The sequence below is a fragment of the Arachis hypogaea genome, chromosome 14 (genome assembly GCF_003086295.3).
Source record: "Arachis hypogaea cultivar Tifrunner chromosome 14, arahy.Tifrunner.gnm2.J5K5, whole genome shotgun sequence".
NCBI classification, from domain to species: Eukaryota; Viridiplantae; Streptophyta; class Magnoliopsida; order Fabales; family Fabaceae; genus Arachis; species Arachis hypogaea.
This window is the reverse complement of record NC_092049.1, coordinates 139,536,591-139,608,679: the sequence shown is the minus strand read 5'-3', so window position 1 is coordinate 139,608,679 and position 72,089 is coordinate 139,536,591. Positions and strand designations below refer to the sequence as shown.

Sequence of the window (72,089 nt, the reverse complement as noted above, 5' to 3'; positions counted from 1 at the left end):
GAGAGCTTTTATCTCATAGCCACCTTCTTTTTCAATGAGGGCTTTAAACTTCTTGAATGCTTCAAATGCTTCGCTCTTTTGCTTCAAGAAATAAACCCATATTTTTCTTGAATAATCATCAATGAAAAGCAAAAAATATGCGCTCTTACCAAGTGACAAAGGCTTGATAGGTCCACAAACATCCGCGTGGATAAGCTAAAGTGGCTTGGTAACTCTTGATTTGGACTGCTTTGGAAAACTCTTTCTTGAATGTTTTCCAAGTAAGCAAACTTCACATAACTGATGAGGATGATCAATTGTAAGAATTTCTTTTACCATCTTCTTTGTTCCTAATTCTTTGAGCCCACCAAAATTTAAATGTCCATATCTCATATGCCAAATCCATGGTGGATCTTCAATACATGACTTCAAACATATAGCTCCACCGTTTCTCATGTTTAATAAGAACATACGATTTCTTGTCATAGAAACCTTAGCAATAAGATTTTCATTTTTATCTCTAAGCCAAAGATAGCGGTCTTCCATGACTATCTTGCAACCATTCTCCATAAGTTGCCCAATACTCAAGATATTATTCTTCATCTTTGGGATGTAATAAACATTGGAAAGAATCTTATGACTTCCATTCTTCAGCTCGAATAGAATCGTCCCTTTGCCATTGATCTCTACTTTTGATTCATCACCAAAACGCACGTGTCCTTTTACGTTGGTGTCGAGTGCTACAAATTTACTCCTATCACCTGTCATATAGTTGCTAGCTCCATTGTCAAGATACCACGTACTATCTTCAGAATTTTGATCTTCCTTGAGCGTAAGGAATAATGTTGGTTCTTCAACATCTTCACTGTGCACAATAAATTTATTTTCTTCTTCTTTTGATGTCTGACACTCCCAAGAATAATGTCCATTCTTTCCACATGAATAGCATTCAATATGTCTTTTGTCAACTGTTCTTCCTCTTCCACCACCTCGAGAAAAATTTTGATTTCTTTTCTCTTGAGAATAATTTTTCTCATCTCTTCCTCTTCCGTAACCACGTCCTCGTCCTCGTCCATGGCCTTGACCTCGTCCTTATCTTCCACTTTCGTTGGTTTCTCCTCTAGCATTCCACAAAAGTTTTGCCTGCAAGACATGCTCCACACGTTCTTACTTGCCTTTATCCATTATTTTTTCATGGGCCCGTAAGAAACCATTCAATTGATCAATGGATATCGTATCCAAATCTTTGGACTCCTCAATGGCTACCACCACATGGTAAAATTTTGATTTGAGAGAACGAAGGATTTTCTCAACAACACGAATATCTTCTAATTTTTCTCCAAGCCTTTTCATTTGGTGCACTACCATAAAAACTTTGATGAAATAATCCGAAATGGATTCAGTCTCCTTCATCATTAGAGACTCAAACTCAGCCCTTAGAGTTTGAAGACGAACCTTCTTCACCTTTTCAACTCCTATGACGGAATTTTGAAGAGTATCCCAAGCTTTCTTTGCATTGGTTATATCAGCAATCTTCTCAAACATATCATCATCCAAGCCTTGATGAATGATAGTAAGTGCACATTGATCTTTCTTTCTTTTATTTTCTAATTCTTCTTTCTGAACTTCTGTTAGCTTGTCCACATTCTCTGGTTCTACATAACCTTTCTCAACCATCTCCCATACTCCTTGAGCACCGAAAATTGCTTTCATTTGTGCTGCTCAATTGTCATAGTTGAGTTTAGATAATTGTGGGTATTGAAAAGATAAAGTAGTTCCTTTTGACGAAGACATTTTATAAGTAGCTCGGATACCACTTTGTTGGAATAAAAGAACAAGGCACACACACTCACGAAGAATATAAATTGAAGAGGAATGTCTTGAATGTATTTGTGTGTTGTTATTTATGAAATAATTACATATGTATTTATACTTTTTTTTTTATGTCTAAACTTAATACATCCTAATAAACAAATAGTTTAAATTAAAACTAAATATAGACAAATTATTTAAACTGTGGTTTTTATTCATTCTTAAATTCTAACCATCAAATTTATTTTTAACAGATACTCCCTCGTAATAAGTCAAGAACTGAACTCTTTGATTGTAGATGATAGAATTATAATCTGGTAGAGATTAGTTTTTTCTTTCTTTTGGGCCTAGGCCTTGATGTATTACCAAAAATAAAAAGAAAAAAATTAATATGAAAGACAGGCATGGGTGTATATACTTAGAAATGGTTCTGATACCGACCGAAAAAAAAAAAAAGGTTCTGACGTGGCTGAGGCATGTGATGCAGTGACAAATTTGTTATGAAGTTATGAACACTGCATATTTTTATTTACAATAAATATATTTTTTATATTTTTATTTAATTAAATCTTATTATTCAAGCAGTTAGTTTTTTATATCTGTCACGAATTTGAATTTGAATTTGATAAATAACATCATCATATACACTGAATGGTAAGAGTTATTTTTGACGAAATATATCATGTCAAAGACAAATATGGGCCTAATAAAATATATTAATAATTAATTATGCATGTTAGGTGTATAATAAAATTAATTATTAAAATAAAGTATACATATATAAAATATTTATTAAAAATAAATTAAATTATATGTATATTTATACATAAATATATAATAACTAAATTTAAAAATTGATTTTGGTGTGTAGCATTAATTTTCGTCAATAATACATTATTGGATCATATATTGTCTTATCACAAATTAAAGGACAAAATAAGACCCCTAGCTACCCTGGCTTAGCGTTCATCTTATTCATTAGTACATATAACTTCTATTTCATGACCATGATAACGATACAAAATTATTTAATTAGCTTATATAATAACATTCACTATAAAATTCTATTTAATTATTTAAGGATAGACCTCAACAAGTGACACAATTCCAGCTATAGGGAACAGTTTGTACCCTTGAAAGCCTGCTTCTATAAAGATTTTCTTCAATTCTTCTTCAGTTTTCTGTGCTCCATTGTTACATGTCATGTATATATCATATTTGAGCTTCATTTCAGTGATTTCATGCTTGTCCTGCTTTTCATTGATCACAGACTCTATAATAATCACTTTTCCTCTTTTCCCATTGCTGGAAATAGCATCTTTACAATTTCTCATTATCTTCACACAATTTTCCTCATCCCAATCATGTATAATATTCTGAAAACAAAATAATTATATATAATTATTTTTATATTGAACATTCATTAATTATTTATAGTAGCTAAACAAGTTAAATAGATATTAACTAGTCTGACCATTTAAAATAAAGAGAAATATCTAAATTATTTTAAAAAAATTAATTTAATCGAATACTTTATTAATCCTTAATATATTTGGTAAAATATGATATGATAAAAATATATTAAAAATTTAGATAGATAATTTTTTTATCAGATGTTTTTTAAATCAAGATATAAAAGTCTTTAAAATATTTGAAATTCTCATATTAGTTTTTTCTTGTAAATAATGTGTAGACTGATTTGTTTACAAAATAAAATTTTAAAGACCAATCTAGTAATTTAAATTCATTCAAGACTAAAATATCTAATAAACATTATTTCTTTTGAAAACTAATTTAAAATATTATTCTAAAATAAATAACATTTTTATTTTTTTGCAATAAATTTTTTTAAATAGCTTCTCAATATATAACAAAAAAAAATAAAAATTACACTTATTGAGATTGATACATGTAAAGTCTCATGTGCAATTGTCTTCATGTGAAGTTACTAATTAAAAATTGTTAGATAATTTAATATGTTTGACTAAACTATTATCTAACAGTTCTCAACTTCACATGAAATCAAATACACGTGAGTTTTCACCTTAATTTAAATATATACATATACCTTGAGTAGAACTGCATGTGCTTTAGGAATAGATTTGAACATGTCACCACCAACAAAGCTCAAATTATTGGTTCCTAACAAATTTTCCACAACCTGGGGAAGATCAAATACTATGCATTTCAACTTAGGAAATGCCTCACTAATAATCTTAGCAGTTGTTCCAATTCCACCACCAACATCCACAATGGATTCAAGCCCATCAAAGACCAAACCACAACTTCTTAATGCCAAGTTAATCATTTTAGAGTCACAAGCCATTGCCTCATTGAAGGACTTCAGATATTTAGGGTTTATGTTGAGAAACTCCCAAAATTCCATTCCTTTGGCCATGCCAAATAGTGAGAGATTATCTTCCCCATAAATCCATGCCTTCAATTGATTGAGTGGACCCATTGTAACTGGATCAGTAGCATACTTAACCATTGGAGATAAACAATAATCATTGCTACTAACAAGGAGCTTTGATGCAATGGTGAGACCATATGCTTCCTTCTCTTGTTTGTTTTCGTCATGGATTCTTACCTACGTTGGACCGTATCTTTAATTAGGGTTACATATATTTGATATACCATAATTTTATGAAAGAAATTAAGATACAAATTAATACGACAGTATCACTATTAATTACAGAAATGGCCTTTGCCACTAATTTTTAATCGCAATTAAAAAAAAAAATAATGTCATTAGCCACGGTTGAAATAGTAACTATTTCTTTTGGAATAGAATATTTCACTTTGTCACAGTTATAATCAAGACTTAAAAAATATTGACTATCACAATTCACAAATTAAAAGTTGTTACAGTTCTCAAAACCGTGACTAATAAACAAAAAATCGCGACTAAATAAAAAAATAACTGCCTCCTAACCAGAGTTCCTTATTCAAGGCAAAGATGTTGTAGTAATAGTTTTTGCGAATTTTAGCCACTGTTTTAACTGACGCTAAAGTAATTCATTCCTCTTATAAAATATACACAATAAAAAGTTAATATTTTAATTTTAAATAAAAATTTATCTAAGTTATTATTAAGAAATATATAAAAAAAATCAATGTAACACATATTTCTGGTATTGTTACATAATAATAATAATAATAATAATAATAATAATAATAATAATAATAATAATAATAATACTTACTATGTGAAATAATCCATTATGTGCGAGGTAACGCATGAAGCGTCGAACAGCGGCAACCCTGGAAGATGGAACTTGCAATGTTGAGACCAAGTGATGAAGGGTAATGGGTTGACCATGGTTGTGAATTATGTCTGCTATGTTGAGCTCAACACACCACTTAATACACATGGAATCTATGTAGGCACAACACTGTCTATACAATAAAGCTTGCCCTTCAAACATCTCAATTTCTTTGGGGCCAAGGATTGATGAACCCATATTTTTTTGGTATAATTAGTGTATTTGATTTGCAACAAGGAGTTATTGTTTTAGATGTGCAACAACATTTGCTTTGCTTTCTATATATATAGAGTTTCAGCACCTTCTAGAAGATGATGGAGCCCTAGTACTATTCAATAAGTACATATATGTATGACTAATTATAAGAGTATATACTCTTTTTTTTTTTTTGGTTTATGTAAAATTTTTGTGTAAGATTTTTTTATTTGTTTTATACTGAATTTTTTTTAAGTTACTAAGAATCAAACTTTAGATTTTTAGGTTATAGAAATTCTCATTCTATGTTATAAAATTATTTATTCTAAAAATTTAAGTTGATAGAAAGAATAATTATATCTCTAAATTTTTTTATTATTATTTTACATGAAATAAAGTGGTATTCATTTTGAAATTGACAAAGCCATATAGTTGTTGATTTTCATTAAAATTAAATGTGTCTTCTATAGATTATAACTTATAAAGTATTATTAGTGGCAAATTTTCTATTAGATGAATGACTTGTAAAAGTAGGGGAAGAAAAAGATAACAATTATCATTATTGAAAATGGTTAATTTATTCTTTATTTACTCCTGAAAATGATTATTACCTTAATTGGAAAGCACAAATAAGATACGAAAAAATAAATCCCCAATTTCTTTCAATATGATGTCAATCAGTGAGAAGGTTCAACGTTCCTTCCTTGTGCAAAAGAATGGTCTAGTTAGGGTGATTCAATCTTAAGCATTTTTTTTGTTTTTAAATGTTCATTATTAATTGTTGAGTGAAATTTCGTAAAGTTTAATATTAAAAGTTCTGCCGATGAACTGTAGATCATACGACAATTTGTTCTCTTTTTTCAGAAATTTCAAATTTAAGTCTCTCCCGAAGTATATATATATATATATATATTAAAAGTTCTAGAACATGATATATATATATATAGTTCTTCTTTTGAGAGTGAATTACCTATAGTACACTAATGAAACCAAATTCATTTGTCAAGAACTCCCACTAATAATCCAACTATACTATAGAATAACGCTAAGAATTTTATAGGGACACTTATTTATTAGTGGGAAAATTCTCCATATATGATGATCTGTATTTTAGAATTTTACTTTGACTTTTGTAGGGACACTTAGCTAGTTAGCTTATTAGTTATTATATTCAGTTTGATTTAGTACTTTAGAATATCTTTAATGAAGTGTTTTTAGAGTATTATTATTTTTAATTTGATATGTTTAAGAAGTGAATTGATTTAGAATTGAAATTTGTATTGAAATTAATTTATAAAATAAAGTTTGTATCATCTTAGAAATACAATATTACCTTAATAAAAAACTAATAAAATTTTATCACTTGTATAATTATATTGATAAAATAATTTAAAATAATATAAAATTCTAATTGAATTAATACTAAACATTGAAGAAACAAATTTAACTTTCAGTTTTAAATTATTATTTATGACATATAATCCTACAAATATTTTTGTAAGACTTAAAATAAAATGAACTTGGAATTAGCATTAGAGATGTTCTTATAGGTAGTAAATGGTGTAACACGACAATTAATATTCTACCAATATATCTTACTTTTAGAATAATGCTATGTAAACAAAGAAAAATTGATTGTCAAATTAGTTATTATATATTTGTGTATAAATATATATAATATTTAATTTATTTTTAATGTATATTTTATAATAAAATATAAAAAATTAATTTTTAACTAGTTAATATTAATTAATTTTTAATTTTAAAAATATTCATTTCTTAAAAGATTTTTTTTTTGGTGACAATTTCTTAAAAGATTTAAGATAAACAAATTAATTTTAAGATAAAAAAATAAAAAATTTAAAATTTGAAATCTGTAATTTTAAGATAAACAAATTAATTTTAAACAAATATTAATATCAGCTGAAAAAAAAATTAACTCTTTAACATTACTCAAGTCTAAACCTACACCAACGATACATGAATGAGAATTTCTAAACTCCTTCAAAAGTATATGAGAATTTTTGTTTTTTTCATTCACATTATGATACATTAATTAGTTAGTTTAAAGAACGTAAATCTTTTTAAAGTTTAATTTTAATTAATAAAAATAACCCATATTGGTGAATTGAATAGAACAAAAAATTCTTATTTAAAGGACTTAGAAATTCTCCAGACAATACATCACTCTTTTTATTAATTTTGAAACCTACCCAGCCAAGGTTGTTGGAGGCTACTAGAACGACTCTTTCATCTTTTTATTTATTTGTATTATTTATTTATTTTATTTATTTGGTGGGCAATTCTATATATGAATGTGAATTATATAATATATGATTTTTTATTGAATTTATTAATGTGTCCTGATTAATAAGACTGATGAAAAGAAATTGAGAATACATTTTATAATTTGGAGGAAACACTTTTAAAATTGGACTGTCAAAAAGAAATTGAGAACTATTATTATGTGGTGGTTAATTGTTATTAATTAATAACTAATTGGATTCGTAAAACTAAATTAGATTTTATCTATCTTTATTAAAAAACGAGGGGAAACAAATAAAAAAAAAAAAAACAGTAAAGAGAGAAGAAAGACTAGAAAAAGAAAGTTTTTTCTTAGAAAAAAAAAAGTCTCAAATTAACACTTATATTTTCCCATAATTATTTAGGTATGGCATATAGGACAAAGGCTGCTTCCTACTATGATGACTGACTTTAGTTTAAACTCTAAAGTAATTAAAGTTTTCTTATAAAAAGTCGTATTAATACTAAGATTTAGTCAACATCGAAGTCATATATGTATGAAGTGTAAAAGTGTTATAATCTTATGGAGAAATCTTCAATGATTTAATTTTTTTTACTAATGAAAGAAAAGAAGGAGCACAATAATGCGCAGCCCTTTTTGAACATGTAAATTGCTTCTAAAAAATTAATAATTATATCTGGAAAAAATTAAAGAAAAAGGATAGATATTATTGTGTGTATATATAGATACATATACAAATAAAATTTAAAATTATATTTAAAATTTATAAAAAAATTTAATTAATTAAATATTTTTATAAAGTTTTAAAATATTAATTTTTATTTTTTTTTTGCTAAAGTTAGGAGACTCGAACCCGCAATCTCTTATTGAGTATGGGGAGACTATGCCATTTGAGCTATAACTCATTGGCTAAAATTTGGAAAGATATGTGACTCGAACCCGCGACCTCTTAATTGAGTATGAGGAGTCTATGCCAATGAGTTATAGCTCAAATGGCATAATCTCCCCATACTCATTTAAGAGGTTGCGGGTTCGAATTTCCTATCTTTGGTAAAAAAAAAATATTAATTTTTATTATAAGTATTTTTTATAAGTACTTTTATAACATTTAAAAATTTGTTACAAGATATTATGAATACTATAAAAATTTATAATTAATATACTCATTACGTAGTAAAAATTTTTAAACTTCATAAAATTACAATATGTTTTTTATAGGCTCATATCTTTTATAAAATGGTGAGAGACATTAATATTGTAAAATCCGGTTAATTAATGGCTAATTAACTCATAAATGAGAATTTATTCTATAAAGCTAAAAATGTGATTTTTATGGCTTAATATGATAGAGGAGATTGAGACGAGAATTTCGATACCAACCGGACCCATATTGAGCCCTTGGCCCAACCTAACTAAACCAAAATCCTAATTTTCAGCACTCTTTCTCCTCACAACACACTCATACACGCTGAAATTTCAAGGAAATGTGAGAAGAACACTCTCTCAGGTTCTAACCCTTGTTTGCAAACCACCGTAACTTTTGATCTAGAGCTCCGATTGCCGCACCGTTTGCGGCCACGCGTTCACCGCGAAGAGCTCTACAAAACCCATACTATCAATCTTGAGGTAAGCCACGTTTTTTTCTTCGAATTCCAGCCCTTATTTTCGAGTTTCATGGGCAAAAATGTTGAGGTTTTGAGCTCCTTTGTGTTATAGGATCAAATTAGCTTGAGGGGAAGGCTTGCTCTAGCTCCCTTGGTCCTTGGGTAAGGTAAGATATATCAAACCTTAGTGAGAATGTTGAATTTGTTGTTTTGGGTATTGAGCTTTTGTGTCTTGGTGTGATATTGTGGCTTAGGCACTTTATATATGTATATTGGAGCTTGATTGGTGATTTTGGAAAGTTTGGAAGAGTGCTTTGTGTGCTAAAATCTGTTCTTGGAGGTGTTGAAGTCTTGAGGGATTGTGAAAAAGTGGTTTGGAAGTGCTCCGGGTTGAGCGGGAAAATCGGTTAAGGTATGATCTCGGTTTCCTGTATCTAAAATGTAATGTGGTGGAAAATACTTGGTCTAGAGGCCCTAAGATAGGGATTAAATTGTTGAGGTTGTTGAATGGTTGAAATATATTGTGTGGTCATATATATGATTATGAATATTGATGTTTTAGTTGGTATGATGTATGAGAGATATGCACGTTTGATATATGCTTGATGATTGATTGAGGTTGAATTGTGGGTGAAACCATGTTGATGATGAGTATGATATTGATTATGTGTAATGATGGTTGATTGGGAATGGTGTTGTTGAAAATTGGTATGAGAAAGAGTATATGACATGAAAATGTGTTTGTTTAGTATACTATAAAATTTAATATGTTTGTTTAGTATACTAAATTCATCTGAGTAAGTCCATTTATTTTATATGTTTAATTGAATCACTTTTATATGTTTGTTTATGTATTTATACTACCTAACATGTAAACTTTGGGAACCTAGGGGGTTTACGTTGAAGCCATTCTCTTCATAAACCGTGGGAAGCTATGAGGGTTTATGTTCAACGAATTCTCTTCATAAACCGTGGGAGGCTACCACGGTTTATGCCTAATGTGTTCCAACCATAATCCGTCCCTGGTAGCAACGGTTTACGTAGAAATTAGAAACCGTGGTTGGCTACCACGGTTTACATAATAGTAAAAATGCACATGCGCGTAACAAGTTTTCATTTTGTGTATTTAGGTAAAGGATTCACTCAATTTATTTATTTGGGTAAATTGTCCATATTATAACTTATCCCTATTATCTCTTACTTATTTCTAGAAGACAGATCTCAACAGACCCCTGCATGGAAGAACTGCTATCCGCCAATAATTGTGACACTACTCCAACGGTAGTTATTGGCTCATCACCTATAAATACACTGATATCTCTCAAGTATACTTAAGATCTAGGGCTTGTTTGGGTGAGCTTTTAAGAAAAGATCTTTTTTTGAGTTATCTTTTTTTTAAAAGATCTTATAGAGAAGTAAAAGTAATTTTATGTTTGGATATCTCATGTAAAAAGGTCTTTTTATCTATCAATTATGTTTGGGTATAACAATATAAAAATACTTTTTTGTTTATTTATTACATGAAAAATATCTTTTTTTTTAAAGGAAAAAAGATCTTCTAAAAATAGATGTAAATTACATCTTCTCAAAAAAGATCTTTTTTTTTTTATTTTACTAGTGCTTTTACTTTTACTACTAGAAATTTACCAAACACGTTAAAAAATAAAAAAAGATATTTTTTTCAATGAAAAAAGATATTTTTTTAACAAAATAATGGCGCCCAAACATGCACCTAATATACTATAAACCTGATTGTATCCTTGCTGACTTAGGCATCGGAATGTCTTGCAGGTACCACCTCCCTTCTCTTCGCGAACAACTCGGACGGTGCCTACTTGACACAGGCTAAGTCGGACGCTACCTCATTAGGAGTCTAGACCTCACGTTCAGTCCCAAATACAATCCAGTTTCAGGTAACTCTCGAAACAGTTATATATAACTTATGAAAATGTTGAATTTTTTATTTTTTTTTTCAAACTTTTAGACAAACGTTTTTGAAAATTTTTTATTTATATCCATAAAAAATTAAAATAAAAATAAAAATTCACATTATTTTGATTTTTTTAAATATAAATAAAAATTTACTTTTAAAGATTACATATATAATATATTTACGGTTGGAAACCTTTATATACGTACACACCACTAGTTTGTGACTTTAATGGATCCATATAGGTGCAAGAGTTCTTTGTCTGTCTGATAGCTCACATATACATATCAGTCACAAACTCACAATAAATAGTATTTACAATAAATAAAAAAAGTGAATGCTTTTTTTTTTGAGTTGTCAATTATTTATTAAACTGTAGCTAGATAATTAGTTTTATCTTTATAGATTTATTTTGTAGTAATAATTGAAACATTGATTTCAATGTAAAGTAAAATAAATTTATGAAAATAAAAATTATATATAATTATATAGAAATGTTAATTATAATTTGATCTAATATGATAGATGTATCTGGAAAGAAATAAACTTTTTTTAGCAACAAATTCAAAACCTCTGAAAAAAAAACATATCACCTTGATTAGAATATTAGTATGTTGGTTAGGTGTGATATATAATAACCAATTAACCATACATTTTTTCTGAATTCAAGAAAATTCTTTTGGGTTGGGAAAATGGATCTTCTCCAGTTTTTTTAACACTTGATAGAATACAGTGTAATCTCTCACATTTGATTCTATGAGTGAGGCCAAAAATAAATAAGAGAAAAAGAGCAATAAATGATTAGATTGAACACTGGATACTATCCAGTTTTTTTTCATTGGAGAGAATCCACTCCCTGGTTGGTGTATGTTGTGCAAAATAATTACATTTGAAGTACCCTCTATATAGTCTATACTATGTATTTGAAAAAAAAAAAGAAGAAAAAACAATTAGTATCTGGTGGTTGGTTCGTAGGAATTTCTGTTGGTCCCTTTTCAACACAATAATTTACTAATAACTATTCATTAATAATATTATATTTGTTCCGGAATTTCTATGATGATCAAAGTCGAACTATCAATGTAAATCAGTTAATAATTATTAGGTACCAGACAAATGACACAGCAAAATATAGAGATGAAAAATTAGAAATTTGTATAAAATATGGAAACAATTGAATAACTTTCTTTGAGAATTACAACTTCTCTCTATCACAAGGAGATTACAATAACACTCTCTCTTGACAAAAGGAGAATACACTTCTCTCTCTATCTATAGGAGAAAACTACTCAAAGAAATATTATGTTATTCTATCTGGATGACTTGATTGAAATGAATTAAAGAAAAACTCAATTTATAGGTGAGTCTCTTCAATATGAACCATCCGTCAATTAGAGGTATATAATTCTTCTCTTTTTCAACCACTAAAATTCTAAGGTTATAAACTAAGATTGTTTATTACCTCTCATTTTATTTAGTTATTATTTATTTATATATTTTCTAAAATTAGCTTTACTAATTTTCACAATCTCCCACTTAAAACTAATTTTGATAAATTTTCAAAATTCATGTTCCATAGGCCGTATGAGGATCTACACCATTCAAACTTTTCTGTGTTGATTGGTTTTGTCATGGCATCTGCTAGGTTATCTTTAGTGTGAATCTTCTGCATATCAACACTTCCTTCTTCTACTACTTCCCGAACAAAGTGATATTGTACTCCAATTTGTTTTGTTCTTGAATGAAAGGCAGGATTCCTTGCAATGTGCAAGGCACTCTGACTATCACAATACACAGAAATCTTCTGTTGTTTGTGTCCGAGTTCTTCTATCAACCTTTGGATCCAAATAGCTTCCTTGCATGCTTGTGTAGCTGCCATATATTCAGCTTCTGTAGTAGATAAAGCTACAACAGTCTGTAATTTAGATAGCCAGCTCACAGCTCCTCCTGCAAGTGTAAACACATAGCCTGTAGTAGATTTTCGTTTATCAAGATCACCTGCAAAGTCTGAGTCGACATATCCATTGACAATGAATTCTGATCCTCCAAAACATAATGCAACATTTGAGGTTCCTTTGATGTATCTCAAGATCCTCTTAACAACATTCCAATGCTCTTTACCCGGATCTGCCATAAATCGACTTACCACCGCAACTGCTTGAGCAATATCTGGCCTTGTACAAATCATGGCATACATAAGGCTTCCCACCGCTGATGCATACGGTACTCGAGACATTTCCATCCTCTCTGCTTCACTACTAGGGCACATACTTGAGGATAATTTGAAATTCATAGGAAGTGGGGTTGAAATTGGCTTACATTCTTGCATATTGAAGCGTTGCAAGATTTTCTTCAAATAATTCTTTTGCGATAGCCAAATCTTCCTATCTTTTTTTGTCTCGGTGAATTTGCATCCATAAAATCTTGTTTGCTGGTCCCAAGTCTTTCATATCAAACTCCCTAGCCAACTGTGCCTTCAATTCTTGGATTTGATCTTTGTTGAGACCTACCACCAACATGTCATCCACATACAATAGTAGAATGATGAAATCATTATCACCAGACCTCTTGTAATAAGTACAATGATATGAACTAAGTCTGTTGTATCTATCCAAGGATAATAATGAAAGAATCAAATCTCTTGTACCAACACCTTGGCGCCTGCTTTAGACCGTACAGAGATTTAGTTAACCTGCAAACCAAGTTTTCTTTTCCTTGTTCTTCAAAACCTTCTGGTTGGAGCATATATATCTCTTCTTCAAGTTCTCCATGAAGAAAAGCAGTCTTTACATCTAATTGCTCTAGATGTAAATCAAATGCAGCACACATAGCCAAAACTACTCTAATAGTAGTTAGTCTCACCACTGGAGAAAATATTTCATTGAAGTCAATACCTTCTTTCTGAGCATATCCCTTGACAACCAATCTTGCACGATATCGTTCCACCTGATCATTACTATCTCGTTTGATCTTGTAAACCCATTTGTTACCAATGGCTTTCCGACCTGCTGGAAGTTCAACAAGTTTCCAGGTATGGTTTCTATGTAATGCCTCAATTTCTTCTTGCATTGCTGTCATCCACATAGAAGCGTCTGGAATGCGCATAGCCTCCATAAAAGTTGTTGGCTCTCCATCTTCTATCAAAAGACAATATGCATCATGGTTTGTTAAAACATAATTTGAGTGCCATGATGGGATTCTTCTTTGTCGAGTGGATCGACGAACTTCTATGTCATTGGCCTCTTCTTCTTGTTTTTCGTGCTATGGTTCTACTTCAGAAAGATCATCTTCTCTGCATTTTTCATCTATTTGAACAGTGGTTATCTCTTTAACAGTGCTGTCATTTTCTTGTTCCTTTTGCAATTCATCTTCTGCAAATATTACATCTCTACTGACAACTACCTTGCGGGCAGTGGGATCCCACAGGCGATACCCCTTAACTCCGTCAGTATAACCCAAGAATATACATTTTCTAGACTTTGGATCTAGCTTTGTTCTTTCCTGGGAATTGTACATCACGTACACAGGACAACCAAATATATGTAAAGAAGAATAATTAGGTGGCTTACCTTGCCACATCTCCATTGGTGTCTTTAACCCAATTGCAGTTGATGGTGACCGATTTATCACATAACAGGCGGTTTTAACAGCTTCTGCCCAAAAAGACTTGGCTAAACCTGCAGTTTACAACATAGCTCGTGCTCTTTCTAGGAGAGTCCTATTCATTCGCTCTGCTACACCATTTTGCTGAGGCGTATATGCAACTGTGAATTACCGTTGAATACCTGCTTGCTTGCAAAATGTTAGGAAATCACCATCGACATATTCTCCTCCATTATCTGTCCTTAAACACTTGATCTTCTTTCCAGATTCAAGTTCTAACTTTGCTCTGAACTCTTTGAACATTGCAAACACGTCTGACTTCTTCTTGATCGGGTACACCCATAGCCTCCTAGAGTAATCATCAATAAATGATACAAGATATTTTACTCCTCCTAGGGACATCTCCGGCGATTCCCACACATCAGAATGAATCAACTCCAATATGTGCTTGCTCCGAGCAGTTGATCTACCAAACGTCAATCTATGTTGTTTGCTTGTAACGCAGTGCTTACAAAACGGTAAGTTTACCGATTTGAGCCCGGGAATGAGATTACGATCTACAAGAATCTTCAAGCCTCGTTCTGACATGTGGCCCAGTTTGCAATGCCATATCATCGTCATTTCTTCTTGGCTTGATGAAGCAACTGATGCCTCTGCCTCTTGCAAAGTATCTCCCACAAGCATGTATAGATTTGCTGCAATCTTTTCTGCTTTTATTACCACAAAAGCTCCTTTAACAACTTTCAAGATCCCACCTTCAATATGGGTCTTGCATCCAAGTTCATCCAATTGCCCAATCGACAACAAATTCTTCTTCAAGCCTTTCACGTGTCTTACCCCTTGAAGTGAACGAATAGAACCATCAAACATTTTTATCTTGACAGTACCCATTCCAATAATTTCTAAGGCATGATCGTTTTCCATAAACACAGATCCTTCCAAGACAGGTTCATATGTACAAAACCAATCACGATGAGGAGTCATGTGCCATGTTGCTCCTGAATCAACAATCCAAACATCAGTGAGTTGTTTACTGCCTTTAGAACCAATTGTTGCTTCGCCATACAAGATTTCTCCATCATCAGAGGTACTTGCAACACATCCTTGAGAACTTGATCCTTCTGGAACCTTCTCTATAATCTTCTTATTCCAACAATCTTTCTTGAAGTGCCTCTCTTACCACAATTGTAGCATTTGACCTGCTTCTTACTTTGTGACTTTGGTCTACTTTGACTACCACTGAAACCACGCTCCATTGATTTCCTCTTGTCATCAACAAAGCCTCTGCTTGTTTTGAGCTTTCTAATCTATCTTCCTTATTCTTGCGCCTAGATTCTTCTTCAAGAACCGCAGCAGCCATGTCATCAAAAGAAAGATAATCAGTCAAAATATTATTAGTTAAGTTAATGATAAGCTGATCATATGAATCTGGTAGACTTTGAAGTAAGAGCTCTGCACGTTCGTTTTCTGCTATGGTATATTCCAACGATGAGAGTTGAAAAAATAGCGTATTTAGATTGTTAATGTGATCCGTTGCCGATGTAGATTCACTCATTCGAAGAGTATAAAGTCTTCTCTTCAAGAATATCTTGTTGTGAAGTGACTTGACTTCATATAATTTGGTGAGAGCATCCCAAATTTCCTTTGCTGTCTTTTTCTCTGCTACACTTGATAAAACTGAATCAGCTAGTGCCAAGTGTAAGTTTGCAACAGCATTGTTGTCCATCTCCTTCCATTTTTCATCTGTAATTCCAGTGGGTCTATCTTCAATTGTTGTCACGCAATTGTCTTTTCTCATAATGGCTTTTATCTTCAATTTCCATATGGAAAAATTACTCCCACTGAATTTCGGAATTTCATACTTTGCTGCCATTTTTTTTTAAACGGTAACTCGCAGCAGAAAAAAATATATTAATCAGCAACCTTTGGCTTTGATACCACTGTTAGGTACCAGACAAATGACACAGCAAAATATAGAGATGAAAAATTAGAAATTTGTATAAAATATAGAAACAATTGAATAACTTTCTTTGAGAATTACAACTTCTCTCTATCACAAGGAGATTACAATAACACTCTCTCTTGACAAAAGGAGAACACACTTCTCTCTCTATCTATAGGAGAAAACTACTCAAAGAAATATTATGTTATTCTATCTGGATGACTTGATTGAAATGAATTAAAGAAAAACCCAATTTATAGGTGAGTCTCTTCAATATGAACCATCCGTCAATTAGAGGTATATAATTCTTCTCTTTTTCAACCACTAAAATTTTAAGGTTATAAACTAAGATTGTTTATTACCTCTCATTTTATTTAGTTATTATTTATTTATATATTTTCTAAAATTAGCTTTACTAATTTTCACAATAATGTCCATAATAAGCCAATTCTTCACATTAGCTCTACAATTATGTCGTTTTTTTTCCCTAAAAAAATATGAGGTATTTTATTAAATGAGAATGAGGGAAAACGTTCAAGTAGGACGAAAATATTTGCACCAAAGGAACGAGAGTGTGATAAAATTATTTATTCTAAAAATTTAAGGATCAACTTACAAAATCATTTATCTAATAAAAATTTTAAGTTAAAAAATATAAATACATAAATAATTATATAATTAACATGTCTCCCTCACACAAAATTATTTTTAGAGTATATGTAAATTATAACGAATGTTAATGTGCTCCCAAAAAAACAAAAATTGTAGCGCTCCTTGAATTTTAATAAAGTCTAAATTATATATTGTAAAACTTAAATTTTGAACCTTAAATTTAAAATCCTAAACCATAAATCATAAATTTTAGAATTCTTAACTTAAAATTCTAAACCCTAAACTCTAAACTCTAAATTTTAAATTCTAAACTTTAAATCTAAATATAATAAATAAAGAGATAAAATTTGTTTAATTAATAAGAAATATAACACTCCTTACTTAATAAAAAGTGTTTAAGAATGAATAGTAAATTATATATAATTTTTTTATTAATGTTATGCTAAAATCTTTTAAAACCATGGTGATTATATATATAATTTTTTTTATGCTAAAACCATGGTGATAAAACTATCAGCAAATTGGATAGAATATTGAGTAATTTTATTTAATTCAATTTTTAAACTATGATATGGATAAATTAGATTTAGTAAATTTTTTTTTGTTATATCAATAAATTGGATAAAAAAAGAGTAATTTTTTTGTATTCAATTTTAACCTATCTTATAGTTTTGGGGGGGGGGGATTTGGTTAAGTGGCACTACAACACAATCGACATTTTGTGGCGGTTCTAGGGCCATATTGCGGCGGTGAAATACTCGCTGGAAAATAGGCCACGGGTAAACGGTTAGCGGCGGTTTTAGCTAACCGTTGAAATAACCGTCGCGTAATAAAATGATTTTGCAGCGGATACAAATCGCCGCTCAGTGATAGGAAATTGAAAACAATGAACTGCCGCTAAATGCTGGAAAACGAACAATATGCCTATTTTGTGGTGGTTATAAACCGCCGCCAAATTCAAGATTTCCATTAAAATTATAACTTTTTTTATTATTATTTTTCCTCTTTTAAAATAGTATGTTTATTCAACTTTAATTTATTAGTTATTGATTAATTTAAAGAACTTCCAATCAAATAAAACAACTAAATAACATAACAAACTAAATTATATATATGCAAACATAACTTATATAATGAGATTGTCATAAGTGCATGATTCAATATAAAGTAAAATTTCATAATTTGAAAAAAATAAACATAAAAATAGAAACATTATTGCTGATGATATAAATAAGGTAACACAAAAAAGGTATTATTGAATGTATATCCCTTTTTACCCATGACCAAGAAAAAAAAATTATTATTATTGGTCAATAATATTAATTGGTTAGATAAATTAAAAAAAAAAAAACCTATACTTTTACATTACTTAACTTGGATTATTGGTCAAGAATCATTGAATATGATATTGGTCAAGGAATGATTATTGATGGTCAACAATAATTGAATGTGATTCAACCTTATAGTTTCCCCTAATGTGCATATATAATGCGTGAAACTATTGTTTCAATGCAAACACCTACATGAAAAACATGGTAGAAAAAATGGATTTACTAAGTGGTCGCAAAGCAAATGAGATTTTTGAAGGGCAAGTTCATGTGTACAAACATATATTTGCTCACTTAGATTCTATGTGCCTTAAATGGTGCATTGAGTTAGAAATACCAACCATAATCTACAACCATGAAAAACCCATCACCCTTCATGAATTGATATCAATTTTACAAGTTCCACCATCCAAAATTAGTGGTGTGGAACGTCTTATGCGCCACCTAAGTCACAATGGATTCTTTGATATTGTAACAATCCATGATGATGACGATGAAAACAAAGAAGAAAAAGAAGCATATGCTCTCACTATTGCTTCTGAGCTTCTTGTTAAAGGCACTGAATATTGTTTAACTCCAATGGCTAAGTGTGGTCTTAATCCACTTATGTCAAGTTCTTTTAACTTATTAGGAAAATGGACTTTAGAAGAAAATCTTAGTTTATCTGAAATTTCCCTTGGAACAAATCTTTGGGACTTTCTTAGCAAAAACCCTTCAATTTTGACTTCCTTTAATGAGTCAATGGCTAGTGACTCTCAAATGGTGAAGTTGGCATTGAAAGATCATAGTGCTGTTTTTGAAGGGTTGGAATCTATTGTAGATGTTGGTGGTGGAAATGGAACCATATCTAAGATTATTAGTGACATGTTTCCCAAATTGAAGTGCATAGTGTTTGACCTTCCACATGTTGTGGAGAATTTTTCAGGAACCAGCAGCAACAATTTAAGCTTTATTGGTGGAGACATGTTCAATTTTATACCTGAGGCTGATGCTGTTCTACTTAAGGTATGTATAAGTAAATTATAGCTTAAAATATTATTTTTGTTCCAACTAAATTCTAATTTAGTTTCTAATTTTAAACATTCTATTTTTGTCTCAAAAAGTTTTAAACAGATTTAATGTTGTCCTATCGTTAAATTTGACACTAATAACTAACCGAATGAATGACGTAGATATTAATAACATTACTAGCTTGTTAAATAATATATTTTTTCATGTGTTAGAAAAATATAAGTAAAATTATTTTGTAATACTTCTTCTCCTCAATTTTCTTTTGGTGTAAAACTCAAAATCATAACAATCAATCATCAACGCTTCAAAAGTAAAGGAAAAACTTTTATATTAACGATCGTTGGTGGATCGATTTTACTTACATACGAAAATTGTTGTTGACAAATTGTTCATATATATTCGTTTTTTTAAAGTAGTACTTATTTGTTTTTAAATAGAATACTATATAAAATTAATTTTTAATTAATTAATATTAATTAATTTTTTGTCATATTTTTTTATTTTCATTTTTTGAATTATTTAGGATTTAGAATTTAAAATTTAAAATTTAAATTTTATAATTTAAAATTAAAAAAAATTGGCTAATATTAAAGAGGAAGAATTTAGGATTTATATTATTTGTTGGTAGAATTATTTATGGGCAAGAGACATTAAAATTAAAGGTGAAGAAAATGGTATGATACAATTCCTAACCTTTTTGTTTTGTTTTTTATTTAGTGGATTCTACACGATTGGGATGATGAACATTGTGTAAAGATATTGAAGAAATGCAAAGATGCAATTTCAAATAATACTAAAGGAGGAAAAGCAATTGTCATAGATCTTGTGATAAATGAAAAACAAGATGAATTTGGACTTACTCAAATGAAGCTCAGAATGGATATTGCCATGACAACTTTGAATGGAAAGGAGAGAAGTGAAGAGGAGTTCAAGAGGCTTTTTTTGGAAGCAGGCTTTCAAGATTATAAAATATTTCCTTTAACCGGAATGTATTCTCTTATTGAGGTTTATCCTTAGTTTATCCTTAAGAATAATTAACGTTGAGATGATCATTAATAAGTGTCACAAAACAAAAAATGCTAAGTAGATAAATAATATACTGAAAATGTTTGGTAACAAAAAAAAAGTAAAAAATATAAGACTCAAGATTTTTAAAAAGTCCAATTTTAAACTAATCTCAAATCATATATTTATTTACAGTTTTAATTTTAAAAATTATTTTATTAAAAATAATTAAAAGCAGTTTTGATTAATTGAATTTGAAATAAATTAAGGATTTTTATTCAAACTCTATAATTATGGATTATTTTTCTATTTACAATTTAAAATTTTAGAAATTCAAAAATAATGAGATTTGGTTATTTAAATTAGCACTCTATCTAATTTTATAATTATTGAGTTATTCTCCATATTTAAATTATAAAGTTAGTAGTAGTTAAGAATTTTATATATGATTTAATTTAAATACTTTATATTTTTATAATTTAATACTTTAAGTTTTAGAAATAACGAAAATTAATTATATTATCTTATATTTTCAATTAGAGTATTTGATTAGGAATCAAATTAGTATTTTGATACAACAAACAATATTTTAAAATAATTTTAGCGATTTAATTATATTTCAAAATTTATACTCCATGCCCCAAATTTTATTAAAATTACTTTACTATAATTAAAGCCAAAATCTTAATTTTATACACAAACCCTAACCCCAATTAAATCACAATTTTTCCCTTACCCCTAATGAAACTTGTAACACCCTACCACACTGACCTTTACGCTTAAGTAGTAAAATAGAGGTGGTGTTGTATTACGACCTCTAAAATAAAATGTGTACATGTAATAGCAGAAAGATTATAATATATTAGGAGCCTTGAAGAATAGAGAAAATAAAAACCGCGAAGTAAAAGCACAACGCCCAAGAAACGAGTTAACTTGCGTGCTAAGAAAGCTATAACCATCAAACATACGATTATAAAAGTAGGAATAGAGTGCCAAAGATACAAAATAACAAGCTCCTAACTCAGGCCGCGAAGTCAAGACTGGTCGAATATTTATATATATCCAAAACCCAAATGTACATAAACAAAATTCTGTCTCTCCATAAACCACTAAGAGGATTAAAAAGAATAAGTTATGCGGAGAGAAAGCTAAGTACATATATATACATCACTGTACAACAACATAACCCAATAACCACTTCGCTTCAGGTGTCTAGACGCCTAATGAAATGCCTCTCGACCTGCATCTGTAAAACAACAACATAGTATGGAATGAGAACTGGAGGTTCTCAGTATGGTAAAGGTGTCACACACATAATATATAAGGTCCTGGGAATGCCAGAGTCAATCCTAGAACGCCGACACTCAGATTATAGAGCTTAAAGTATTAAACAGAAGCCATAAAAGGTAGTTTTCTAAGAGTATCTAAGCCTAACTTAACCTTAAATCTAAGTCTCATACTGCTGTTCCTCCATACCTCCATCTCCGTCAGCATTTCACAGACAAATAAATAGATAAAGGCAAGCACAAGAAGGTTACAAATACTGCAGGTAACAAATATACATTTAGCATGGCAAGTACACTCAGGCACACCCAGTTAATGCACAAACAAGTAATTCAAGTAGTATGCATATGATGCATGCCTGTCCTACGGATGATGAGGCTCATCTGTCGGTTATCCAGCCAACCTGACAAGTCCGAAAATCTTAGACTGTCCCTCGACGTGCATCCTCAAGAGTCTATGCATAGCTTTTTCTTAAATAATCAGTATTGCTCAATGGGGGTTAACATTCCCGGGAATTTATAAGTGTCCGGTCACCCTTACGTCGTAGGGTCAACAGAGTATCGAGTTTTTAACCTGGTACACGTGGTGGCAAGCCACGGTACTTTATCCCGGGAATCTCGTATCTCAGATCATTTAATCATTCAAGCCAAGTATTATACATGATCATTCATTTGATTATCAAACCAAGTACCATACATGATCATCCGTAACATTTTATAATCAATTTATCATTTTTCAGCTTTACTTCACCTCCAAGTTATCCCCATTTTCTAACTTTATCTGATTATCAGGTGTAATACTACCATTTATGACTAAAGGAATGAAAATAGAGGTTTAGAAGTTTGAAATAGGGTTTTAAAACTCAAAAATCATGTTTGTTGGAACAGGGGGCCACGCGTGCGCGAGGGAGTGTGAAACTGTAGCTCGTGCGCGCGTCCCTTTGTCATGTGTACGCATGGGTGAAAAGTGAAAACTTCATGTCACACGTGCGCGTGGGTCACGCGTACGTATGGACATGCTTGCTAACCCCTTACGCGTGCGCATGGCACCAGTCGCGTACGCATCACCAAAATTCCATGCCACGCGTACGCGTGGGCCACGCGTACGCGTGGACGTACGTTCTTCAAAAAAGAAGGATCAACCAGAAAGCTGCATACCATGGAGTGTTCAGCTGCAGAATTCACAAATTTTACACCAAAACTTCCAACGGGCATAACTCAATCATTTTAAATTGTTTTTCTTCCGTTCTTCGAACGGCATAAACTTCACAGATCCAATTTTTATTTAAAACAAGTTAAAATCAATTTGGGATTCCGGAAGTCAAGTTATAGCCCGTCGAAGTTTGGCCCAAAACTAAAGTTTTGTAAACTTGCCAAAACCTCTTTTTCATTCAAACATTTCCTCATGATTCCAACACAACCTCCTACACTTACAAGCACCAAAATTCCCTTCTCCCTCAACATAACAACCACCATGAAAATCATTCTCCACTCCAACAATAAACATATATATACAAGCCAAATCCTCCAACAATAATTATATATACATGCCAAATTACACAATCAAACCATAGCTTGCAAAACACATAATTATATCCTCAAGTTGATAGTTAACAATTTACTAATCCTTCAACTAATTAGCACCATACCAATTCATATGTAACAACAAGATACTAAACCACAATATACACATACGTTTCAACTTATCCTATGGTCATCTAGCCTTAGTTTTCACAGAACATTATATATTAAACGCAAGAAACCTAAACCATACCTTGGCCGATTCCCATATAATGATCAAGGCAATTTAATTAAAATCAACATTGCCCCAAAATCTCAACAAAACAGCTTCCTCCAAGTTCCAATATCCACAATTTCAAGCTCCAATTATTTATTCACAACCTAATACACATTTATAACACATATATACCCACTTTAGTATCCAAAACATAAATTCAGTAATTCAAATCGAATTTGTAGTATCCTCACCTTACCCAAGCTTCACATAAGCAAGAGTAAACGTTTTTCTCAAGCTAATTGGATCCTAAAACATCAAAGAGTAAAGAAATTCAACATCTCCACTTAATTTTCCAAAAAATTGGGGAAGAAGAGGCTGGGGTGAAATAGCAAGTTACCTATGAAATTGTAGATCTCGACGCGGTGGTCGCGTGGCCGCAAACAGTGCGGCGATCGAAGCTCGGACGGAGGAGTTATAGCGAACTAAACTTTGCCATAAGGGTTCGGGAATTTTCTTCTTTCTCTTCTCCCCTGTGATTGTCTTCAGCATGTTGTGAAAGTGAGGAGAAAGAAGAGTCCGTGGCTCATTTAATTGCTGGGCCGGTTGGGCCCACGGGCTCGGTTTAGGCCCAGTTCAATCGGTTCGGCCTGTTCGGTCCAATCTTGGACCGATTTCTTCGAAATTAGTGTCAAAATTCTCATTTCGATGAGCTCTATCCTAATTTGATATAATATTCATATTTCTAATCTTTTTTATTAAAAACTAATTTATTGACTAATTATTTACTAATCTAATGGGGTTTACATCCTACCCACTTAACAAAGAACTTTGTCCTCAAAATTCAAATTTAGTTACCTGAAAAGAGATGTGGGTAGTCTTTCCGCATATCTGATTCGAGTTTCCAAGTATGTTCCTCAATACTAGCTCGACTCCAAGCTACTTTTACCAATGATACTTCCTTCCTGCGCATTCGTTTAACACTAGTGTCATCAATTCTCACCGGAATTACTGGAAGTGTTAGGTCTTCTCTCACTTGAATCGGTTCCGGTTCCAGAACATGACTCGCGCCAGGAGAATATTTCCGAAGCTGTGACACATGACACACACATTCGAAAGATACAATGGTAAAGCAATTCTATAAGCCACCGGCCTAATTCTTTTCATGATCTCAAACGGCCCAATATAACGGGGGTTCAGTTTCTTAGTCTTAATGGCTCTTCCCACTCCAGTGTTTAGTGTAACCTTCAGAAAGACATGTTCCCCTTCTTCAAACTCTAAAGGCTTTCGCCTTTGATCAGCATAGCTCTTTTGACGGCTCTGGGCTATAAGCATTCGGCTACGAATTTTCTTTATCTGCTCAGTAGTTTCAGCTATCATCTCAGGCCCTAACAAGCTCTTTTCTCCAGTTTCATACCAACATAGCGGAGATTGACATTTTCTGCTTCCTGCCATACAAAGTCTCATACGGAGCCATTCTGATGCTCGCATGATAGCTATTGTTATAAGCAAATTCCATTAATGGCATATACCAATCCCAGCTCGCCGGCTGGTCCAAAACACAAGCCCTTAACATATCCTCCAAGGTCTGGATAGTTCTCTCTGACTGACCATCTGTCTGAGGGTGATATGCAGTACTCAAACTCAACTGAGTTCCAAATGTACGCTAAAAGGCTCCCCAGAACCTTGATGTAAAACGAGAATCCCTGTTAGATACAATGGTAAAAGGCACACCATACAACTTGACAATATCTTTAATATACATTATTCGAGCCAATTCTTCCATTGTGCAACTTATTCGGATGAAGAGAAAGTGAGCTGATTTTGTCAGTCGATCTACAACTACCCAAATAGCATCACAACCAGTCCGAGTCCTAGGCAAACTTGTCACAAAATCCATTGCGACACTCTCCCATTTCCATTGTGGAATCTCTAAAGGCTGAAGGGTTCCTGATGGTCTCTGATGCTCAATCTTAACCTTTTGACACGTTAAACATTTAGATACATGCAATGCCACATCATTCTTCATTCCTGGCCACCAGAACATCGCTTTCAGATCTTGGTACATTTTGGTACTTCCTGGATGAATAGAAAACCCGCTCTTATGAGCTTTCTTAGCTTCAAGATACTTTGTCGCAGGTCTCCGACATCTGGCACAACAATCCGGTTCTTGAACCTCCACAAACCATCCTGACCTTCTGACACTCTCCACTATTTTTCATGTTCAACTGTTGGCAATACCTTACGTAACGCTTCACCATCTTGATGAGCCTTCAAAAGTTCTGATTTAAACACAGAATTCTAGATTCTTCCCTAACTCCAGTTTCAAACCTTGAAATGCCTTTAATAACTCTTCTTCCCGTAGCATTATCCAAGCTGCACACAAAAAACGTTCGGCTCAAGGCGTCTGCCACAATGTTCACTTTTCCTGGATGGTAATTCAATTCGAAATCATAATCTTTTAGAAGCTCCATCCACCTCCTTTGACGCATATTCAACTCTTTCTGCTCAAAGAGATACTTCAAAATCTTATGGTCTGAGAAAACATGAAATTTGACACCATAGAGATAGTGCCTCCAAATCTTTAGAGCAAACACAACAGCAGCAAGTTCTAAATCGTGACTTGGGTAATTCATCTCATGCGACCTTAATTGCCGTGAAGCGTATGCTACAACATTTCGGTGCTGCATCAGAACGCACCCCAAACCCTTTAATGATGCATCACAGTACAAGTTAACTTTTGCTTCAATGCTTGAAAACTCTCTTCGCACTCTGGAGTTCAGATAAAAGGTGTATCCTTCCTAGTTAACTTAGTTAAAGGTAAGGTGAGCTGTGAAAATCCCTTAATGAATCTCTGATAATACCCCGCCAAACCTAGGAAACTCCTGATCTCTGTCACTGAAGTTGGTTGCTCCCAATTCATTACTGCTTCCACCTTAGCAGGATCCACAGCTATTCCCTGCTTACTCACCACGTGACTGAGAAACTTCACATCACTCTTCCAGAACTCGCATTTAGATAACTTAGCATATAACTTCCTGTCTCTTAGAATTTGCAGCATAGTTCGCAAGTGATCAGCATGCTCCTCCTCAGTCTTAGAGTAAACAAGAATATCATCAATGAAGACAGTAACAAACTTGTCCAGGTACGGTCAGAAAATCCTGTTCATATAATCCATGAATACTGCCGGAGCATTAATTAACTTGAAAGACATCACTGCATACTCATAATGACCATAACGTGTCCTGAAAGCAGTTTTCGGAATATCTTCATCTCTAACCCTTATCTGATGATACCTGAATCGCAGATCAATCTTAGAAAACACACCGGCACCCTGTAACTGATCCATTAGGTTGTCGACTCTAGGTAGTGGATATTTATTCTTTACATTGATCTTATTTAATTGCCGATAATCAACACACAAGCGCATATTTCCGTCTTTCTTCTTTACCGGTGCTCCCCACGGAGAAACACTTGGTTGAATAAAGTGCTTACCCAACAGATCTTCCAGCTGAGCTTTCAGTTCAGCCATTTCTAAAGGTGATATCCTATAAGGAGTAATCGAAATCGAACCGGCTCCAGGCACTAACTCAATTGCGAATTCAACCTTTCAGTTAGGTGGAAATTCATTAATATCATCTGGAAATACATCTGGAAATTTACATACAACTGGAATCTGCTCTAAACTCTTATCATCACCTGATACTCCCGCCGTTAATAACATAATACCCTGACATTCAGTTCCAGAAGATTTTACTATCATAGAGTTCAAATAGTAACTATTCACCACAACCGGTGCTTCTGACCCTTCCGACATAAACTGTATTGACTTCCCAGAACAATCAAGCAAAACATGATTCTTGGATAACCAATCCAATCCCAAAATGATATCAAGACCAGTCATCGGCAAACAAATCAAATCATGCACAAATTCACGCTGTTGTACTTGAAATGGAACTTGTGGACATCCTAACCTAGTCACCATAGCTTCATGAGTAGCATTATACACTTTCAAATCATAAACTAAAACCACCATCCTCAATCCTAATTCATTAGCCTTTTCAAATGCAATAAATGAATGAGTTGCTCTTGAATCAAATAAAGCATTTAAGATTTTACCAGCCATTTCACAATTACCTCTAATCAATGTCTCAGATCCCTCAACACCTGCTGCAGAAGTGGTATACACTCTCCCCGGCTGCTGTACCCTACCAGTCTCATACTTCTTCTTCTTCGGACAATTATTGGCCAAGTGCCCGGCCTGTCCACAAAAATAGCATACCCCAAGTCCTGATCTGCACGGAACTCCAGGATGATACTTTTCGCACCTCTGACAGTTCAAATCCTGCTGTGGCTGATTTCCAAACCTTCTTCACTGATTAACAGTAGTATTCGGCCTCCTGTAATTGCCCTAGCCTTGATTCTACTACGGAACAAAGCCTCCACGCTTAAAATTTCTACCTCTCAGATTAAAGTTCCTCACTGAAGTTCTCTGAAAAGCACCCTTAAACTTTCTTTCTCTGCTGTCGCCTTTCTCACACATTCCTCAGCCACCCTACTCTTATTCACCAATTTAGAAAACACTCTGATCTTCATTGGTGCAACAAAGCTCAGAATATCGCTCCGAAGACGTCCTTCATACTTAATACACTTCCACTCAGCAAAATCTTCAGGCGCACCTTGACAGATACGGGAAAAGCAACATAACTCCTCAAACCTGCTAGTATACTCAGTAATAGTCATATGGCCTTGCTTTAATTGAATCAATTCAAGTTTCTTGGCATTTCTGACTGAATTAGGAAAGTATTTCTTATAGAATTCTGTTCGGAAAACCTCCCAAGGAATCACAACGCCATCTGGCTGCAGGATCCGTCGTGTTCCCTGCCACCAATATTGAGCCTCACCTTGCAGTTGATAAGTTCCAAATTCAACCCATTGCTCTTCAGGAACCTGTTGAGCCTGCAACGCCCGTTTCACAGCCTGAATCCAATTATCTGCATCAGTGGGATTTGAGGTTCCCCAGAAAGTCAAAGGGTGAACTTTCAGAAATGTAGCAAGTGTCATAGGGCCATCTTCATCATTATTCTTCCCGTGATTATCCTGGTTTATTTTGTTGCCCAGTGCCTCGGCTGTCGCCTGCATAGCTGCAGCCATATTCCCAAGGCAGCCATAAAGTCTACTGGATCATTCCCTGCGGGGCCAGGAGTAACGGCGCCTATCGTATATCTACCTCGCCCGCGACTGCGTTCGCGAGTGGACATCTGGTCCCTATACACACCAAACAAGTGATATTAAGGTAGCGTTTGGTAGAGAGACAGAAACTGAAAGATTGAGACTGAGAGACAGAGACTAAGAGACAAAGACAAAAATAAATTTCAGTATTTTGTTTGGTGCAAAGTGAGAGACAAAAATTGAAATAAGAATAAAACTCTAATTTAATTTGCACAAAGGATAAAATTAGAATTAATTAATTGAAATGAAGGTATTTTAGGTATAAAATGTTATTAAAATTTCAGTTTTCGTCTCAAAAAATTTTAGTCTTCTGTGTCCCTATTTTTTGGAGGTATTGAAATACTGAAATTTTAGTACCAGTCCCTGAGTCAACAAACATGATACTGTATCTCAGTCTCTCCGTCTCTATCCCAGTACCTCAAAACAAACGCTCTAAGTTAACCAGTCTCAATATCGTAGGTCTAATGCTTTAAGTTCCAAATGCATGCTCACAAACGTTTATGCCATATATATCAGTCAGATATATTAATAGCAAATTAACACATATACAGAGAATGCACAGAAGCATAATCAGTCCGTCGTTCAGGCTCTATAGGAACAAACTGCTCTGATACCTTAATATAACATCCTACCACATTGAGCTTTACGCTTAAGTAGTAAAACAGAGGTGGTGTGGTATTACGACCTCTAAAATAAAATGTGTACATGTAATAGCAGAAAGATTATAATATACTAGGAGCCTTGAAGAATAGAGGAAATAAAAATCGCGAAATAAAAGCACAACGCTCAAGAAACGAGTTAACTTGCGTGCTAAGAAAGCAATAACCATCAAACATACGATTATAAAAGTAGGAATAGAGTGCCAAAGATACAAAATAACAAGCTCCTAACTCAGCCCGCAAAGTCAATACTGGTCGGAGAATATTTACACACACACACACACACACACACACACACACACACACACACACATATATATATATATACCCAAATGTACATAAACAAAATCCTGTCTCTCCATAAACCTCTGGAGAGAAAACTAAGTACATATATATACATCACTGTACAACAAAATAACCCAATAACTGCTTCGCTTCAAGTGTCCAGACGCCTAACGAGATGCCTCTCGACCTGCATCTGTAAAACAACAACATAGTATAGAATGAGAACTGGAGGTTCTCAGTATGGTAAAGGTGCCACACACACAATATATAAGGTTCTAAAAATGCCAGAGGCAATCCTAGAATGCCAACACTCAAATTATAGAGCTTAAAGTATTAAACAGAAGCCATAAAAGGTGGTTTTCTAAGAGTATCTAAGCCTAACTTAACTTAACCTTAAATCTAAGTCTCATACTGCCATTCCTTCATACCTCCATCTCCGTCAGTATTTCATAGACAAATAAACAGATAAAGGCAAGCACAAGAAGGTTATAAATACTGCAGGTAACAAATATACATTTTGAATGGCAAGTACACTTAGGCACACCCAGTTAATGCACAAACAAGTAATTCAAGTAGTATGCATATGATGCATGCCTGTCCTACGGCTGATGAGGCTCATCTGTCGGTTATCCAACCAACCCGACAAGTCCGAAAACCTTAGACTGTCCCTCGACGTGCATCCTCAAGAGTCTATGCATAGCTTTTTCTCATATAATCAATATTGCTCAATGGGGGTTAGCATTTCTGGGAATTTATAAGTGTCCGGTCACCCTTACGTCGTAGGGTCAACAGAGTATCGACTTTTCAACTTAGTACACGTGGTGGCAAGCCACGGTACTTTACCCAGAGAATCTCGTATCTCAGATCATTTAATCATTCATGCCAAGTATTATACATGATCATTCATTTGATTATCAAACCAAGTACCATACATGATCATCCTTAACATTTTATAATCAATTTATCATTTTTCAGCTTTACTTCACCTCCAAGTTATCCCCATTTTCTAACTTCATCTGATTATCAGGTGTAATACTACTATTTATGACTAAAGAAATGAAAATAGAGGTTTGGAAGTTTGAAATAGGGTTTTAAAACTCAAAAATCATGTTTGCTGGAACAGGGGGCCACGCGTGTGAGTGGCTCATGCGTGCGCGTGGGAGTGTGAAACTGTAGCTCGCGCGCGCGTCCCTTTGTCATGCGTACGCATCGCTGAAATTCCATGCCACGCGTACGCGTGGACATATGTTCTTCAAAAAAGAAGGATCAACCAGAAAGCTGCATACCATGGAGTGTTCACCTGCAGAATTCACAGATTTTACACCAAAACTTCCAACGGGTATAACTCAATCATTTTAAATCATTTTTCTTTCGTTCTTTGAACAGCATAAACTTCATGGATCCAATTTTCATTTAAAACATGTTAAAATCAATTTGGGGTTCCGGAAGCCAAGTTATAACCCACCGAAGTTCGGCCCAAAACCAAAGTTTTGTAAACTTGCCAAAACCTCTTTTTCATTCAAACATTTCCTCATTATTCCAACACAACCTCCTACACTTATAAGCACCAAAATGCCCTTCTCCCTCAACACAACAACCACCATGAAAATCATTCTCCACTCCAACAATAAACATAAATATACAAGCCAAATCTTCCAACAATAATTATATATACATGCCAAATTTCACAATCAAACCATAGCTTACAAAACGCATAATTATGTCCTCAAGTCAATAATTAACAATTTAACAATCCTTCACCTAATCAGCACCATAGCAATCCATATGTAACAACAAGATACTAAACCACAATATACACATACGTTTCAACTTATCCTATGGTCATCTAGCCTAAATTTTCACAGAACATTATATATTAAACGCAAGAAACCTAAACCATACCTTGGTCAATTCCCATGTAATGATCAAGGCAATTTAATTAAAATCAACACAGCCCCAAAATCTCAATAAAATAGCTTTCTCCAAGTTCCAATATCCATAATTTCAAGCTCCAATTATTTATTCACAACCTAATACAAATTTATAACACATATATACCCACTCTAGTATCCAAAACATAAATTCAGTAATTCAAATTGAATTTGTGGTATCCTCACCTTACCCAAGCTTCACATAAGCAAGAGTAAACATTTTCTTCAAGCTAATTGGATCTTAAAACATCAAAGATTAAAGAAATTCAACATCTCCACTTAATTTTCCAAAAAATTGGGGAAGAAGAGGCTGGGGTGAAATAGCAGGTTACCTATGAAATTATTCCGATAAAAATGTAGAGCTCGACGCGGTGGTCACTGACAAACCCTAATTTGAGGGTTTATCTTGTGCTGATTTCAGGGGTTTTATCAATGATTCCACACACTTTCTATATGAAAATACAAGATTTTGCATTCCTCTCCTAGTTTCGCCTCATGAATGAAAACATGCTTATTTCGCACTAAAATAGATATATTTCTAATCCTCTCTTGATGCCATTCGATGCCGTGACTTGTGTGTTAAGTGGTTTCAGGATATAGAGTAGGAATGGACCGAAAGAGAGGAGGAAGACGGGTGCAAAGGAAGGAAGCATGAGGATTAAGCTTTGGAAATTTCCGCATGGGCGCATGCGCGCACCTTGCGCGCCCGCGCGGATAGGGCAACGTGGAGCCAAAGCCAAGAGCCGGCTTGAGAAGCGGCTAAGCCAGGATCTTCATGGGCGCGCACGCGTACATCACGCCTCCGCGCACATTACGAGACGTCTCAACGGCGCGTGTGCGTACCTTGCGCGTGCGCGCCGATTTGCGAATATGATTTTTTTAGGAAGTCACGTGACTTAGGCGTGGAGGCAGTTAAGGATCCCACTTTTGGGGAAACACCTTGGCGGGAAAAGCTTAAGAAGACCAAAGGAGCAAGGGTTAAGGACACTTAGTTAGTTCATTTTCTAGATCTAGATTTTTTGGGGAGAGAGGAGAGTTAGTTACACTTTGGGGAGAAGAAGAGGGAGATTCCAAGCTTCACTAGGGTTCATCCTCATCTAATTTCTGAATTTTCAATGACTTTTTGGTGAGATCCACTACAATTCTCACTCCACTTTGTTCATGTCATAGATTTTCTTCTCCAATTTCAAGTAGTAGATGCAATTGATCAATTCTCATAGATCTAGAATTCAACTTTGTAATTTTGGATTTCTTTGAGACTTGTTGTTAGATCTTTGTGTTGCAATACTTTCAATTCGACTTTTCATCTCATTTTACTATGACTTTCCTTCTTGCTCATCACATGTTTGATAAAATGACAACACTAGTTATGGAGTAGAATTTTCACACTTGGCATAGGGTTTGGTCCTTGGAAGAAGTTGAATAGTTGTATCAATAGTTGATTTGGAATTAGGGATTGCTAGTTGGCTTGGAGTGCACTAAAGCTAGATTGCCATAAGGTGAAGCTAGGACTTGTGACTCAAGTTGATTGCTTTCATTTGACCTCCCTCTATACCTAGGGGATAACTAAATGAAGCAAGGCCTAATTGTTGTCAACATTGAATGAACTATAAGGATAGAATTTCTAATGCCAACCCTAAGCCAAGTCTTTTGATAATTGATTGTTTGTTTCTCATTACTTGCTAAAACCTTCAAAGAATTCCAACAAGGCTTACTAAATCAATAAGATGCACACTTTGGCAATTCCAAGGGAGAACGACTCGGGAGACTAGTACTCTCGGATATAGATTGTAGATTTGTTTGATGAAGGATTTTGCGTCGGTTTAGACTATACTACGATTGATCATTTGATAATTTCTATACCGGCAAAAATCATTTGTCAGTCACGTGGCCACAAACAGTGTGGCGATCGGAGCTCGGACGGAGGAGTTACGGCGAATTAAGCATTGCCGTAAGGGTTTGGGAATTTTCTTCTTTCTCTTCTCCCCTGTGATTGTCTTCAGTGCATTGTGAAAGTGAGGAGAAAGAAGAGCCCGTGGCTTATTTAATTGCTAGGCCGGTTGGGCCCACGGGCCCGATTTAACCGGTTCGGCCCATTCAGTCCAATTTTGGACCGATTTATTCGAAATTAGTGTCAAAATTCTCATTTCGATGAGCTCTATCCTAATTTGATATAATATTCACATTTCTAATCTACTTTATTAAAAACTAATTTATTGACTAATTATTTATTAATCTAACGGGATTTACAAAACCCTAGCCGCCATTATCCCCCACCTTCACGAACACACACAGCAGCTGAACCCCCCTTTTGCCAACCAAAACACACACACCCATCAGAAAGAAGGAAAGAAAGAAGAGAAGAGGGGAAGGGGACTGCCGAGGAGAAGGAGAGGAAAAGAAGGGGAAGTTGTTCGCGCCGTGCCACTGCGCCAGTTCCTCGCCGCCGTGCTGCATCGCCGTCTATGGAGAGTCGGCGTCGCTGCCGATCCGCCACGAGCCGCCATCACAAGTCGGCGACGATGAGAGAGAGAGCCACGAGGAGGAGTGGATCGCGCCACCCAGTCGTCGTCGTCGTCCTTGCCGCGTCGCCGTCATCTTCCTCGCTGTGCCGCCTCAGCCATGGGTGAAGCAAAAGAAAGTGCGCGAAGAGAGAGAGACCAACAAGAGAGTGTGTCCGCGGGAAGGGAGAAGCCAGTTCTGCCACCGTCGCCGTGTCCAGCCACCGCCAGGGAGCCCCACACTGCCTCTGCCACTTGAAACCTTGCTGCCATCGCTGGGAAATACCGCGGTAAGGGTTTTTTTGTTGGTTTTCGTCCCTTTTGAGTTTCCGGAAGCTTTTCATCGCTGCATGTTTGTTACAGTCACCATCGCCGGAGTTCTAGTTGCATTTGTCGCTTGGAATGGCTGCCGGGGCTGCCGCCAAATCGGTTCAGCGATCGCCGCTGTTTCATTCTTATTAAAGTTAGTTTTTATATTTTGAAAATCCCTGCGTTAGTATTCTGTTATGTTTGGTTATGAACTCTGAAATTCTGGTAATGTAGGGTCATGTTCTGAGCTTTGCATGTCGCTTTTAAGTTGTTGTGAGTGCTGCGAATTGATCAGGGACTTAATCTACGGTTGCTGTTGGTTTCAGGTTGAGAGAAAAGGATTCATTGACGCGTTTTGGGTTAAGGTTTTGACTTGTCGAGGTAGGGCTTTTTATATAAACCGATCTATTTTAAATTGAAATTGTTATAAATAGATATGACTTACTAAATGTATTTCTGGTGATTATGTAAGTCTTATGCATTGTCTGATTTGTGTTAGATGAATATGGTCGTCTGTTGAATTGAAATAATAACTGATTTTGTTAAATGGAGGTTTCTGATTGTTTTGATTTAAAATAATCTTTAATATTTGAAAGTTTGAATTTGGTTTTATTGGAAACTGATTTGGTCTTGAACCCATTGGAAAGGGGTTGTGGAATGGTTTGGTTGGGACCCGAAAAGGCTGGCAAAGTCCAAGTTTTAGGGGAGGTGCTAGAGAATTTTCTATAAAATCTGAAATTTTGTTTGAAATGTTATTTAAAAAGTCTGAATTTGAGAAATCGTAATTTAGATTTATTAAGAAAATAGTATGTTCTGAATTTAATTTAATTGAGAAAAACATATGTCTTGAGTTCAATTTACTCAGAAAAAGAGTTTCTTTACAATTTTAAATCACTTAAGAAAAATATTGTCCTAAGGTCGATTTTATCTATAAAAAGAGTTTATGTTTTGAATTGGGCTTAAGGAATTTGTTCAGAGGAGCTTTAATGACTTTACAAGAAAAAGGACTTTGATGGAATGACGTCGTTTTGTGATATTTTTGGGAAAGGTTGAAAAAATTGGTTTCTAAGAATGAAATTGAGATTGGTTTTGGATTTTAAACTTGGTTTGAAATTACATGATTTGGTTTAGAAACTTCCTTTGAATAACTCAATTTAAGGAAACAATGATTTTTAAGAATCTTTACTGAATTTATGGAAATGAGGTCGGTTATTTTTTTCCTAAAGTCTTGAGACTCTGTTGAAGAATTTTATGACCAAATTCTAACTTAGAATGAATGATTTTAATTTGAGTTTTTAGAAGAGAATTTAAATGTGGCTTTATTTTGAAAGAAAATTGAATTGAGGAAAAGTGGTTCTTGAATATGTTTGTTATTGAAAGTAAATGGGCCAAAAATAATTTTTTTTTTAAATAAGACTTTAAGCCTGATTGATTATGGATATTATTGAAAATATGATGAGGATTTTCGGCCTGGCAAGGATGGTGGTATAGTCCCGCTTGCTCAGTGCGTAAACCGTTGTGTAGGGATGGTGGTTTTATCCCGCCTGCAGTGAGGATGGTGGTTTTATCCCGCTCACATATTGTTAAATTATTTGGCAAGGACGGTTGTTTAATCTCGCTTGCATGTTCCGGGCAAGGATCGTGGTTTAGTCCCGCTTGCTTGTGGAACCTACGGATAAGGATGGTGGTTTAATCCCGCTTATCCGAGTCGGGTCTGGCAACATAACCGACGCGTGAGCTCATGGCCAATAGGACAGGCATGCATCAAATGCATTTATATGACATTGTTTGGGTGTGCATATTGTAATTGGTTTGCCTATGTTAATAGTTATGTTTAATTGCTAATTGCTCTACTTGATATAACTGCTTAACTGTGTTTGAACCTTCTTACTTATGTTTGTGACTGAAAATTGGTTGGATTGTGATGAATTGATTGTTGATTGAGTTGCTTGGGCCTAGGGCTGTGGTTGATTATAAGATGGGCTGAAGGTTGCGTTTGGTTTGTGCTTTTGGTTTAGAAAAGTATGAAAAACTAAACTGGTTCAACATAGACTTAATGAACTTATGCTTGGAACAGTTTGGTCATTCATGCTGTCCAGGAAAAACTTTTAAAAAGGCTTTTAGATTTCTGAGAAATTAACAACTTTTCCTTTTAGAAAGGATTTCGGATTTTGAATATTAAATCTTTAGTTTTGAAAAGAAGCATAAGGCGGTTATTAATCACTGTACTTTAAAAACGGTTTTATTCTCGTATCTTATTATAGCAATTATGTAACCCTATAATGAGAACCCTTTCGAGGACGATGTTCTCACTCCCCTACAGGTTTTTCTCTTTTCAAGATATGAGCGACGGAGCTTCAGAAGAGTTATATAAATTTTTTGTTTATTCGACATTATTTTGTATTATCTTAGTTTTTATTTTTTTCCCTTTCCTTTATTTCTAGCAATTTTTGCAAGAGGGATAGGAGTTTTGATATGTGAAGTTTGTTTATTGGTATGATGTATATATATATGTATGTATGTATTATTTATAAGTATTGTAATATGTACTGTAACGTATAGATAGAAGTTTTGAATATTCGGTTTTAAGTTTTAAACAGACTCATATTTTAGTATTAAATATTTTAAAAGTCATTGTAATACCTGAACTATTAGAGTGGTGCAGGTGGAAGCGTGACATTTTGATAATTAGGGTGTTGCAAAAAATAGTTACAATTTGTTTTGTTTAGTATTTATTTATTATTACAATAATTAATATGTTAAACAAAATAAGTTTTGACTTTTTTTTTATTTTTCTAACATTATCGATATTTTCTCGTTCATAATAATCGTTCAAGATTATTTATAGTTTGAACATTAATAGGGATAAAACAAAATGATATTTTACTTTAGTTATTTTTAGAGTTTAATGAAAATTTATAGCTAAATATTAATAAAGTTACACAGTTTTCGTTTTTATATATACCAAAATCACTTTGTAAGTTGTAATCCTTAATCTTTGTTAATGAAAATAGAGTTAATAACAATTAAATAATAAAAAAAATTTCTCTTAAGAGTTTGATAATAATATTAAATTTATTATTAATTAAGAGATGGTACTAAAAAAATGATTAGATGAAAAAAGATAATAATAATAATAATTTAAAAATGTATAAAGATTATAATTTAAAGCTAAGAAAGAAAAGAATAATATGAAAATAGAATTTTAAATAAGATACCCTTCCTTTGTAAAAAAAATATGTTTTAATTTTTTATATATAAAAATATAAATAATTTTAGTCCTATACTGATTTGAATTTTGTTGGATAAGTTATTTGGTTTGGAACGGATTTTGAATCCTTCCTATCTTAAAGTTTTTAGACAATCTTACTTCAAAAATTATAAATCTCTCTAAAGATCTTGATAGTCCTAAATTTTGAAGATAACAAACTAGATTTATCAAGTTTACGCCTAAATCTTATCCTATTTAAAAAGGTAATGTATAGAATGAGAAATTGACTACTACGTAACTTACTATTTCTACTTTCTATACTACCCTAACTGAGAATCCGAATTTATAGCCTAATCTCTAGCAAGCAATAAAGATCATCAATCATCAAGCAACATTCTAACATATCAAATTCAAATATTCAAATAATATAAATCATATGCAAGGGCATAATTGGTTACATATCGCCATTCATATGCATTCACTTAAGAGCAATTAGACAAGTTGTTGAATTTAGTAGATATATAACAAGTTGATGATGACAAACATGTTGATTTGGATTGATAACCCAAGTGAGTTTGATGATGTTTGTTTGGTGTGCAGGCCCAAATTATTTTGTTGTAGTCCAATTCTATGAGACAAAATGATCCAAAACTACTAAATGAGAATGGAATCAAACCATGTCCAAAGCAAATCAATCCAAAGAAAAAACGATCTCTAAGTTTACTTCGGATGTTGGTTAGACAAGAGAGAAGAGTTTACTTTTTTATTCAAACACAAAAGAGGAAGAAAAGAAAAGCTAATCAATGAAGCTAATGTCAAATCAAGCTAAGCAAAAGCATGACAAGCAGAGTTCAAAGAAGTTAAAGGTAAATAGTTTTTTTAACATATAAGACAATTGCTTCACATTTTCTCCTCCTCTCTGATTAAAGAGATAGTAATAGTAACATAAATGATATAAATAAAAAGATCATGTAGTATCACATTTTTAAGGAATATAATGATAATAGGGCATATTAAATAATCGAATGGAGTTTATAAAAGTACATGTACTCTTAACTTAAATGGCTTGTAAGGTAGTAGTAGTAATTATAGAAATAGTATCAATCTAGGAAACGCAAGGATATGTAGGTATTCTCGATTAAGAAGCCTTAAACAATAATGGATTTACACATGGGAGAACTTGGATGATGAACATAATGTATGCGTGTAAAAGAAAGAAAGAAATGAATAATGCCATAAAACAAATAATCACAATAACATAACAAGAGCATCATACAACAACATAAATGGTAATGATAAAATAAACATAACTCATGCCAAACATATAAATTAACAAAACTATATATAATTCCTAACTTTTTTTTTTTTGATAATGTCTCATGTTCATTTGGCTATGTCTTAAAGTATAAGTAGGGTGTTTCTAGATGATCTATGTTTTGACATTAACACATGCACATTTTTACCAAACAATTACTGCGATAAGTCTTAAACAAAATATTTAGGAGCACAATAATTTTTACTATTAGATGATCACATATTTCTAATCTAATTTGATCACATAGAAAATATTTCATTATATGACAGTAATTATAACTAAATGATAATAAATTAATCTTGTAAGCATAGAATATAGTTGCATGGGATCAAATTGCTCTGATACAAAAAATGTAACACTCTAATATTTTTAAACTGGGTTTAAGCCTTATTTGGATTATATTGGTCATTGATATTCAAAATCTTGCGAAATTTTTAAAACAATATGAAATTTTTATATAAAATAATTTATATATGTAAAAATAGTGAATAACTAATTTCTATTAGAATGATTACTAGTTGAAAAATATAAGTGGATATGAAGGTACTAATATGAAAAACGGGCGTGCTAAACTATGAAGGCACAAACAATGGCAAGCTTTACTTATACCAAATAATCATAAAAAAGAAACATCATAGTCACAATTACAATCATTCAATAAAGATAAACAAGACATATAGAAAATCTTAATTCTCTTTATTTGTATAACTATGACTAAAACAATCGCTTATTCTTCATTCTTAATATGAATTTGGGTAAGCGCTTAACGTTTCATGTCTACATCCTTGATATCTCGCTCCTAATAGTGCACTTATCTTTTTTCCTCAACCGAGCAGTGTATTACTTTGTACTACATCATTCCTGAAGATGGTACGGAAAGAGGGGTGAAAAACAAAAATTTCTCAGCAGTTTATCTATATGGTATCATTGTATCCATCTCAACCACTCCGAGTTTTAAAATAAAAATAGTGATGATGAATTGTTGTTCAATTATTATTTTCAAAAGTTTTTGTTAGTCGAAGTGATTTGACTTTTAAATGCTTCTCATTTACTTATGTCATGACACATGTGACTCGTAACAAAATGTCTAAAATGTTAAAACATATAGAATGCAAATTCACAAACCTTGATTTAATGTTCTCGTAGGCCATAAAGCAAGGCAAAATAAATAAGAGAATAATAGTAATATTGACATAGATAAATAAAAAAGAAGGGATCTTTAAATAAAATAAGGATAATAAACATAATTGTATATAAATCAAATAGAAAGGATATTGGGATAAAAAAGGATCTTTGAGTGAAATAAGAAAAATAAATATAATCATAAATTAAACAGAAAGAATAAAGGAAGAACAATAATAATCACACTTTTCTTTGTACTTTTCATTACCTTCTCTCAGAGCTTTTATGGAAGGTATTGAGCCAAACCGGTATAAAAGATGGGAGTCCCCTTCCATTACCGAAGGTTCTTATCCCAAACATTTTGGCGATCACCTTCCCTTACCGAAGGATAATCTCGATCGATCACCTCCCCTTACCGAAGGATCATATCAATATCATGTCTTTGGAGGTCATCTTCCCTTACCAAAGGATCATTCTCTCAGTTCAATTTACAAACATGGTTATTTAGACATACACAAGAAGAGAGTTATGTCAACAAAGAGATATTATTATATAAAATTGATGGGAGTCTACTTTCCTTACTGAATGTTCTTATTCCACAAGTTTGCCGATCATCTTTCCTTACTGAAGTATCATCTCGATTCGATCACCTTTTCTTACTGAAGGATCATTTCAATTATCTTATCTTTGGGGTCACTTTTCTTTATCGAAGGATCATACCCTCAGTTCTTTAATGCACATAAGATGGTTATTATAATGCATAATGTGTATGAAATAAAGAGACGTTATATCATGACATACAATGTTAATAACATCTATATAGAAATAAAATATTTAAAATATGACATATAAAAAAATAGTATAAAATTTCTACCTCGAGTGAAGTTCCTATATGTATTCTGATGCAAATAGATGCAATTTGTTAGCGAAGAGAGATTTGTTCCATGGCTAGACTTTGTATATATTTTGATGTAGGTATAAATCCTTGACTGGATAGAAAGAAAATCTTCATATTCTGTAATTTGCATAATTCAAGAAGAATATCTTCTTGACAATATATGAGTGGACTTTGTGAATACTTTGGCAGAAGATTTAGAGTGAAAGTAAGGATTGGAAGTGAGAAGAGATAATGATTTTTATTATAATAGAAAAAGTATATGAATGACAATTTATAGAGATAACAGAAGGTGGAGAGGATAGGTTATCTAGAATATTTTGTATAGAAAAATTAGAATAGAATGAAAAAGGAAGGACTCAAATAGCTCTTAGGTATGTACAGATTGTGTTAGTAGAATTCAATTCGCGTTTAGGTGAAATCTTCAATCTGAATCGTCACTTTGCAAGTCCTATAAAATTTTCTACGTTTGGAATTTGGAAATAGCTATTAGACATAAATTTATAGATAATTGAGTTAGCTTTAAAACGAATCTCAAATGAAGTCAATTGAATAACCACAACTTGATATATTCTCAAAATACTGTTAGAATATCAAGCTGACTAGTTTTCTTATCTTTTCATGTAACTAAAGATCATTCAAATCCCATAAGTATGAAATTAATTATGACTATATCTTGAAAGATGGTTTATTATCGGTTAGGAATTCACTACAACTAGTGTTTTCATATATTTAAATTTTAAATTAGATATGTTAGTTTTTCAAATGCATTATTTTTTTTTACCAAAGATAGAAAGACTCGAACCTGCGACCTCTTAATTGAATATGAGGAGACTATGCCATTTGAACGATAACTCATTGGCTTTTTATTAAATGTATTATTTTCTAATTTTTTATTTTGAATTTAAATATTAAATTATTACCATTTTAATTAATTAATTAGTTATTGAATAATGAATCTGATTCAAAAAATTGGGATGTTACAAAATATATTTAATTAATAAAAAATATAATACTCTTTACTTAATAAGAATTGTTTAAGAATGAATAGTAAATTATATATAATTTTTTTATTAGTGTTATGCTAAAGATTTTTAAAATGATGGTGATTATATATATAATTTTTCTTATGTTAAAACCATGATAAAATTATCGAAAAATTGGATAGAAAATTGAGTAATTTTTTTAATTTAATTTTTAAACTATAGTATCAACAAATTATATTTAGTAAATTTTTTTTATTCAATTTCAACCTATTTTATAGTTGAAATTTGGTTAAGTGACAATATATAATATCTGTTAATACGCTGCATTTGAATTCAAACTCTGACAATAATCAAATAGTGGATAGAATACTTTAATATCTGTGTTAGTATATATATTATTTTATTTTTCCTTTTTTTTTTTCATTCTCTTCTCTTAACCATAGAACAAACACTATTATTGACATCAAAATTGTGAAAGATCAAGCTGGTGTCCTTAAAAAATATTCCTAATTATAGGATGGATAAAGATCTTAATCACAATTGGTTGGAATAAAAAATTTGAAAAAATTAGTACAATGATGCTTAAAAATGGTATATATAGTATTTAAAAAAAGGAATATCACTGAATGGCTATTTAAAATATATACAACAGACTTAGTCACACTTGGTTGGGTAAAGAAGGAAAAAAATATAAATACTATATTAATTTATTGTCATTAATTTATCCAATCCCGTTAGAAAATCAAGAGAGGTATAGCCAACAATAAGCCAACAAGCATATTTAAATTTTATTCTATATTAATTTATTGTCATTAATTAATAATTATTTAAATTTTATTTTTTAAAAATATAAAATTAATAATTATTAATTGCCTCTTTTTACTCTAATTTATTATTTATCTTTTACCATTTATTATGCAAATCCTAATTTCTATTTTTAAAAAAACGTCCAAACTTCAAAAAAAACCAAAACATAAGATAAAAATCATTCAAATTATGAGAAAAAACATACAAAACATAGGAAAAAGAATCATCTAAATCCTACGAAAAAAAACATACAAAATATAGAAAAAAATCATCTAAAACTAATAAAAAGAATCATTCGAAATTTAGGGAAAAAACATAAAAAAAACTAAATAACAGAATCATTCAAAAACCAAATAGGAGAGGAGGAGAAGAAAAGCCGCAGGGTGACCGGCGACGACATCTTAAACGGTGTTGCATGGAAGGTGGGAGACTTGTGGTGGCGCGTTGCGAAGAGGAAGCCATGGAGGCCGCACATCGCGAGTGGAGGAGTCGTCATGGATCGGAGTAGTTGATCGCGCGTCGCGAATGAAACCGGCAGTGGCTGCGTCGCAACGGATGGGGGTCGTGGCGGTGCAGATGCATCGGGACGGTGGGCGACGGCGTCGACGAAAGAAGGACGGCGACGAGATGCGTGGAAAAGGCCACGCAACACGATGAAAGACGCGATGGTGATCGATGGGCGGCGGAGTAAAAAATGTGTGGAGATGACAGAATTGTGGAGGGAGAGATTTGACTATTTTTAAATAAATGGAAAGAAATTAAGTTTTTTATGGATTGTTTTTATTATATATTATAAATGTAATTAGGATAAATGTAAAAAGAATCTTTTTTGAATTTTGAAATTTTGATTTTTAAATTTTTATTTATTTATAAAATTTAAATTATAATAGACTTATGTTGGTTTATAGAGGATTTGTTTCCTATATTTTTCCTAATCTATAAGGTAACACAAAAAATGGTATTATTGAATGTATATCCCTTTTTACCCATGACCAAGAAAAAAAAATTATTATTATTGGTCAATAATATTAATTGGTTAGATAAATTAAAAAAAAAAAACTATACTTTTATATTACTTCACTTGGATTATTGGTCAAGAATCATTGAATCTAGAATCATTGAATCTCTGATATTGGTCAAGGAATGATTATTAATGGTCAACAATAATTGAATGTGATTCAACCTTATCGTTTCCCCTAATGTGTATATAATATATAATGCAAGAAACTATTGTTTCAATGCAAACACATACATGGTGGAAAAAATGGATTTACTAAGTGGTCGCAAAGCAAATGAGATTTTTGAAGGGCAAGTTCATGTGTACAAACACATGTATGCTTACTTAGATTCTATGTGCCTTAAATGGTGCATTGATTTAGAAATACCAACCATAATCTACAACCATGGAAAACCCATCACCCTTCATGAATTGATCTCAATTTTACAAGTTCCACCATCCAAAATTAGTGGTGTGGAACGTCTTATGCGCCACCTAAGTCACAATGGATTCTTTGATATTGTAACAATCAATGATGATGATGATGAAAACAAAGAAGAAAAAGAAGCATATGCTCTCACAATTTCTTCTGAGCTTCTTGTTAAAGGCACTGAATATTGTTTAACTCCAATGGCTAAGTTTTTTCTTGATCCATCTGTGTCAAGTTCTTATAACTTACTAGGAAAATGGACTTTAGAAGAAAATCTTAGTTTATCTGAAATTTCCCTTGGAACAAATCATTGGGACTTTCTTAGCAAAAACCCTTCAATTTTGACTTCCTTTAATGAGTCAATGGCTAGTGACTCTCAAATGGTGAAGTTGGCATTCAAAGATCATAGTGCTGTCTTTGAAGGGTTGGAATCCATTGTAGATGTTGGTGGTGGAAATGGAACCATATCTAAGACTATTAGTGACATGTTTCCCAAATTGAAGTGCATAGTGTTTGACCTTCCACATGTTGTGGAGAATTTTTCAGGAACCAGCAGCAACAATTTGAGCTTTGTTGCTGGAGACATGTTCAATTTTATACCTGAGGCTGATGCTGTTCTACTTAAGGTATGTATAAGTAAATTACAGGTTAAAGTATTATTTTGGTTTCCTAAATATTAATTTAGTTTCTAATGTTTAAATATTTTATTTTTGTCTCAAAGAATTTAAATAGGTTCAATGTCATTTTATTATTAAATTTGACACTAAAAATTAAGAGAATGAGTGACGTGGACATTAATAACATTACTAGTTAAATCATATCTTTTTCCATGTGTTAGAAAAACATAACCAAAACTATCTTGTAATACTTCTTTTCCTCAATTTTTTTAGTACAAAACTCCAAATTATAACAATCAATCGTCAACGCTTCAAAAGCAATGAAAAAACCTTTATATTAATAATCGTTCGTGGATCTATTTTAATTACATACTGAAATCAAATGCTATATTGACTCTTCAATATGCAAATTATTTGTGTCAAATTTAATGCCGAAACAACGTTAAACCCACTTGAAAATTTTTTGGGATTGAAATAGGACATTAGAAAATTTTTATGACTAAAACAAAACGTTTAAAACTTTAAAGATTAAATTAAGATTCACTCCAAATATTAGAAATCTAAATAATACTTTCTCCTAAATTATATTATTTCATCAATCTATTATACTTGTTTTCATAGATGTTTCATTCTGTTTCAATTATTTTAAAATAAATGTTAATTTGGACAAAATTATACATTAAAGTCAATGTTCTTAGATTAGACAACAAATTGTTCATATATATATATATATATATATATTAAAGTAGTACTTATATGTTTCTAAATAGAATACTATATAAAATTAATTTTTAATTAATTAATATTAATTATTTTTTGTCATATTTTTTTAATTTTCTTTTTTTGAATTATTTAGAATTTAGAATTTAAAATTTAAAAAAATTGGCTAATATTAAAGAGGAAGAATTTAGGATTTATATTATTTGTTGGTAGAATTATTTATTGGCAAGAGACATTAAAGGTGAAGAAAATGGTATGATACAATTCCTAACCTTTTTGTTTTGTTTTTGATTTAGTGGATTCTACATGATTGGGATGATGAAGATTGTGTAAAGATATTGAAGAAATGCAAAGATGCAATTTCAAAGAATACTAAAGGAGGAAAAGCAATTATCATAGATTATGTGATAAATGAAAAACAAGATGAATTTGGACTTACTCAAATGAAGCTCAGAATGGATATTGCCATGACAAGTGTGAATGGAAAGGAGAGAAGTGAAGAGGAAATCAAGAAGCTTTTTTTGGAAGCAGGCTTTCAAGATTATAAAATATTTCCTTTAACCGGAATGTATTCTCTTATTGTGGTTTATCCATAAGAATAATTAACGTTGAGATGATCATTAATAAGTGTCACAAAACATAAAATGCTAAGAGAGTTAGATAAATAATATATCGAAAATGTTTGGTAAAAAAAAAAAATCAAAAATAGTCACAATTTGTTTTATTTAATATTTATTTATTATTATAATAATTAATATGTTAAATAAGATAAATTTTAATTTTTTTCTATTTTCCTAATATTACCGATATTTTCTCGTTGATAATAATCGTTCAAGGTTATTTATAGTTTGAACATTAATGGGGATAAAACTAAATGATATTTTACTTTAGTTATTTTTAGAGTTTAATGAAAATTTATAGCTAAATATTAATAAAGTTACACAGTTTTCGTTTTTATATATATACCAAAATCACTTTGTAAGTTGTAATCCTTAATCCATTTGTTAATGAAAATAGAGTTAATAACAATTAAATAATAAAAAAATTTCTCTTAAGAGTTTGATAATAATATTTAATTTATTATTAATTAGGAAATGGTACTAAAAAAATTATTAGATGAAAGATAATAATAATAATAATAATAATTAAAAAATGTATAAAGATTATAATTTAAAGAAAGAAAAGAATAATATGAAAATAGGATTTTAGATAAGATATCCTTCCTTTGTAAAAAAAATATATGTATTAATTTTTTATATATAAAAAATATAAATAATTTTAGTCCTATACTGATTTGAATTTTGTTGAATAAGTTATTTGGTTTGAGATTTTGAATTCTTCTTATCTTAAAAGTTTTTAGACAATCTTACTTCAAAAATTATAAATCTCTCTGATCTAAAGATCTTGATAGTCCTAAACTCTGAAGACAACAAATTAGACTTATCAAGTTTACGCCCAAATCTTATCCTACTTAAAAAAGTAATGTATAGAATGAAAAATTGATTATGCAACTTACTATTTCTACTTTTTATATTACCTTAACTGAGAATCCGAATTTATAGCATAATCTCTAGCAAGCAATAAAGGTCATCAATCATCAAGCAATATTCTAACATATCAAATTCAAATATTCAAATCATATAAATTACATGCAAGGGCATAAATGATTATATATCGCCATTCATATGCATTCATTTAAGAGTAATTAGACAAGTTATTGAATTTAGTAGATATATAACAAATTGATGATGACAAACATGTTGATTTAGGTTGATAACCCACTACTAGAACACTAGTTATTACAGATGGATATTTTCGACGGATTTTATCCCACGGAAATACAGACGGAATTTTAGAGGGATTTTTTTGTCGGAAAACAAAAAAAATGAATTAGCATAAATTACAGACGGAAAACAAAATCCGTCGATAATTCTGTCGGTAAAATTAATTTTTTTTATGAGAAATAGTTACAGACAGAAAATCTGTCTGTAATTAAATAGACAAAACGTTGTGTTTTATTAAATTATTACAGACGAAAAATCCGTCTGTAATTTAAAATTTTTCGTTGGAAATTTTTAATTAAACCTAAATGAGACACGAGCTTCTTCCAAATGAAACACGAGCCTCTTTTTCTCTCCGTGGATATGGATATGCATATGGTAGCACGAGCTACTTCATCTCTCCGTGGCTGCTACTTCTGCTTCTTCCGCCGCTGCCGCTGCCGCCGTTGCCGCTGTCACCGTTGTGTCGCACAATCTCTCTCTCTATCATCCCTTGCGTCGCACGAGATCCCTCCGCCGCCGCTCTCGTCGCATCTACTCCCATCGTCGCAGAGCTCTCTCTGCCGCTGCTCTCATCGCATCTGCTCCCTCTGGCTCCTCTTCCATCTAATCTCAACTCGCTCTCTCAGTTCTTCTCGTAACCATCTCAAATTTCAGGTATATATATCCTGATTTTGTGATTCTGTTCTTCGTGATAAATCTTAGGGCTCCCTTTTCTGTGCCAGTCTTAGGTTTATCATACTTTGCTTTTGTGGTTTGTTTGAATTTGCAGGTTCACTCTGATTTTGATGAATTATTTTCTGCAATCGAAGCTTTTTTGACCTAAAATTCATGGTAGGCCATTGCTTTCTATAGTTTTTAACTTTCATAGTTTGATATTGATTTTGATGAATTTTGCAGGTTTTCTCTGAAGAAAGGTGGAAGGGATGGTGATGATGGTACTGAAGATGGGTGGAAGGAAGGGAAGTTACATTGCTCCTCAACTGCGATCGCATTCTCAACTGACACTCTGCGATCGCATCTACTTCTGCTTTGAACCTCCATCATCATTCCTACTGTTGTCTCGCATTCTTCACCGATGCCTGGGATCTACAATGGACTTCTTCAATTAGAGTGAGAAATCGCACTACACCACTTCTTCAATGGTATTTTTTTAGTTAATTATGAGTCAGCGGGTCTTTATCCATTTTTGTCCTTTGGCTAGTGCTGCTTTTTATCTGCTTGAGATAAGTAATGCAATGATAAATGTGATTCAAGTTGACAATAAAATTGAGTGGACATAGTAAATTTTATTTCAAATGAATGTCTAATGATATAATTTTGGTGTATTTTGTTCTCTAGTGGTATAAAGATGGTTAACCAATTGCTTGCTGGAGTTCACATAGCATTAGCTGCTGAGGCAATGGCATTTGGAGCAAGACTGGGTCTGATTTTATTACAATTAGTGGGGGTACATCCTTTTGGTGAAATGATGGTCACGTATCTTGTCTCTTACTACTACCTCTCATTCTTAGCATATTCTGATGATGGTCACATTTATAATAATCTCTATTAACTTTTAATGTATTGTCATTTGGGCAGCAAAGTTCCAGTTGTACTACTTATTTGTTCAATTTATACTTGCACACTATGTCTTAATGTGAGAAATGGTATATTACTATATTGTGCCTTTTCATATTTATAATAGGTTTAGTGTTCTCATATTTCGTTTAACTCGCATCTAATTGAGTGAACATATCAGTGCTACAGTTTATGTTAATCACTAACTTGGCTTAAAATCAGAGAATTTATATTATTGAATTTTGATGGTAGGATGTTGCACCTGCAAGTTTGTAGACCATGAGTGTTTGGTTGAGAGTAGTTAGTCACTGTTTCTTTATTCTGTATGCAAGGAAGTTGGTTTCTCATGATTGCTTGTATTGTATGAACCGATTGTGTAGTTTTGGGTTGGCTTCTTTGTTCCCCTACAATGTTGTGTGATGGTGTGAGTTCCATTTGTGAAAATATGGTTATGATATGTAGTATTCTGGTTATAAATTGTTTTCCCATTTTATGGTGCCCCCCCCCCCCCCCCCCCCCGGCGTTTCTCTTCTTCCTATCCTCCCTCTACACTTTATACATAATGAAGGTTAGAAGTGGAAAATTGAAGTTTTCCAGAGGAACTATTAGTGTATCTAACAAACCTCATCTACTCAATTGCATGTTTAGGTTTCTGAAGAAAAACTCATAACACTGCTGGAGCAGATAAACAACCAAACAACAAGGCAGACCAAAGTTACAGTAAGTTGTATGATATTGGTTATGTTGTTCAATTCTCCACAAGTCCATGTATTTACGGTGCCATTTATGTTACTAATTTTTCCCAGCATTAGTTTGTGCCTAACCCTTCATTTTCCTTTCATTCTTTCGAATCTTGTTATTGACAGCCTTCAGAACTGTAAAGATACACTTGCAACGTGCCAAGTACGTTTTCTTCCATTATTGGAATTTGCCCCTTCTGCTACCATTATCTTTCTTGTGCACATGTTATTGTCTAAATATTTATTATTATGTTTTTTTACTATTTTATTTATTTACTATCTGTCATCATGTTAAAAGTGGACTTTACTATCTGTTAAACTTATCATGTTTGAACACAATGAAAACCTGGAAACACGAGCTGATAACTTGGTCTACAAGGTAAAAATGGGAAATTAAAAGGTTCCGTGTGCCTTACTTTCCTTAGTACTACTGGACATGGAACTTAAGGGATTACTCTCCTCTGCAGGTGTTTGGTCTGTACTTTATGCAGACATACATTGGAATCTGTTATCATATAAAAAAAGAGTAATAATATTTTTTCAATATTTTATTCTTTTATGTTATCTTTTGAGTGGCCTTCTCAAATATGAACCATACAAATATCTAATTTGCTCCCAAACAGATTGTCCTGCCCTTCAATTACTCCTTTTGTTCTTAGAAGAAAATAAAGATAACTCTACATAAACTAATCATGGCTTTACCTTATTCATTTGCTACTACTACTAAATCTTCAGTTTTTTCAAAGCTTCACAACACTTCTTTCTTCCAACACAATCAACTACAAAGAGCAAATGTTGTTACTGTTGTAAAGTGTGAATCAAAAGACTCATCAGAAGATAACATAGAACTGCAAGCAAAGGGTCCAAAGCTAGAGATAGGTTCACCTAATATTTTTACAGAGGCTCCTAAAATGATTAAGACTGTTGCTTCTGTTCCATGTCTTAGGGTTAATTCTGGTTTGGTCAAGCCTGGTGATGTTGGAAGGTACTTCAAACTCTTTCATTCATCTCTGCTTCTTTTAACTATTAATTTTCTCTTTTTATTTTTTATTTCTATGAATTATCCATACAAACTTTAGTTAATGATATTAGTTGGATAAAACTCTTTCTAGTGATACTGAATAATTTAAAACATACATTGAAAATAAAGCTCGTCAACTTACTGATCTTTCTTCTATTTTAGAATGACAATTACAAGCCACTGATTGGTTCTTGAATTAAATAGTGAGAGGAATGTTGGATGAGGATTTTTCTTATCAAACTTTATCCATCACTTTTATAATTTTTCGGTCAAATTGAGAACTGAGTCATGGACTGTCCTTCGAAATGGGATTGCTTAATTTTCTAAAGTTACTTACAAACTCTCGATAACTTTACATAGATAAGGTATTTTAATTATAACTTCGCTGAAGAAAAATATTGTAACCGGTGTTTATTTGATCCTTTTCAAATGCTTTTATTCATCTTATTTGCAGGTGAAGTTGTCTGGATCAATTAGCAGTCAATACTTGACTGCATTGCTCATGGCAGCTCCTTTGGCCCTTGGTGATGTTGAAATTGAGATTATCGATAAACTGATTTCTATTCCCTACGTTGATATGACTTTGAAACTGATGGAGCGCTTTAGAGTCCATGTGGAGCACAGTGGTAACTGGGATAGGTTCTTGGTCCACGGAGGTCAAAAGTACAAGTAAGTTTCTATTATTGAGTTGTAAAGATTTTAGAATTAAATTATTGTGACTATAATTGGAAGTTTCCTACCAGGTCTCCTGGGAATGCTTTTGTTGAAGGCGATGCTTCTAGTGCCAGCTACTTCCTCGCAGGTGCAGTTGTTACCGGTGGGACTATCACAGTTGTAGGCTGCGGCACAAGTAGTTTACAGGTATGTGAATCCAATGAACTCTTATGACATGAATCCTGATCAGATTATATTTTTCAGTGGAGCCATTTTGCATTTCGCTTTAAAATTCCCTGAGCTTCTCTTAACTTATCCTTCTCTTAACTATAATTTCCCTAGTGTTGTTGAATCTTACGATGAGTTGTATTTGCTGAACCGTCTGAGGGTTTTTTGGCGTGTGTGCAGAATCATCCTGCTGTTGTTGTGCCTAGGCTTCCTGCTGGTTTGAATTTGCTTAGCCCAGGTGAGTTCTTTTAAATGTTCTTTTTCATTCCGCACTCTGTGAAGAACCCTTTAATTATTTTATTTTTGTTCTGATCTCTGTTTGCTTTTGTTGTTCTCTCTGTTTTTCTATGTTTTGATTCTTTGGCATAGATTGATTTACTCCAATTCCAATTCGGATTTTAATTTTATTTCAGTCAGGAGATGTCAAGATTAACTTTCAATGTGGAGCTTGATGCTGCTAATGCAACTTAGTTATCTATTAATATTTTAGATTATTCTATCTTTAAGTGCTAAGTGTAATTTGTGACATTCATGTAACATTGGGATGGTCATCTTATTTTTTTTTGGTATTTTTTTTATTAAGACAATGAGATATTGGCCAATGATGTTGAAAAATAACATCCAATTTTATAGGTATCATGTAATGAATATTATGTTTATTTATGTGATTTTTGGCTTTCTTTTTTCAATTTACAGTGTTTGATGGAGTAAATTTAGAAAACAAATTTAAAGTATTCATTTTGCAATGAAAAAATCTAAAAAAAAATTCTATTTTATCTTACTGACGGAATTACAGACGGATTTTCTGTCTGTAATCAGAACGGGATGATTTTCCAAAGTTCAAATTACAGACGGAAAATCTGTCGGAAAATCCGTCTGTAATTACAGACGGAAAATCGGTCGGAAAATCCGTCTGTAATTACAGACGAAAAATCTGTCGAAAAATCTGTCTGTAATTACAGACGGAAAATCCGTCTGAAAAATCCGTCTGTAATTACAGACGGAAAATCCGTCGGAAAGTTCGTCGCCTTTGGAAAATGGATAGAAAATTTACAGAGGGAAAATCCGTCGGTAATTGCTAAAAATCCGTCTGTAATTTTCCGACGGAAAAAAAATCCATCGGTAAATAATTTCCGACGGGGCTTTTACAGAGGGACAAAATCCGTCGGTAATTTTGTCGGTATCCAAAAATCCGTCTGTAATAAAGACTAAATCCGTCTGTAAATCTGTCTGTATTAATCCATTTTCTAGTTGTGACCCAAGTGAGTTTGATAATGTTAGTTTGGTGTGCAGGCCCAAATTGTTTTATTGCAGTTTAATTTTATGAGGCAAAATGATCCAAAGCTGCTAAATGAGAATGAAATCAAACCAAGTCCAAAGCAAATCAATCTAAAGGAAAAACGATCCTAAACTTCTGCTAAGTTTACTTCAGGCATTAGTCAGATAAGAGAAAAGAATTCACTTTTTTATTCAAACACCAAAGAGGAAGAAAATAAAAGCTAATCAATGAAGTTAATGTCAAATCAAGCTAAGCAAAAGCATGACAAGCAGAGTTCAGAGAAGTTAAAAGTAAGTAATTTTTCTTAATATATAAGACAATTGCTTCACATTTTCTCCTTCCCTTTGATTAAAGAGATAGTAATAGTAACATAAATAACATAAATAAAAAGATCGTGTAATATACTAATATCACATTTTTAAGGAATATAATGATGATAGGGCATATTAAATGATGAAATGGAGTTTATAAAAGTGCATGTACTCTTAGCTTAAATGGCTTATAAGATAGTGGTAGCAATTATAGGAATAGTATCAATCCAAAAAATGCAAAGATATGTAGGTATTTTTGTTAACACATGCACATTTTGACCAAACAATTACGGCGATAAGCCTCAAACAAAATATTTAGGAGCACAATAACTTTTATTATTAGATGATCACATATTTCTAATCTAATTTGATCACATAGAAAATATTTCATTATATGACAGTAATTATAACTAAATGATAATAAATTAATCTTGTAAGCATAGAATATAGTCGCATGAGATCAAATTGCTCTGATACAAAAAATGTAACACCCTAATATTTTTAAACTGGGTTTAAGCCTTATTTGGATTATATTGGTCGTTGATATTCAAAACCTTGCGAAATTTTTAAAACAATATGAAATTTTTATATAAAATAATTTATATATGTAAAAATAGTGAATAACTAATTTCTATTAGAATGGTTACTAGTTGAAAAATATAAGTGGATATGAAGGTACTAATATGAAAAACGGACGTGCTAAACTATGAAGGCACAAACAATGACAAGCTTTACTCATACCAAATAATCATAAAAAAAACATCATAGTCACAATTACAATCATTCAATAAAGATAAACAAGACACATAAGAAATCTTAATCTCTTAATTTGTATAACTATGACTAAAACAATCGCCTATTCTTCCTTCTTAATATGAGTTTGGGTAAGCGCTTAACATTTCATATCTACGTCCTTGATATCTCGCTCCTAATAGTGCACTTGTCTTTTCTCCTCAACCGAATAGTGTATTACTTTGTACTGCATCGTTCTTGAAGATGGTACAGAAAGAGAAGTGAGAAATAAAAGTTTCTCAGTAGTTTATCTATATGGTATCATCGTATCCATCCCAGTCACTCCGAGTTTTAAAAATAAAAATAATGATGATGTAATGTTGTTCAATTATTATTTTCAAAAGTCTTTGTTAGTCGAAGTGGTTTGACTTTTAAATGCTTCTCATTTACTTATGTCATGACACATGTGACTCGTAACAAAATGCCTAAAATGTTAAAACATATAGAATGCAAATTCACAAACCTTGATTTAATATTCTCGTAGGCCATAAAACAAGGCAAAATAAATAAGAGAATAGTAGTAACATTGGCATAGATAAATCAAAGAGAAGAGATCTTTAAATAAAATAAGGATAATAAACAAAATCATATATAAATCAAATAGAATGGATCTTTGGATAAACAAAAAAGATCTTTGAGTAAAATAAGAAAAATAAACATAATCATAAATCAAATAGAAAGGATCTTTGAGTAAAAGAAGGATCTTAGAATAAAACGAACGTGATAAACAAAGTCATAAATTAAACAGAAAGAATAAAGGAAGAATAATCATAATCACACTTTTCTTTGTACTTTTCATTACTTTCTCTCGTAGTTTTTATGGAAAGTATTAAGCTAAACCGGTATAAAAAGTGGGAGTCCCCTTCCCTTACCGAAGGTTCTTATTTCAAACGTTTTGGCGATCACCTTCCCTTACCGAAGGATCATTATTCTCTCAGTTCAATTTACAATCAAGGTTATTTAGACATACACAAGAAGGGAGTTATGTCAACAAAGAGATATTATTATATAAAATTAATGGGAGTCTACTTCTCTTACCAAATGTTCTTATCCCAAAAGTTTACCAATCACATTTTCTTACTGAAAGATTATCTCGATTCGATCACCTTCTATTACCAAAGGATCATTTCGATTATCTTATCTTTGGAGTCACTTTCCCTTATCGAAGGATCATATCCTCAGTTCTTTAATGCACATAAGATGGTTAATATAATGCATAATATGTATGAAATAAAGAGACGTTATATCATGACATGTAATGCTAATAACATCTATATCTTTTCAACAGCTACTACACTGATTCTTTTCTTCCATCTCTATTCATAAAAAAAATATATCCAAATAACAAAAATTCTAGTAATTTCAACAACAAATTTAATGCATATCTTCCTAATTAAACAGCAAGTAATTAATTGGCATGATATCCATTTTGAATCCCTTGTGTCAATTTTAAGTTGTTGAAGCGACTATGAACTAATCGAATATTGAATTAAAAAATTAATTGAAATGTGAGATATTTCAACAACATAGAAGCCAACGGAAAAAAATTGTTCATAGCATTCAAACTATAATTTTTTTCTAAAAATAGTACAGATTAATAATAAAAAAATAAAGAAAAAATAAAACTTTATTTTAGGAAAAAATCCAAAAAGGAGCAAATAGAAGGATGAACAGAGATGAAGATGGAGGCACGATGGGTCGATGATAGAGGCTCGCCTACGACATGGCAGAGACACAAGTCGCAGATCTAGAGATTTGGAAGAAGGAAGAAGACAGAGACTCAATATGGAGAGTATGAGGAGAAAGTGAGGCAGTAGCAATGGCAGTGATAGAGACACTTCAGTTAGAGGAGGTTGGTTTGCCATGAAGAGAGAAGAAACAGAAGTTCAAATGGGGAGAAGAAGGGAGGGGAGAAGAGATTCTGCGTGGTTGGCCATTAAAAAAGAAGAGACGGAAGTTGAAATGGAGAGGAGAAGGGAGGGTAAAATTGTCAAATAAATAATCAGTGTCTCAACTTATTAGAGGTACACTGAATACATGTAATTTGTGTCAATTTGTGTACCAACGTGTCCTTTAAAATTGTGTGTCTCAACAATCACACAGAGGACATGTGTCAGTGTGTCTCACTGTCTCTGTCTTGTGTAGACACACCCACTAACCAAACACTACCATATGTATTCTGATGCAAATAGACGCGATTTGTTAGCGAAAAAAGACTTGTTCCATGGCTAGACTTTGTGTATATTTTGATGTAGGTATGAATCCTTGACTGGATAGAAAGAAAATCTTCATATTCTTTAATTTGCATAATTCAAAAAGAATATCTTCTTGAACAATATATGAGTGGACTTTGTGAATACTTTGGCAGAAGATTTAGAGGGAAAGTAAGGATCGGAAGTGAGAAGAGATAATGATTTTTATTATAATGGAAAAAGTATATGAATGACAATTTAGAGATAACAGAAGGTGGAGAGGATAGGTTACCTAGAATATATATTTTGTATAGAAAAAATAGAATAAAATGAGAAAGGAAGGACTCAAATAGCTCTTAGGTATGTACAGATTGTGTTAGGAGAATCTAATTCGCGTTTAGGTGAAATCTCCAATCTGAATCGTCGCTTTGCAAGCCCTATAAAATTTTCTACGTTTGGAATTTGAAAATAGCTATTAAGACATAAATTTATAGAAAATTGAGTTAGCTTTAAAATGAATCTTAAATGAAGTCAATCGGATAACCATAGCTAATTGATATATTCTCGAAATACTGTTAGTATATCAGACTGGCTGATAAGAGTGCGGTTTTCTACTATAGACTTGTAACAGATTTATCTACCTAATTTAATTTGAATTTGATTTTGTTAGAACTTAAAGAATAAAGCTAGTTTTCTTATCTTTTCATGTAACTAAAGATCATTCAAATCCCATAAATATGAAATCAGCTAGTATTTTCATATATTTAAATTTTAAATTAGATATGTTAATTTTTCAAATGCATTTTTTTTTACCAAAGATATGGAGATTCGAACCCGCGACTTCTTAATTAAGTATGGGATGACTATACCATTTGAACTATAACTCATTAGCTTTTCAAATGCATTATTTTCTGATTTTTTATTTTGAATTTAAATCTTAAATTATTACCATTTTAATTAATTAATTAGTTATTGAATAATAAACTTAATTCAAAAAGTTGGGATGTTACAAAATGTGTTTAATTAATAAAAAATATAATACTCTTTACTTAATAAGAAGTGTTTAAGAATGAATAATAAATTATATATAATTTTTTTATTAGTGTTATGCTAAAAAATTTTAAAATATAGTGATTATTAAATAATTTTTCTTAGTTAAAATCATGGTGATAAAACTATCGAAAAATTGGATAGAAGGTTGAGTAATTTTTTTTAATTCAATTTTTAGACTATAGTATCAACAAATTATATTTAGTAAATCTTTTTTATTCAATTTCAAGCTATCTTATAGTTGAAATTTGGTTAAGTGATAATATATAGTATCTCTTAATATGTTGCATTCCAATTCAAGCTTTGACAATAATCAATTGGTGGATAGAACACTTTAATATCTGTGTGAGTATATATATTACTTTATTTCCTTTTTTTTTTCTCATTCTCTTCTCTTAACCATAGAACAAACACTATTATTGACATCAAAATTGTGAAAGATCAAGCTCCTTAAAAAATATTCCTAATTATAGGATAGATAAAGATCTTAATCACAATTGGTTGGAATAAAAAATTTGAAAAAATTAGTACAATAATGCTTAAAAATTGTATATATAGTATTTTAAAAAAAAAGAATATCACTGAATGGCCATTCAAAATGTATACAACAGACTTCGTCACAGTTGGCTGGGTAAAGAGGGAAAAAAATAGAAATATTATTATGAATAAATGACTATTTGTATCCATAAAAGATGAAAATACTTATATATGTACCGATACTAGATCAAAATTAAACTTGTACCCATATAAGATACATTTTGTGTGACAAAAGTACCCTACGTGGCACTCCAATCCTCCAAAGACAGGGTACTTTTGTCACACGAATGACATCTTGAGTGGGTATAAGTTTAGTTTCGATTTAGTGTGGATACATATGTCAGTATTTTCATCTTTTATGGGTACACATGGTTATTTATTCCTATTATTGCTGATGATAATTTATATGGTAACACAAAAAAGAGTATTATTGAATGTATATCTTTCTACCCATGACCAAGAAAAAAAATTATTATTATTGGTCAATAATATTAATTGGTTAGATAAATTAAAAAAAAAAAACTATACTTTTACATTACTTGGATTATTGGTCAAGAATCATTGAATATGATATTGGTCTAGAATCATTGAATCTCTGATATTAGTCAAAGAATGATTATTAATGGTCAACAATAATTAAATGTGATTCAACCTTATAGTTTCCATATATAATGCATGAAACTATTGTTTCAATGCAAACACATACATGAAAACATGGTGGAAAAAATGGATTTACTAAGTGGTCGCAAAGCAAATGAGATTTTTGAAGGGCAAGTTCATGTGTACAAACATATATTTGCTTACTTAGATTCTATGTGCCTTAAATGGTGCATTGAGTTAGAAATACCAACCATAATCTACAACCATGAAAAACCCATCACCCTTCATGAATTGATCTCAATTTTACAAGTTCCACCATCCAAAATTAGTGGTGTGGAGCGTCTTATGCGCCACCTAAGTCACAATGGATTCTTTGATATTGTAACAATCCATAATGATGATGATGAAAACAAAGAAGAAAAAGAAGCATATGCTCTCACAATTTCTTCTGAGCTTCTTGTTAAAGGCACTGAATATTGTTTAACTCCAATGGCTAAGTGTTCTCTTGATCCATCTGTGTCAAGTTCTTATAACTTACTAGCAAAATGGACTTTAGAAGAAAATCTTACTTTATCTGAAATTTCCCTTGGAACAAATCTTTGGAACTTTCTTAGCAAAAACCCTTCAATTTTGACTTCCTTTAATGAGTCAATGGCTAGTGACTCTCAAATGGTGAAGTTGGCATTGAAAGATCATAGTGCTGTTTTTGAAGGGTTGGAATCCATTGTAGATGTTGGTGGTGGAAATGGAACCATATCTAAGATTATTAGTGACATGTTTCCCAAATTGAAATGCATAGTGTTTGACCTTCCACATGTTGTGGAGAATTTTTCAGGAACCAGCAACAACAATTTGAGCTTTGTTGGTGGAGACATGTTCAATTATATACCTGTGGCTGATGCTGTTCTACTTAAGGTATGTATAAATAAATTACAATTATTTTGGTTTCGGGCTAAATTTTAATTTGATTTTTAACGTTTCAAATATTTTATTTTTGTCTTAAAAAATTTTAAACAGGTTTAATGTTGTCCTATCGTTAAATTTGATACTAATAATTAATAAAATGTGTGACATAGACATTAATAACATTATTAGTTAAATCATATCTTCTTTCTTGTGTTAGAAAAACAACCAAAACTATCTTGTAATACTTCTTTTTCTCAATTTTTTTTAGTGCAAAACTCCAAATAATAACAATCAATCATCAAGGCTCCAAAAGCAATGGAAAAATTTTTATATTAATAATCGTTTGTGGATCGATTTTAATTACATACTGAAATCGAATGATATTGACTTTTCAATATGCAAATTATTTGTGTCAAATTTAATTGTAGACAACATTGAACCAACTTAAAATTTTTTTATAATTGAAATAGGACATTAAAATATTTTTATGACTGAAATAAAACGTTTAAAATTTTAAAGCTTAAATTAAGATTTACTCCAAACATACCAAAATAATACTTTTTTCTAAATTATATTACTTCATCAATCTATTATACTTGACTTGTTTTCATAGACGTTTCATTCTGTTTCAATTTTAAAATAAATGTTAATTTGGACAAAATCATACATTAAAAGTCAGTGTTTTTAGATTAGACAACAAATTTGTTCATATATATATATATATATATAATTAATTTAGAATTTAGAATTTAGAATTTAAAATTTTAAAAAATTGGCTAATATTAAAGATGAAGAATTTAGTATTTATATTATTTGTTGGTAGAATTATTTATGGGCAAGAGACATTAAAGGCCAGGTGATGAAGAAAATGGTATGATACATTCCTAAACCTTTTTGTTTTGTTTTTGATTTAGTGGATTCTACATGATTGGGATGATGAACATTGTGTAAAGATATTGAAGAAATGCAAAGATGCAATTTCAAAGAATACTAAAGGAGGAAAAGCAATTATCATAGATTTTGTAATAAATGAAAAACAAGATGAATTTGGACTTACTCAAATGAAGCTCAGAATGGATATTGCCATGACAAGTGTGAATGGAAAGGAGAGAAGTGAAGAGGAATTCAAGAAGCCCTTTTTGGAAGCAGGCTTTCAAGATTATAAAATATTTCCTTTAACCGGAATGTATTCTCTTATTTTGGTTTATCCTTAGTTTATCTTTAAGAATAATTAACGTTGAGATGATCATTAATCAGTGTCACAAAACAAAAAATGCTACCAGAGTTAGATAAATAATATAACGAAAATGTTTAATAACAAAAAAAATTAGCCAAAATAAAACAGTTACTATTTGTTTTATTTAATATTTATTAATTATTACAATAATTAATATATTAAATAAGATAAGTTCTGATTTTTTTATATTTTTCTAATATTATCGATATTTTCTCGTTCATAATAATTGTTCAAGATTATTTATAGTAGTTTGAACATTAATGGAGATAAAACTAAATGATATTATTTTACTTTAGTTATTTTTAGAGTTTAATAAAAATTTATAGCTAAATATTAGTAAAGTTACACGGTTTTCGTTTTTATATATATACCAAAATCACTTTGTAAGTTGTAATCCGTAATCCATTTGTTGTTCAGCTCTAATAAAGATTTAATAAATTTTGATAGAGAAAAATCAAACAATTGCATATTTGGATCAAGAACAATAAGCCCTTATATCATACTTGTGGTTGCGGATTAATTAGATACGCTCTTCGACATCATTTTTGGTCATTTGATTATTGTCCATTGTCATCATGGTGTTATCATGGTACAAAGAGTTTAGGAAAAAAACGAAGAATTATTTCTGTTATTCATATTTTTTATCATTGATTACAAGATTCTTATCAATATATAGATCAAGAGTACGCTAAGAGTATACTCGTTATGGAATAATATCCTAATAAATTACATTAATTTTTTTTCTATTCATCTTTGATATTTTCCTAATTTTGTTCCCTAATTATGATATTCTAATATTCCCCCTCAAGGTGAATAGTGGGATCACCAATACTCAACTTGGTTAGAACTTTACCAAGAGCTTGTCTTAAAACTGCTTTAGTAAGAATATCAGCCAACTGATCTTCTAATATTACAAATTGAAGCTCAATAATGTCATTCTCAATTTTTTCTTTGATAAAGTGTCGATTCACCTCAACATGTTTTGTTCTATCATGTTATACGAGATTCTCTAAAATGCTGATTGCGGCTTTATTGTCACATTTCAACTGACTTGGCAATTGTGGTGGAAACCTAATCTCAGTCATCAATTGTCTTATCCACAATACTTCAGTTATGCCTTTAACAATTCTTCAAAATTCTGCCTCTGCGCTTGAAAGAGCTACAACTTTCTGCTTTTTGCTTTTCCGAGTTACCAGGTTGCCTCCAACAAGTATAAAGTAACCAGCGGTTGATTTTCTATCATTTGGGTTGCCCGCCCAATCTGCGTCAGTGTATGCCTCAACCTTCAAATGGCCATTCCTTTTGAAAATGATTTCACTTCCTGGAACTCCCTTCAAATATCGAACTATCCTCATGGCAGCTTCCATATGATCTTCTTGTGGCTTATGCATAAACTGAGTTACTATTTTCATAGCATAAGCTATGTCAGGCTGAGTATTTGATAAGTAAATTAGTTTTTCAACTAGTCGTTGGTACCTTTCCTTATCTGCTAGGGTGGCACCTTCTACTATCTTCAACTTGTGATTAACTTGCATGGGTGTGTCTATTGGTTTGCAATCCATTATTCCTGTTTCTGCCAGAAGGTCTAAAATGTACTTTCTTTGGGAGATAAAGATTCTTTTGCTGGATCGTAGAACCTCTATTCCTAAGAAATATTTTAGTCCTCCCAAATCCTTCATTTTGAAATCTGTAAATAGGTTCGTTTTCAATTTTGTATGATCATATCATCCATATAGATTATTAGGCAAGTGAGTAAATCTCCCCATTTTTTCAAAAAAAAGGTATGATCAAAGTTGCTTTGCTTGTACCCATACCTTTTCATGGCAACTGTAAATCTTTCAAACCAGGCACGTGGAGATTGTTTAAACCCATAAAGAGCCTTCTTTAACCGGCAAACTTCATGTTTTCTAAATCCCGTAGAGAAATCTGGAGGAGCTTCCATGTACACTTCTTCTTTCAACTCTCCATGCAAGAAAGCATTCTTGACGTCAAATTGATGGAGTGGCCAATCTTCATTTGCTGCTATTGAAAACAACACCCTGATAGTATTAATCTTTGCAACCGGTGAAAAAGTATCAGTGTAGTCGATACCATAGGTCTATGTATAACCTTTGGCCACCAACCTTGCCTTGTACTGTTCAATAGTGCCATTTGCCTTGTGTTTAATGGTGAAAACCCATTTGCATCTGACTGGCTTTTTTCCTGTCGGTAGGATACACTTCTCCCAAGTTCCGTTCTTCTCTAGAGCTTCCATTTCTGTATTCATGGCTTTTCGCCATTCAGCTTTCTCATTGGCTTCTCGGACAGTTCTCGGAATGTCTTCTGTTAAGAGTCTGGTGGAAAAAGCCTTTGCAACATTTGCTATTCCTTCTCTATCCACTCTTATCGGATATCTTGAATTACGGAAAATATATTCTGGTGAGTACCGATCAAGAGGCATTCCTCTGTTTCTTCTTGGAGGAAGAATAAAGGTATTGGGCTCTGGTTCTTCATGTTCCAATGCTATACTATTATTGTTAGTGACCTCATTAAAAATAGGGAGTAAATTATCAGATTGATAATTACTTACCTCTTGTCTGACATTCTTAAAAGAACTCTCACTGGTTGTATGTACCGAGTTGTTTTTTACGTTGAGTGAAGTATGTTCGGTGGCTCCATCTACTTGCTCTGTTTGAACAGTTTCTGGGCAACAAATGTTATTTAGCCAACTTGGTGGTTCATTATTGTCCCTAAATGCTATGTTGGCGGCTGAAGTAAAATTCGGATTCTAAAAAATCACAATCCATGGTCACATGAATACGACGAGTGATTGGATTGTAGCACCTATAGCCCTTTTGGTGTGTAGCATACCCAACAAAAACACGTTTTTCTGCATAAATATCAAGTTTGGTTCTATTGACTTTGGGGATATGGACAAAGACGGAATATCCAAATACTCGAGGTGGTAAGGTTAGAATAGACGGGATTGTAGTCTGAGTAGCCAACACTTGTAAGGGTGTTTTGTGGTGGAGAACTTGGGTAGGTAGGCGATTTAGTAAGTAGTATGAGGTCGCTATAGCTTCAGACCAAAAAGTTTTTGGAGCTTGTGCATCAAAAAGCATGGCTCGGGTCATCTCAAGTAACTTACGATTTCGCCGCTCAGCCACACTATTTTATTGGGGTGTATTTGGGCAGGAAGTCTGATGGATAAGACCATTTTTCATAAAAAAAATCACGCATTGATTGGTTTATAAATTTCTCACCATTATCTGAGCGAAGTACTTGAATTTTCTTATTGAATTGAGTTTGAATCATTTGGTAGAAAGCAAAGAATTTATCAGGTACTTCAGATTTGTGTTTTAAAAAATATACCCAAGTCATGAGAGAGAAATCATCCACAAATAACACAAAATATTGAAAATTATTATGGAAAATAGGAGCTGGACCCACACATCAGAGTGTATTAGAGAAAAATTGGAATTGACTCTAGTGTTGGTCGGAGGAAAAGAATGTCCTGGGCTTTTAAAGGTATATAGAGGCAATTTTTTAATTTCAATTTTTTTGAAAAAGTAATGGAGCCTCCTCCTTTAACATTAATTAATTCTCCACTAACTGTTTCAATATGGGCTTTTGAAGGTATAGTCAAGCTGTTAAAATCATGGAGGTCATGAGTCATAGTATCGGTAGTCCCACAATCGAAAATCCATTCATTTATCTTTTTAATTGGATTCTGATTTTGGGTCTCCCTTTTATATTGAGTCGCGGTATGGGCTGAGCAGCCAAGGAGTTCAGTAGTCCTTGTCTTTACTACTTTGCCATAGTGACTTGCTTCCTCTCTTCTGGCATCGCCACCGCTGCTGATGACCTCTGGGATGCTCACAGCAGTGGCTCCCTTATTCTAATTTTTTGATGACTTAGAATTATTTTTTCACCAATTTAGGTAACCCACAATATTAAAGTAGTTTTCTTTGGTATGTTTCTTCTTTCTTCTTCTACCAATTGCTTTTTTCATCAGAGTTGCCTATAATGGATAATCATATTCGTTTAGTTTGAAACCAATTGACAAATTGTCAGAATCAATTTGTAAAGAAATGGTTGATTTTGAGTTCCTAAAACCTAACACTACTCTGATACCATGTTATCATGGTACAAAGAGTTTAGGAAAGAAATGAATAATTATTTTTGTTATTCATATTTTTCATCAGTGATTACAAGATTCTTACCAATATATAGACTAAAAATACGCTAAGAATATGCTCGTTATGAAATAACATCTTAATAAATTATATTGATTTTTTTTAATCATCTTTGATATTTTTTTGATTTTGTTTTCTAATTATGATATTCTAATACATGGTGGTAATTTTTTTGAATTTGAGTTCTATCTTTATAAAAATTGTGTTGCCACTGATGGTGATCATTTTGACTTTTAGATGACAAGGCTTTTGGATTTTTTTTACTTGATGAGCAAAGTTAAGATTGAGTTTGAGAGTGTTTGTGTGTTCAGGAAGATATTGTATTTGGTAGTTGTTATTCGTAATTAATTCAAGTAACAACTTCGGAGAAGATAATCGCTTGGAACAAAAAATAATAGTGGAAGATTAGAATTTATTATTTTTAATTATCACATTTTTAGGTATTATAGTTTTTTTAGATTTGGCTAAAGAAACATATTTTTTAAAAAATTGACCGTTGTTTTACGCAAATTGAATTTTTCAAGCCTCAATTCAAAGTTATTTGTTGCTACATGTGGCCTCAATATGCTTAAATTACACTGTATAAAGCATGGATATTTTGTTGAATTGTTGTATTTGCGTGTCGGACACGATATTTATCGATATTCGTTCAATATGTATGTCTATTGTTTTCAATTTGTATCTTAATAAAAAATAAAATAAAAATTTTTGGACACATTTGAACACACTTAAATATCATCACATATTAACGTGTCTAGTCTTATTCTTAATATATATTTTTAAAATAAATTTATATATATTATATATTATTATTTATTAAAATAAAAAATATTTTAAATACTTAACATAATTAAAATAAGACATTAAAAATAATTAAAAAATTAATTTATATTTTAATATTAATAAAATATCAAAATATCATTATGATTTATCTAAAAAATATTTTATATTTTATATGTATACGTATCTCTGTATCATGTAAGATTTTAAAATTTGCGTATCGATCGGTGTATTCCGTATCGTGTCGTGTCTTATATCCGTATCAGTGTCCGTGCATCATAAATTACACCCATCAATGCTTGGAGTAGAGTATTCTCACATAATTTTGCGTTGATTACAAAAATAACTTTTTTATATTAAGCATTTTCGTATTTTTGTGGTGAAATTATAAATGGGGAGATAGAGAGAGCAAGTGCATTTTATGATTCAAAAAATTGATATGATTGCAAAGTGGAATAATGAAGATGAAAAGAATCATATCTCATCTCAAAGCTTCAACGTGTGCACTCATGATGTCAAATAAAGTCCCTCACTCCCTTGTCATCTGTTAGGGTTATCTTGTGTTCTACTTTACAAAGAATCAAAGATGAGCTATATATATATATATATATATATATAACTGGAAACGCATCCCACGAGGAGCAACATTATGATGATGTGGCCGAAGATATGCATTATTTAGAGTTAGAGACGATAAAATGCTATTATATTCATCCATATCACATCTTAAGCTATCATTATTAACTCGATATAAAAAATAAAATTTTAAAAATATTTAACAATAATAATATAAATTTTTTTATGTAATTATCCACTTAATTTTTTTGTTAATATAACAATAAATGATTTAATATATTTGAAAAAAATATATATATACTATAAATTATAAAAGTTAACTTAGTATAAAACTTAAATGAGCACAATGAATATTTAATTTTCATAAACTTTCAGTTTGAATATATTTTACATACGTATTATTGCAACAACAACAACAAAATTTTATTCTACTAAGTAAAATCGATTAACTAAATTAATTAACATTAGAGTCCTATTATGTATTAAGATTGCAATAAGACTATTTATACGTTGATATCTAAAGACTATTTTATGTATGGTCTGTCTTCCACTCTTCCTCGCTCTACTTTTCATTTGTTATCTATTTTTTATATCATTCACCTTTTTAATTGAATATTCTTCAAATCTTCTTTTCACATATTCAAATTACATGAAAGATAAAAATTCTATCATTTTTTCAATAATAGCTACTATTCTGATTTGCTCTTTTATAAATTAAGTGCAACAAAATTAAATGATAAAACTTAGAATAATATTAGTTATAACTGATTTTTATTATGTTAGACTAATTTAGTTAAATTTAAGGAAAAGTATGGGGAGTCAATAAAATATTTGTACAATACGTACAACGGAGGTTTAGAGAGTATTAGAGATATAACCATTAGTGTTACCTTTTTTTATTAGTGTAAGCTTCTGGGATGAGTGGTATCATGACATGGTATTAGAGCTCTAGATTTGAAAGGTCAAGAGTTTGATTCTTGGTGAAACCCAAAATTAGCTTAAGCTTTTGGAATAAGTAGTTTTATGACATGAGATGTTTATTATCCCTAGTATCCGAATGGTTATTCTTAATATTATGGGTGATGTTTATTTTGTAACTCATATAGTCCATTGTACACATTGTACAAATAAATCATTGGCTCCCTAGCGGGACTCCAAACTTAATTAATAAAAAAATTTAGATGTGTAAGGTTATTTTTTTTTCCATCCCTATAAACATATACCAAACCCAACCACCAAATCAAACACCCAACAACCAAACCAAACCAAATACAACCAAACCAAAAGTTTGTGAATTGAAAAGCGGAAAAAGAAGAAGATCAGAGAGTGTAGTTGCAATATGGAGTTGCTAAGTGAGTGCAAGGCAAGTGAGATATTTGAAGGACAAGTTGTTGTCTACAAACACCTTTATGCATACCTAGATTCCATGTGTCTCAAATGGTGTCTAGACCTCAACATGCCTGACATAATCCACAACCATGGCCAACCCATTACCCTTCATCACTTGGCCTCAACATTGCAAGTTCCGCCGTCCAAAATCGACGGCGTTCGCCGCTTCATGCGCCACCTTGCTCACAATGGATTCTTCCACATAACAAGACTACTCCATGATGATAATGAAGAAAAGGAAGCATATGCTCTCACTATTGCTTCAAAGCTTCTTGTCAAAGGAACTCAACATTCTTTAGCTCCAATGTCTAAGTGTGTTCTTGATCCCACTTTGTCAGGTACTTACCATTTCCTTGGGAAATGGACTCTTGAAGAAAATCTTAGTTTATCTGAAATTTCCCTTGGAACAAATCTTTGGGACTTTTTTAGCAAAAACCCTTCATATTTGAGTTTCTTCAATGAGTCAATGGCTAGTGACTCTCAAATGGTGAAGTTGGCATTGAAAGATCATAGTGCTGTCTTTGAAGGGTTGGAATCCATTGTAGATGTTGGTGGTGGAAATGGAACCGTATCTAAGATTATCAATGACATGTTTCCCAAATTGAATTGCATAGTGTTTGACCTTCCACATGTTGTGGAGAATTTTACAGGAAGCAACAATTTGAGCTTTGTTGGTGGAGACATGTTTCTTTCTATTCCTCATGCTCATGCTATTCTACTTAAGGTATGTTTCTGTAAATTACAAAGATTTTATCTGATTAATCGTTAAAAATATAATAATTTCGCGGCAGCATCGACATGGTCGGCGGAGGGGGGTTGCAACGGCGCAGGTGAGGCTATAGAGGGAGACCGGAGATTAGGAGGATACAATGATATTAGAAGTAATCGTTTGTAGTGTGGATGAGTTTAATTATTAATGTTAATTTTTTTAATTTTAAAATTTGATAATTAGATAATTAATTAAAAATTTAATTTTTAATTATAATGTACTTTTTTTTAAATAATTGTTGACATTATTTATATTTATCATTGTTTTCTTATACTTTTTTAAAGTATAATTATTTATAAGATTTTTTAATTAATTTAAGCTTTTTGAACAAGTGATATATTATGATATCGTATTAAAATTTTATTTTATGACTTTTTTTTGGTACATAATAATAAATGGCGGCTGGTGATACAATAATTAAAAATTTTAAAATGACAAAGCATATCGTGTCAGCATTTAATCTGTATGTCATGTTTATAAAAAATAAAAATTAAAATAGATAATTTTTAAATTTTACTCGATTAAAAAAAAAATTATAAATGTCAAAACTAAAAAACAAATATTTTACTTAGACTATAAACATATCTAAACATTTCTATATTTTGAATTAAACAGAATTGATCACTAAATAATAAACATTAATTTTCTTTTTTTTTTTTTATGTAAAACTTCATTCATTTATGTTGATAATTTTTTTAAGAAAAGAAAATAATGAGCGTACTTGCTTGTTGATAAATTGGATTACTCTTGGAAAAGGCAATTAATATTGCTAACTTTTTTTTTTTATTTTTTTTGTTTTTGCAGTGGATTTTACATGATTGGGATGATGAACATTGTGTAAAAATATTAAAAAAATGTAAAGATGCAATTTTAAATGATGTTAAAGGAGGAAAAGTAATTATCATAGATACTGTGATAAATGAAAACCATGAAGAGCATGAACTTACTCAATTGAAGCTAAGGATGGATATTATGATGACACATGTGAATGGAAAGGAGAGAAGCCAAGAAGAATTGAAGAAACTATTTTTGAAAGCAGGTTTTCAAAATTATAAAATATCCCCTTTAACTGGAATATATTCTCTTATTGAGGTCTATCCTTAAGAATTGTTATTGGTTGTTACAATCTGTTAAATAACTAATTTGCTCTCTAAGCAGCAAATTAATTTCAATGCAAATTTCTTTATTATTCAGTTTAAAATTGTCTAGCTATAATTAATTATTAATTATTAATTATTCCCACGGCAGTTCTGTGTATTTCGTTGTGTTTTCAAGTTTGACTTTGTGTCCTACATTTATTAAGTTTTGATTATATAAACAAATATACTTTTTTTTATAATAATTATTGTCACAAACAAAAAATACACGTACTAAGAAAAAGAAATTATGTTAGCACACAAAATTATCCTTATAGTAGTTTCCACTTACAAAGTTAATATTATTTATACTCTTTTCTAATGTTATATAATTATTAATAAGAGTAAAATAGAGAGAAAATACATTAATATTATAAAATACTAGCGGCTTAACAGACACTCTGTTCAGCCGCTTTTCTATTATTTTGAAGAAATTAATTTTATTTTTAAAATATATTATTCGTTTTTTAAATTTATTAGATTATCTTTTTTTAATTTTAATATTAACGTGATCTTATTTATATTATATTTTAGTGTTGGTGTTAATATATCATTTATCTTTTAAATTTGTCAGATAAGTATTTTTTTCATCATTTTAAAATTAACGTAGCCTTATTTATATGAAATTTTGTTGAGAGTAAAATTACTATAGAAAACCTTTAAAATGCTAAATTATAAAAGCACACCATAAAGATATATGTATATACTATCAGAAAAAGGTATAGTTCAAGAAATAACGTTCAAAATGTTATCATAATTTAAAAAGAGTATATCTATAAACCCAAATGCACGTTAGTTATTTACAAAAATTAATTTTGTCTAAATATCATGGATATTCATGTTTGTCTTCTTCTTTTTTAAGTGGTAGGCCAAAATATGATTTTGATTCTGAAGATGCCTTCAGTTTCCTACAAATAGTGGAAGGACATAAGAAATGAATATGCTTATAAATTTTGTTTTTAAATATCAAACTAGAAGAGTATTATTGAAAAAATTAGGAGAATACAAAGGTTGTGTACCTGAAAAAAATCTTTCGTAATTCACCATACATCTCCTTGTCAATAACTTCTTGCATCTTGAAAAATTGTCAGATTTTATTTACCATAAAAATAACCATATAAACACTTCAGGTTTATTCAATTAAATTGATTGCTTATTATAGAGAATAATTCAAGTAAAATATGTAGAATTGTGATATCTTGTTTTGCATTGAACTTTTTGAAAGGACAAAAAAAATGACATTAATCCTTATTTATCATTGACAAAATATAAATTAAATGATATTACATCTTTTTTTGTTAGGAATTTTTTTTCTTAATAACAATTACCTCCAATGATATTGTTTTGTATCGAAATGAGTTAGTTGTGTTTTTTTAAGTTCATGGCTGAAAAAAAAAGAGTTAAAAAGTTTAACATAATTGGTATATAGGACAAAATAGACGGAAATATTTATTATGTAATAAAAGTTTATTGCATTACCTTTTATTTTTTGATCCAATATTTCTCTTTTTATCATCTTTCATAATTGAGTTTTGTCTACTTTAACTGTACCTCCTCAACCAATAGAATAAATTTTGATTGGATGAACCTAAGTCAATTTCACGTTTGATCAATAACACTAAAACAAAAATATGTATCATCAATGCAGTTGTCCCGTCATTAATGCTGTAATCCTTACTTTATTGTTGATTGGTCTCATTGATGCAATTGATTGCTCATCCTTCCATCTACTTCATAATAATTGGAATCATGTTTCTTGTAATTTATTGCATATATGTATCACAATATGTTTTAATAGTGTTATATATATTACTTTAGAATTAAGTAATGATACATCACAAATAAGACATACGTCTACCTTTTATTGGTTTTAAAATTTTAATTTTTATAATTTTATTGCTAAAATTATAAAATTGATAGCAACATTTAAAGAAATCAAATTTTGAATTTTTTTTAAAGTAAATATAAACATTGCAAACTATAATTTCTTAAAAAACCAATAATGATATATTTTAAGGATGTATGTTTATTAATTTTTATAATTTATATGAATCGTAGTTGGTGCATACCTGTTGGATAAAGTAGAGGTTCTAGTTCCTTTCGCTTATCTCTTTGAATATGTTGATGAGCTCTCTTGATAACAATTTATCTGTTAAAAATTTTAGTCGTTAGTTATTGAAATTAGTGAACAAAACTATCTACTCCAATGTTGATATTGTAATGATAAAATTACATAATACACGGATTATACTTGTAAAAAGGCTCACGTATTTGTCAAGCACATAAATTACCTGAGGTGCAGGTAACAAAATTTCTTTGAACACTACATTCTTTGTGAATTGTCCCCTTTTTCCATCTACTATTCCTTCTTTGACTAAGATTTTTGTGGTTAACTGAGAAACACTTCGAGATAGAGCAACGTATAATTGACCATGGCTGAACACATGTTTAGGGAGATAGATCCCTACCTTAAGGATAGTTTGCCCTTGTGATTTATTTATCGTTAAGGCAAAACTCAATCTTATAGGAAATTACTTTCTAATAAGCACAAAGGGTAATCCTGAATTCTCAGTTGTTTTGTGTTTTATCCGAAGCAGAAAAGCTCTTTTTCCAGAGTGATTGTAACACCCTCACTATCAGAAGTCACGCTTCCGGCTGCGCTACTCTGATAGCAAGAAGTATTACGACTACTTTACATATTAAATACTAAAATAGGAGCATGTGACTCGACACTGTATCGCTGATTTCTTTGAAAACCAGAAATAAATACTTTATCTTAAGAAAAATA

At 31.7% G+C, this 72,089-nt stretch overlaps 6 protein-coding genes across 33 annotated transcripts; 5 read left to right on the top strand and 1 right to left on the bottom strand.

The window, feature by feature from the left end:
• Positions 1 to 2,637: 2,637 nt before the first annotated feature.
• Positions 2,638 to 5,311, bottom strand: LOC112740705 (isoflavone 7-O-methyltransferase-like). Its single transcript, XM_025789301.2, has 3 exons — positions 4,998 to 5,311; positions 3,860 to 4,381; positions 2,638 to 3,167 (listed from the first exon to the last, which is right to left on the bottom strand). Exons 1-3 carry the CDS (start codon positions 5,253 to 5,255, stop codon positions 2,868 to 2,870), a joined length of 1,080 nt encoding a protein of 359 aa, XP_025645086.1. The 5' UTR covers positions 5,256 to 5,311; the 3' UTR covers positions 2,638 to 2,867.
• A 13,337-nt stretch (positions 5,312 to 18,648) lies between these two features.
• LOC112740704 (isoflavone-7-O-methyltransferase 6-like) lies at positions 18,649 to 20,565 on the top strand. The gene is made up of 2 exons (XM_025789300.3): positions 18,649 to 19,542; positions 20,266 to 20,565. The coding sequence occupies exons 1-2, from the start codon at positions 18,733 to 18,735 to the stop codon at positions 20,563 to 20,565; spliced, it is 1,110 nt and encodes a 369-aa protein (XP_025645085.2). The 5' UTR covers positions 18,649 to 18,732.
• Positions 20,566 to 44,088: 23,523 nt separating this feature from the next.
• On the top strand, positions 44,089 to 46,312 carry LOC112740703 (isoflavone-7-O-methyltransferase 9-like). The gene is made up of 2 exons (XM_025789299.3): positions 44,089 to 44,877; positions 45,885 to 46,312. The coding sequence occupies exons 1-2, from the start codon at positions 44,089 to 44,091 to the stop codon at positions 46,182 to 46,184; spliced, it is 1,089 nt and encodes a 362-aa protein (XP_025645084.1). The 3' UTR covers positions 46,185 to 46,312.
• A 1,357-nt stretch (positions 46,313 to 47,669) lies between these two features.
• Positions 47,670 to 52,261, top strand: LOC112744660 (3-phosphoshikimate 1-carboxyvinyltransferase 2). Of its 28 annotated transcripts, none has more exons than XM_072215228.1 (11): positions 47,670 to 48,026; positions 48,142 to 48,203; positions 48,270 to 48,482; positions 48,711 to 48,843; positions 49,578 to 49,649; positions 49,796 to 49,832; positions 50,137 to 50,654; positions 51,145 to 51,359; positions 51,434 to 51,551; positions 51,753 to 51,810; positions 51,986 to 52,261. In XM_072215228.1, exons 8-11 carry the CDS (start codon positions 51,193 to 51,195, stop codon positions 52,003 to 52,005), a joined length of 363 nt encoding a protein of 120 aa, XP_072071329.1. In that variant the 5' UTR covers positions 47,670 to 48,026; positions 48,142 to 48,203; positions 48,270 to 48,482; positions 48,711 to 48,843; positions 49,578 to 49,649; positions 49,796 to 49,832; positions 50,137 to 50,654; positions 51,145 to 51,192; the 3' UTR covers positions 52,006 to 52,261. The 28 variants fall into 28 exon arrangements, with proteins under 28 accessions (XP_072071329.1, XP_072071332.1, XP_072071353.1 ...); XM_072215237.1 differs by having other exon boundaries at positions 47,697 to 48,026; positions 50,616 to 50,654; XM_072215227.1 differs by having other exon boundaries at positions 47,697 to 48,026; positions 50,405 to 50,654.
• Positions 52,262 to 58,459: 6,198 nt separating this feature from the next.
• On the top strand, positions 58,460 to 60,489 carry LOC112740702 (isoflavone 7-O-methyltransferase-like). The gene is made up of 2 exons (XM_025789298.3): positions 58,460 to 59,248; positions 60,154 to 60,489. The coding sequence occupies exons 1-2, from the start codon at positions 58,460 to 58,462 to the stop codon at positions 60,451 to 60,453; spliced, it is 1,089 nt and encodes a 362-aa protein (XP_025645083.3). The 3' UTR covers positions 60,454 to 60,489.
• Positions 60,490 to 67,192: 6,703 nt separating this feature from the next.
• LOC112744659 (isoflavone-7-O-methyltransferase 9) lies at positions 67,193 to 69,411 on the top strand. The gene is made up of 2 exons (XM_025794348.3): positions 67,193 to 68,120; positions 68,970 to 69,411. The coding sequence occupies exons 1-2, from the start codon at positions 67,347 to 67,349 to the stop codon at positions 69,267 to 69,269; spliced, it is 1,074 nt and encodes a 357-aa protein (XP_025650133.1). The 5' UTR covers positions 67,193 to 67,346; the 3' UTR covers positions 69,270 to 69,411.
• The last annotated feature ends 2,678 nt before the right edge of the window (positions 69,412 to 72,089 follow it).

Coding starts and splice junctions, on each gene's coding strand:
- LOC112740705 (XM_025789301.2), bottom strand. CDS start 5,255: ATGGGTTCATCAATCCTTGGCCCCAAAGAAATTGAGATGTTTGAAGGG. Junction 4,382..4,997: donor ATAATGGATTATTTCACATA/GTAAGTATTATT, acceptor GGTCCAACGTAG/GTAAGAATCCATGACGAAAA. Junction 3,168..3,859: donor CACATGCAGTTCTACTCAAG/GTATATGTATAT, acceptor TTTTGTTTTCAG/AATATTATACATGATTGGGA.
- LOC112744660 (XM_072215231.1), top strand. CDS start 51,193: ATGGCAGCTCCTTTGGCCCTTGGTGATGTTGAAATTGAGATTATCGAT. Junction 51,552..51,752: donor GCGGCACAAGTAGTTTACAG/GTATGTGAATCC, acceptor GCGTGTGTGCAG/AATCATCCTGCTGTTGTTGT. Junction 51,811..51,985: donor TTTGAATTTGCTTAGCCCAG/GTGAGTTCTTTT, acceptor ATTTTATTTCAG/TCAGGAGATGTCAAGATTAA.
- LOC112740703 (XM_025789299.3), top strand. CDS start 44,089: ATGGATTTACTAAGTGGTCGCAAAGCAAATGAGATTTTTGAAGGGCAA. Junction 44,878..45,884: donor CTGATGCTGTTCTACTTAAG/GTATGTATAAGT, acceptor TTTTTGATTTAG/TGGATTCTACATGATTGGGA.
- LOC112740704 (XM_025789300.3), top strand. CDS start 18,733: ATGAAAAACATGGTAGAAAAAATGGATTTACTAAGTGGTCGCAAAGCA. Junction 19,543..20,265: donor CTGATGCTGTTCTACTTAAG/GTATGTATAAGT, acceptor TTTTTTATTTAG/TGGATTCTACACGATTGGGA.
- LOC112740702 (XM_025789298.3), top strand. CDS start 58,460: ATGGATTTACTAAGTGGTCGCAAAGCAAATGAGATTTTTGAAGGGCAA. Junction 59,249..60,153: donor CTGATGCTGTTCTACTTAAG/GTATGTATAAAT, acceptor TTTTTGATTTAG/TGGATTCTACATGATTGGGA.
- LOC112744659 (XM_025794348.3), top strand. CDS start 67,347: ATGGAGTTGCTAAGTGAGTGCAAGGCAAGTGAGATATTTGAAGGACAA. Junction 68,121..68,969: donor CTCATGCTATTCTACTTAAG/GTATGTTTCTGT, acceptor TTGTTTTTGCAG/TGGATTTTACATGATTGGGA.